This window comes from Artemia franciscana, chromosome 18 (assembly GCF_032884065.1).
Source record: "Artemia franciscana chromosome 18, ASM3288406v1, whole genome shotgun sequence".
Classification (NCBI taxonomy): domain Eukaryota; kingdom Metazoa; phylum Arthropoda; class Branchiopoda; order Anostraca; family Artemiidae; genus Artemia; species Artemia franciscana.
The window spans coordinates 17,688,084-17,752,503 of record NC_088880.1 but is presented as its reverse complement, the minus strand read 5'-3'; the positions used below and the strand labels follow the sequence as shown (position 1 = coordinate 17,752,503).

Sequence of the window (64,420 nt, the reverse complement as noted above, 5' to 3'; positions counted from 1 at the left end):
GTAAAGAATACAACTACAAAAACATTTCTCAAGACATCATGCTAATTGATATTACCTTAATTCGAACCTCGGAATGAATTAATTGCAAGAAGTGAGATGCTCCGTAGTTGATGATGGCGATAGATCTGGTCGTTGTGTTAAGGTCAAGGGACAAACCATCAGGACTAGAAACTGCTGAGAGATCCAATTTAAGCCCACTCGGTATCTTCAGAGACAACAACAAAATTGATACCAAGCGGCTTACAGGAGTACACAAGAATATGAACTGTTCAATGAAGTCCATAGGAAATGTAGAGCAATAAATTTAGAAAAGAGATTCATTGATGTTTGAATATTAATTCTTGAATGATCACCTGACAAAGAACATGTTAAGGGATGTATGCATTTGCTTAAGTTCTTTGAACCTGGAGAATGTTCTGAATTATTTTCCGCACCGAGAAATTAGCATCTAAAGAATAATTTAAAGTTCAACAGCGAAAACAATTTTCAGCATTGATCCTTATTTGATGGAATATCGTTTAAAATACACAAAGTTGGCATTCAATAAAACTCCACTTTCTAGAGTCTGGAGGTTAACTTCACAAGTCCGAAGTACGTAAATCTGAGTAGTAGAAAAATCATAATATTCATTGACGTTTCGCAAAAATCATATTATTCGAAAGATAACAAGACTTGTAAAATAATAGAAGAACCAAATGATGTGGTACAGTTCCAGACACAAAGCCATATCCAAGTTTTACAAAACTGCTCGCAAGACGGCCCAAAGAACCTTCTTGAGTCCCTGGAAATTTTGTAGGGCAAAAAAATAAACATATATATATATAGCATTTAATTTACTCCTGAACTTCAACCTATGTTAAAAGCTTAAGTATAGGACTATAAAGATAATACCTATGCCTGAATGTACCCAAAATGGAACCTGCTTACAACTCTTTCAAAATTGCAATATTTTACATAGTTAAGGGCTTGTTTACATACACACTTCACAACCTAGGGTATAAACCCAATTCTTTAGACATATTACCGTAGCAGAACTTATGATGATCACTATTTTCGTCTATTGCGGAAATATGTCTCAGTGGAAGAAAAAATTAAAGATAAAATCAAACGAAAACTAAGTTGTATAAGGCAAACTGATTTCTTCTCCATTTGTTTTTTTTTTATTATTATTATTAAAAAAAAAAAACAAAAAAAAAACGGTATTTAGCCAATTATTGTATTTAAGCCAATTCTAAACCAGTTTATGTTTCACTCAAACATTACTTTGCGGCTAATAATTTGTTTATTCTGTCCAGGTTTGGTTCCAGAAAAATAGAAACACGCATCTTGCATTGTCTTATGTTGCTTATGCAGTGAACTAGGCTTTGGATGCTTGTTTTAAAACTGCTGCCCCCTTTTGGAAACCAGAATAGCCCCTGAAAAGATTAACCGTTATAATTTAACAACGAGGATACAATGTCACGAATATTTGGCAATTTTACACTCTTTTAAGACGTTTCTTTCTAAGTAGAATTATTAGGCAGAATCAAGGTTTCCGTCTAATTTACATTCAGTTAGCTCAGGTGTTCAACAAGGTGAAATTTTAGACTGCATATTCTTCTTGATTTGTATTAATAAGAGAGATAGAGAGAGAAAAAGATGTATTTAAAACAACAATCGTAGCTCAAATGGCTAATTTGATGTTGAACTACAAAACATGTTATTATGCGCTATTATATAATGACGTAAAAAAGGGACGAAAGAGTTCTGGTAGTGGTTTGTCCAAGCACGCACAGGCACAAGTTTTATCTCCTGTCTCGTACGGCTGACTGTCGGGGCTTCCGTGGGTAAAATTTCAGATCTCCCAGCCTACATTCCAAACTCATGTATTATTTCCTCTTTTAGTTTAAAGTCTTAGACATTTAGCATTCTTCATATCACATAAAATCATGCTAATGACGCATTTCTATAACTAACAGCAAAATTTTCAGAATACTTATATAATTTGATGGCCGACTCGGTTAAATTTATAGATAACTGGATGACTCCAACAAATTGTCTCTTAACTTTAATCAATCTAGTTCTTTTCAGCAGAAATACCATTTGAAGGATGAAGTCGTAGGATATAAATGAAGTTATCACTGCAGAAATTTCAGTGCATTTTATTTGGTTATTGACTCTGTGCTATGCACTGTCTTTTCAACTTCACGTTGATAAATTGCCACAGATAATCTATAAAATGCTAATATTATTGGTAAGTAAAAAATTAGTCACTAGAAAATATAGTGCACATGCTATATTTCAATTTGATTCAACCATACGCTCTACATTGTAGTTCAAATTGGCTTGGTGGGCCCATATCGCCATCTACTAATGTCACGATATGAGTTCTACAAAATAAGGCAGTTCTTTTTTAGTTAATCTAAGGGGTTTCTGATTTGTATCCAAATGCATACAAAGCTCGTAATATTGTACTTCCGTCAGCACCGTGAGACCTTTAGACCTGCCCCTTTATTCGTCAATGCAAATACTAAAAATTTAATTCTTTATTCGGCCGTCTTTCACATAATCTAATGATATGATATCTTTCGATCTTACACCCTCGGATACCGAAATGAGACCTATTACTACTAAAACTCAATTATTTCATTTCTCACTTACTTACAGAGGCATCAAATTATGGAATTGATAACCATCCGACATGAAGAAGTGGAACTATTCTAATAATTTAGTAACCAGTGCTAGATCCAATTTCCAGTCTAATTATGGTCTTAAAGTTTAAATCATTCTTCTATTTCTCTTGGTGTTATAATGATTACTTTTATTTATTTATTCCTTATTTGTTTTTATCCATGTCTGATCTCTTTCCGTTTGGTATGTAGTAAGTTGGCATCTGGTCTCATTTGAATTTTCTTTTTTCTTCCCCGCCATTATATACTTAAAACGTCTTCCCCAGTTTTTTTTTCTCTTTGAATTGTTTTTCCCTGTCTAGACAGCTACTTTATTTTCCTATCAGGATCGTCTATAAGTGCATCTGTTCTGCATGTTTGTTTGCTTTTTGGTTTTTTATTATTTTTTTTTTTCCAGGACAAGTGTGGCGTTTTGGGTAAATGACCTTTTTTGTATCACGTATATTACTGAAGTCGAATTGCTATAACTGACAAAAAAAAGTGACAATGACAAAGTATGGATTTCACCTAGGCTTACCAAAAATTAGTTACACCTTCGTATTAAAAACAACAAGCATTTAAATCACTTAGATAATCTAAGTGAATCTACTAGGCCCTTTGAGTAATTTTAAAAAAGACATATAAGCCTCTAATAACTTCTTTTCGGGAACAGATGGTTACTCACTTGTATTTGAATCTTCGCCAGCATAAATAAGACTAGTTTCAGTGTTTGGCCTCTTTACGGACTGATTCTCTTTGCCAATTCCATGATGCATCTGACTTCGGATAGGCTTGCGCTTCTAGACAAAAAAATATCATTAACAGGGTAATAGTCCATCCTTTAGCGTCAATAAAAGCAAATAGAAACTATTATAAACGGGAGCAGAACTAATATCCTCTTAGCATTCTAAAAACCAGAACGGCATTTGCACTTTACTGAAAACAATTTTTGTTACGAGGCGTATGTTTTCGTTTGTCAAAGCCTAAAAAAAAGAATATCCCTACCAACCAGGATTGCTAAAAAGTACTAGTGAATTCAGAGTGATGGTTTAAAGCATACTGATATTCATTCTGTAGAAGAAAAAAAATAGGAGATACCTTGGGTTCAATAACAATAAGTGAAATGTCTTAATGGCCTGAATTTTTAATCAGATAAAAAAAACATCTCACTGTACAGTTCAAGGCCAAATACGATGAAAGATGCTTGTTATTAAGCCACAGTCTACAATGCAAAAGCTGAGGTGAAGTCTTAAAATGTATCGGGAAGAAATTATCATATCTGGTGCCCTTTTTAAATGAATAATATCCTCAAACTCAATAATGCATCGTTCGCTAGCAGTTACTGCAGTACAAAGGCTGTAGGACTCTCCTCCCGAACAGGAAGATTGAAGTTCCAATTGCTTGATAGTAATGATTAATACTTCCTTAGTTAGAAGTCATTAAAAATGGCGAACTAGATGTAGAAAACGTCATATCTAGTACCCATTTGCCTCCTTTTTTTAAGTAATAGCGCTAAAACCATGATTTGTTAGTGTCATTCAAATCTATGTAAAAAGCAATTTACTAGGAATTTAGCATGATTTCATGAAGGCATGACAGCTAAGGGTATTTATTTGAAATTTACAGACCATACTAAGGCGGATCTTAATATAAGATCCGCCTTAATATCAAAGAGCTTGCTGAAAACGCTTGTCGTGTTTCGCCAGTGTGACCCCAACTGACTTAATGATACCATTTAGTTTTGATAAATTGTCACAAAAAAGGAAGACGTGCAAGAATAGAATGTCATCTACAGCGTCACCGAGGCTACTGCTTCACTTTTAGAATACTAAAATACTTCGTACTACACTTGCTTTCACCGTGGTTATAAAGGCTTTTGGGATTTTACTTTACGTAATGAATTATCAAAACATCTATATCGCTACCGACAGCCCAAACTTCGGTCACGGTCGCAGTAGAAACAGCTCTCTTCACAATAAGAAAGTTGGGATCACCATAGACCTTTAATTCCCTTCTCTTCAAGCTGTTGCATAAGAGGCGGTGTAAGCCTCTGCTTGTTCTCCTTGTTAGCAGGATGTTCTGGTTTTTCAACAGGAAGTGGCAGAGATGGTGCGAAGTGAACCCCACTTTTGAGATCCCTTTCGTTCTTCTTCAATGAGCGCAATCTTTGGTCGACTGTTCACGACTATATCGTTTTAACACCTTCATTTTTGAATGTTACCTCGAGTAAACCATATAGTTTCCATGTTGTCATGGTTAATAGCACCAGAAGATAGCTCTACTTACCATGGTATCCAAGGGCGTTAATCACCATTAGCCAATAACGTAGTGGAGAGTTTCGTAGTTGTGGAAGATTCGTCTGATCACTATATTATAATGTCCAGTTTCAAAACACAAACTTTAACTCAAAAATTAATTTTATAAAAAGGAGAATTTACTCACAAACAAGCATAACAAGGCTTAAATCAAGGTTCATAATAATTTCGCTTGTTTTAAGAATGTTTGGTAGTAAATTTGTATAGGGTATGAAACACTCTATGTTATGGTCCAATGGGTATCTCATCCTTATCTTGTAAAACCGATTTTTTTTTAAGAATAGATTTTAAGAGTGAAATGCATATCCACACCTTATTGGGTGTTTTTTCAGGTGTGAAGTTTTATAAATACAACAAAGATCTAACTTACAATAAAGTGCCTGAAGTAATATTTGCATGTTCTTCTTTACTTACCTCACTCCACTCGATGTCACGAAGTTTTCATTTTGACCTTGGTATATTTATTTGTAAGTAATTTCTTCTTTTTAAAAAAATTACTTTTAGTGACTATCCTTTGCATTTTGAATTCAGACATTATAGTACCGTGGTCTGACAAATCTCCCATAATCATGAATCAGATGCTTCACGTGGATCAGGTGCAAAAATATTGCCAATATGAGAAGAAGAGGAATTAGATACTCGAGTCGGAATAAGACATTAAAGGGTTTATACCGTATGGTAAATTACATTCTAAAAAATGTAGGACATGCATATCAATTCCTTGGTGGGTGGATCGGAGAATATCCGTGAAACTGATATTGAAGTCATCAAGAACCCTAAACGCCATTCCGAGACTGGACAATAGACGTAACAAGAAGGGACATTAGAGATTAATTTCTAAATCCTTAGGAATGAATGCGCCGAGCGGCATTACTACCTCTGAAACCGGCAAGGTTATTTTACAGCTTTTCGACAGTTGGATTCGACAGTATCGACAATATTTTACAATTTTGAAATTACGGTATTTTGCCCTCTCTGGGGCAAAATTATTGTCTTGCGCCAAAAAATGGCAGAAAACACCCATTTGATGTAACAAAATCGATTTTGCTACTTAAAAGGGCACCTGAACTTCTAATTCAGGTTAGCAAGAGTCCTATTAATTACTCACGTTAGATCTCCCTATCTCAAAACTTCTGTCTTATTCCCGCGCCATCTAGATTAAGGCCAGGTGCAAACGATAGGGGCATTTTCTGACACTGGTTGGAATATTGGCGCCATTTAAAGAGAAAATATAAGGCCACTAGAAGATACTTAATTTCATAATTATTCAGAATTTTTGTCAATAAAAGTATGCTTTGCGTAATATTTAAGATCCTACCTCCAGCAGGCGCCTTATAATGACATATCATCTGAGCAAAAAGGTGCCAGAGGCCAACAGAGCCCTGTACGCTTTTCCTTACCCTAATTGCCTTAGAAGTTCACTTTCTCCTCCTACCACGAATTTTATATTTTCTTCAAATTCTTTTTTCAATCTTTCTTTTCTGGTCTACTTCTACCTTTAAAAAGCTACAGCTGCTAGCGCTTTTTTTTTACATTCAAGTTGAACATTCGTCTAACATAGCTACGGGAACAAAAAGCATCCCTGCAAAAGTACACTTCCAAATTTTTGTTTGGAGAGGGTAGGGGTTTGAAATATCAAAAATATCATTTTGAATAATATAATTTCCACGGTTTTAAGTTGTAATCTTAGAACAAATATTTTTTTATGGGATGTTTCTCAAGGAGGCAGGCCAGGAGGCCAGGGGATCAGCGCCCCACGTGTAACAGTAGGTCACTAAAAAAGGTACATAAATACGTAAATGAGAAATGTTTTCATTTAAATGTTGGTAAAAACAAAGCTCCTGGCAGCCCCCCCCCCATCCTGAGGAATTTTTAGCAGTGCCCATGATACCCCCCCCCCTTAGCATCTTTGCTGGTAAACACATTAATGTAATCTTCATATTGCACAAAAAAAAATTGCAATAAGAAGGGGTTTTCGCCCCAGAGCAGCCATATTAGACTGTGCCCAAAAATATTCCCAGGAATAAAAGGAGACAATAGACCAAGTTTTACACTACCCCCTTTATAAACTTCCTTGCATATTTTTATTAAGCCCCCCCCCCGGAAATCAAGAAAATGTTGACAAAATTTACATACAAACGCAAATAAGGAAAGTTCTCATCTAAATCTTGGTAAAAATAAAGCTCTGGATATCACTTCCCCTCCTATGGGATATTTCCAGCAGGCATTCATTATCCTTACCCACGCTTCCCCCTTTGATGTCGGTGAGCATGTGAAGGTAATCTTTCATGTTATACAAATATATGTTCATGCAACAAGAAAGGAGCTATCCCCCGACACCAACCATATTATAGGGTTAGTCAAAAATTATTCCCAAAAATGAAGGAAGATGAGAGATAAATTTCTACCTCCCTTCCACTTTTTGGGGCAGTAGGCACCCCCTACACAAAGATTCATCAGTACTCTTCCCTAGTAGCTACTACGCAAGAAAACATTAATGCGTGATTTTGTAAAGCCTCAAAAGAATCAACTCAGTTAATTTAAGCTGTGAAACAAATGTCTATAATAGCCGCTCATTTTGCATTGACTGCGTGAATCGTTAAGATGTAAATGCACCACCGTGCGGCGGCATTACTACCTCCGAAACTGAAAAGCTCAATATGTAACTTTTCAATAATTTTAAATCGATTGTCTATTTCAAGATTTTCCATCTCAGTAGCAGAAAATGCCACTTTGCTGGGTGACAATTTTTTGTTACTTAAAAAGCGCATTATGCTTTTTGATTCCCGTTCAAATGAGCCTTCGCTCCATGTTCTCGGACCACTAGTTCGATACGATCCCACCTGTGAAAAAACAATACAAACCCATCCGGTATCTTTTGTCTTGGAAAAATGCCAAGTTTCGCATTTTTGTAAACAAGACCTTGAAACCTCTGCAATAGTGTTTATGATACGCCGAATTTGAAAATATAATTTTCATCAAGATCGCTAGCTCTTTTGGGAGTGTTTTGTCCCATTTTCGAAAATCAGGAACATTTTTTCAGGCTCGTAACTTTTGGTGGGTTGCTTTGAACTTAACGAACCTAATATATTTAAGATCACCATACAAAGGCAATTCTTTCATGTATATATAATTTTCAAAATTTCTTGTTCGAGTTGTTCTTACTTACAGATTGTTACCACGAACCGTTTGAAAGGTCAAATCTGGATACCTTTAGTTCGTAAGTTAGCATAGTCAATTCCCTCTGCCCTTTAGCCCCAATTACTTAACCCACAAGCTTCAATTGGATCCGAGCATTTTCGTGCAAAAGTCAGAGAAAGGGAGTATACCTCTGAAAATCGTCCTTAACATGTCCCATTAGCCCATAAATGTTAGGCCAATAGATGAAAAAAAAACTGACAATCTGTCTGCATAAAAGTGGGTGGTGAAAGTGGTGTTGAAAAGACCACAAACCGTCTTTAAACCGTCATATAGAATGAAAATCATTGTAGGTTTTGATTAGAATTAGGTCGAACAATACTAGCTTTGTCCTACAACGTTGAGGATGGGGAAAACGGTGGGAAATAGAGGGGCTTCGGGTCCACTTTGGTCCTTCAACAATAGAGATTAAAAGTCCTTGAATGATTGCAGTTCAAACAAGGTGAAATATCATTCCTTTGTACTAAAAAGCTGATTGAAAATTCTTGAGTGACTCTGGTTCAAACATAGTGCTACATGCCTACCCGTCTGCCAGAAAGTTGGCGGAGGGAGAGTTGAGGGGATTTTGGAGGGGACTTTGGCCCACTTTATGCGTCCAATAATATAGATTTAAAATCCTTGTGTAATTTCGCTTAAAAGAAGATGAAACATACCTGAGTTATTGCGAAAAAAATTGTAAGGAGAGGGGGGCAAGTGCCTACTATATTTGTTTACCAAAAAAAAAAAGTGGAAAATCATAACATGGTTTCGGTTCAATCGCGGTGCAACATGCCTACCAAAATAATAATGAGAAGATGAGGATTTGGTGCAGTTGGGTGGGAATCAAGCCAAATGAAACTCCTGTTCGTAAGAACCAAACCGCTCTTACAAAGTGCAAGTACCTACCTTCTTGCCGAAAAGTTGGCAGTTCGAGGAGGACGGAAGGTAGAAGGACCATTGGCCAGCTTTATACCTCCGACTGTTCAGAATAACAACTGTTACATGATTCAGCTTCAAACAAGATGCAATATACCTGTCTTTCCACAAAATAATTGACGGGAAGAGGGGTGAGGGAGGTGACATAAACCTAATTTGTGCCTTCAATACTAACTATAAATAACCCTAGTGTGATTCCGGTTAATACAAGGTGCGCTTACATGCTAAATTTGTAACTAAAAGTTTCTGGTACAACAGGGCCAGGTTTATAGTGATTTTTTATCTCTAGCCTATTAGGTTGTAAAATCCTTTCATAATTCCTGTTCAAAAAGTGGGCACTATGCTTGTCTTTCTATTATAGGTTGTAATTGGTAGGGTCTCTTAGAGTGGGGGGGGGCTCACTGGAGAGGATTCGCTCGAAAAATTGGGTTATGCAGTCATTTTGAAAACCTTTGCATGGTTCTGGTCCAAACAATGTGCAGCATACCTATTTTCTGCAGTAGATTTGGTAGTAGGAGGGCTTTGGCCGCGGTCTTGAGGAAGAACACGCCAACTTTGGGCCTCCAATGCTATAGGCTGAAAATACTTGAGTCCATCTGTTTCGAACAAGATAAAACAAACCTTCTTTTCTGCTAAAAAGTTAAAAGAGAAGAGACCATGCTTAGGAACCACGTGCACGCTTAGTGCCTCTGTCTGTTTTCGCACCGAATCAGGGTTTTTTTATTTATTTTTTTTTAACCTAATCAGGACTTAAAATTTCTGTAAAGTAGTTATCTAGTTTTATGTATATCATTTTTGCACAGTCATCCATTTTTTTCCCGATCCGTTGTGAACCATGAAGTTGTCAGTCCTTCAAAAATTTCGTATATCGTGTGATCGAATTTTTGTTCGAAAATCATTGACGTTATGTACGTTTATAAGCTCTTCAAGGATTATTGATCAGCGGTAAAACAACATTGAATCACTCTTAGTTCCAAGGTTGCTTTCCTTGCCGTGGGCCGAATTTTTAACGTCACTACTAAGAAAGGAGAAAAGAGTAAGCTCCAATTTCCTTATCAATGGGACAATTATCAAATTGAGGATGCATATGCAACAACATTCCTCTGTCTCAGTCTCAAACACAGAAAAGAAAAAAACCAATCCTACAAAATTACTCGAGCCAAATAGATGGCAGCCCTAAGAGAACATTTTAGCGATTGAGCCAGGGAACCATGGCACATCTAAGCACTTTGATATTTCAGTATCATTAATATTTAAAAGGGAGCCTGTTTTTTTTCCGGTTGAGCAGAGCTTTCCACTCCAAAGCAGAACGAGTACTCGAAGAAAAAAGTGTCGAAGAGGAATAATCCTCTTCGACATAGATTATAAGACCACTTCAAGCCCTACTCTTCAGGCTCTGGGTCAAGGACAAGCAAAGCCCTTTTTTTGACCCCAGATAAGGATTAGGCAAAAAAAACAACATTAATTTTAATAAATTGATTATTAATCAAAAATTTAAGGTTTTCTTTAATAGATCATAGAGCAATAGTGAAAAGCAGTTTAGACTCAATCAAAGCAGTATAGACTTAGTAATGAAAGAAGGAAGGCAAATGATAGCAAGAGACACTTGATGAAGACGACTTATTGCTACCGAACATGGTACAAATAACTAAATGTCTCAGTACTTTCACAACAGCCAATCTTTTAAAATTTCGATAATAGAAAAATGTCCTACCGGGTCAAGACTTCTAGCAGGAACCCATTTGAAAACTCTCATTGTTGTTTCGCCGATTGTTACCCATTTCTTCTCCCTAAAAAACGTATAATAAATTTTAAATTACATTCACGTTTGTGTCGTGAAACTACTGTCTCATAAAAAATAGACTTTAAATCAGAAAACTTATTTGCAAATCGTTAATACAGATGAATTATAATTAGAGTACTATTTTGATATTGGCACAAAAATTAAAATAAGATAGGCCACCAAGGCCATCCCAATTCAGTGCAGAGTATTCTGCATTTCAAGTTAGATTCAATAGCTATTAACCGCAGTGGCGTCAATTATGGGGGGAGGAGGCAGGGGGTCTGTGTACCCCTCTAGATTTTTTTTTTACCGCCCTAGATTATGAAAAATACCTCTTCAAGAGCATTTCCATAAATAAAATTGAAAAAGCGACCCCCAGATATTAAAAAACATATTTTCCCCTCTTAAAATTTTCTTGAATTAATCTCGCTTAATATGAGCCATCTTACATACATAATGGTAGCATGAGACTCATTGACCTTCTTTTTCTATTCTCCTTATTCCAAACTCAATACATAGCCTACCACCATCATCTGTATAAAATAGCAACTTTAAACTACAATCTCTAAAAACTTTCTTATGCGAAAACTTTTGGGTTATTCCCCTTCTTCTTTTTCGAAAATACCTCAAACATTAATCATTTCCTTTATAATATCTTTTAAAAGAAGTGCTTAAAGTAAAAAAAAAAAGTTAAATTTAAATTTAACCATAAAAATCGAAAAATTCTTAACCAAAACGAGATATGCCTTTCTTAGGCAAATCTCGACGGGGATCGTTAGACAAAACATCAAGAAGGCAAGCAATAATTAATCGGCTTTGCCAACAAAATTGTTCTGGGAGCAATACTTCGGTTTTGTTTTTTAGCCACGGATTAAACACTGCAGTTTTCTACCCATTTACAAAGCGATTTGTCCAATGGCAAATTTTTTTAAAAATAAATAAATAAAATATGATACGTTCCTTAAAGACGGTCACATGTTTCTACTTCAAAAATAACTTGACTGCCTTCTCCCAACACCAGCTCGATATTGCTAGTTTTAAAATGTACCATGCGTTTAGACTAATACTCTATTACTTAGACCACTTCTAACACTACACTGGCTCAGCATGTTAAAATGGTAAAATTCCAGCACTACGTAATTGCAATACACTAGTACTTGTAACCGTGGCATAGCCACTGGATGAAGGAAAATTTGCATAGCCTAAAATGTATCGGAAACGAATAAAATGTACACCAATTAGCAGGATTATGTAAAAATTTAATTGAATGTCTTTGGAGATAATTCGAGGGGCGGGACGAAAAAGGGCAAGGGAGGGGATGTTTGCCCTTCAATCTCTTTTGACCCTTAAAGGGGCACGAGAATATTGAATTTGTGATCGAATAGACCCCCTCAAAAGTTTCCATGAGCAGCCCTTCCATATGAAGGGGCTTTGGGACAAAAAAAAACTAAATAAATAGCGCATAGAAGGCATATGGCTCTACACAACAGGCAACGTGATAGCGAGCCTTAGGCCCATTTTGTGCCACCAGCTAATCATTACAACAAATTGCAACGTGTGTCATTTTGCACTAAAACAAGTGTAAGCTCATTTTTGTACAGTTGAGTCAATTGCTGATTTTATTTTGCATGTGCTCCACAACAATAAATTTGTCAGCTTGTCGAAACTTTCAAAACGGTGCATCTCGTGATGGAATTTGTGTGCCAACAAGAAAAACGATACAACATACATCCATCTGCTCTTCAAGGTTTATTGATGAGTGTTAAAAGAAATTACGTATCTCTATTATTTTTAAAGTTGATATTCTTATTGTTAGGCAACATTTTCAAATCAAAACTAAGAAAAGAGCAGAGGGTAAGCTTCAATTTTTTTTAAGCTCAATAGGCATATGTCACCATTCCTCAGCCTCAGCCACAAACACATAAAACGAAATAACCTATTCAACCACAATCACAAACAAAAATGGCTTTTAAAAAAAGATAGTAACACTTTCTGACATACTAAAATTCACTCCCATTACAATTTGAACGCAAGCTTGGTTATTTGTGTGAATGGGGCTTTCTGCTGAAAAGTTAAACCCAACCCCAAAAAATTAAAACTTGGCAGAACAGCTCCAAATATCTCTTTTTGATACAGACTATATACTCCAATCCAACTCACTCAATGTAAGTTCTGGCTCACGGAGAAGCAAAACCATCCTTTTTAGCCTAGGCAAGAAATATATGTAGAATAGCTTCCCAAAGTGTGGTATAATATTCATCAATCCACCAACAGGTAAAAAATTTCGTAAAAACCGCGGAGATTAGAGACTTACCATTTCCTAACAACAAACTGAAACCAAAATTAATATGAATAAATAAATAAAACCTAGAACAAAAGAAAATCAAAATTAATGATGAAGTCAAATTCAAATGCTTTCACTTTAATTAAATAAGAAAACCTGATCAATATGTCTAGTTGTACTAGCTTACCAGTGACGAACCTTGTCCACTCCTGTTATAATCTTTTTTATTTCATCTTTGGTTCTACTTCTGGTTTCAGCCCGGAAAGACCTACTCATCTTGATAAAATGAGAAAACCTAAAAGAAATTATTGTTTAGAGCTACCATTATTGGGATAATATCTGTAGTCACATATTAATTCTTTATAAATCACAATATTTTGCAAGTGAGATTCCTGCCGGGACCACAACATTAGTTGAATTTTCAAAGGGTTTAACTTATTTTTTTGAAGTTGCTGAGGATTATGTAAAATATTTCTCAGACCCATTATATAACCAAAAAGTGCCTACAACTTAACAAACAGTATGTAACCAAACATATAGCCCTACACATAACCTACCTATGTATCCCTACATTATATTAAAGAAAAAGTTTTTTTCCTGAAAGTAAGGAGGAACATTAAAACTTAAAACAAATAAAAATTATTCTGTAAGCTATATGAGGGAAGGGTTCTCCCTCTTCAATACCCCTTTTTTCATGCTAAAGTTGTTCAGGTCTTTTTTTTTGTACAATTCCATAAGGAAAAATCTCCTTAACATACTTTCATTTGAAAAAGGACTTATTTTTGTTTAATTTCTGGTTGTTTTTCAGGTCATTGCAGAATTCCCTTTATGCAGAAAATGTCTCATGGAATTCTCCTGGGGATAGTTCCCCCATGGAGAATTTTTCCCAAGAAATATCAACAAATAAAATTCCCCTATCGAATCCTCTGTCTACAATTTCCCCTAGAAAGTTCCACCCGGAATTTCTGTCCCAGCAGAAAAATCTCCCCATATAAAATCCACACCCCCCCCCCGAAAATGTCTATATTTCCAAATAACAAATACTAGGCCTATATGTAAACAATGGGCAAATTTCCAACTTTCAGTCCTTCCCCAAGGACTGTGAGGGGTCATGTCTTCCCCAAAGGTGTAATTATTGGATTTTTCAACTATGCTGAACTAAATGGCCATCTCTAAATTTTGATTGGATGACTTTGGTGAAAAAAAGGCACAGTAGTGGGGCTAGCTTCCCTCCAATTTTGTGGTCACTTAAAAGGTGCACTAGAACTTTTGATTCCTGTTCAAATGAGACCTTTCTTAATCTTCTGGGACCTTTGTTTTGATACAATCACCTCTAGGAAGAACAAAGATTAAAAAATAATAAACACATATCCATGATCTTTCTTCTCACAAAAATTTCAAAATTTCTTATTTTTGCAGATAGGGGCTTGAAACCTCTAAAGTATTGTTCCCTGATATGCTGAATCTAATGGTGCACTTTTTGTTTAGGTTCCTTGACTTTCCTTCCAACCTTTCTTTTAAAATAAGGCAAGTTTTTGCAGGCTTGTAGCTTTTGATGGGTACCATTAAACTTGATGAATATTATATATTTGGAATCAGCATAAAAACGCTATTCTTTTAATAATATGACATGATATAGATTTATTGCCTGTCAAAACTATACAAATACAATATGTGGCAGACTCTCATAGGGGCATCAACATCTGGATCTAATAGACCAAATCTTTTAATGAAATACTGATTACTGGTCCATTGTGGTAGCCCAAGAAAATACTTAGCATACTTAAGATAAATCATAGGTGGCTTTTTCTTATCTGTCTGAGTGAAACATTTCCAAAACCAAGATATGTACATGAAATGTATTAGAGCAAATAGAGTATATAACCAGGCTATATATATGAATAACACTTTTATAACTATCATATAGAAAACTTCATTTTTTGCAATGTAAATTTTAATTAGTTAATAATTGAATACCAATGATAAATTTAAAATGATAAAAGGCTCAGTGAGAGCTTGCTCCTTACTTTCAGTTGAAAAAACTTGTTTATTTGTTTTTAATTTAATTTATCTGAAGGCTCAATGTGAGCTGGGATGTTTTGGCACTAAAATGCAAACTTTGAAGTATCTCCCACCCTCCACAACTACAAAACTCTGTGGTAGAAGTTTAAGTGCCTTTTTATTTTATTTTCTTAATTTGTCCATTGTTTACAGATATCTATCAGTTATTTGAAAACATATGGACATTTTTTGCAGGGGATTTTTCTGTGAGGGGGAGGGTTATCTTGAGGAATTCTCCAATCTCCAAAACAATGGAATCTTCAAAACTATGGAGAAACAATTATTTTTTTAGATGTAATATTATGAGGAAACTTGTTGAACTTTCTTGGTAATCCTGGAGAATTTTATTCACCTTCCTCAAATACTTTTCAAAATAGACAAAAACCCCTCATCTAGAATTTCACTAGAGATGGCGTGCTTTGGCAGGATAGCAACCATTATTTAAAGTCAGATCTAGACAGCTTTTACAAATGGCTAATAAATGGAGGCTCAAGTTTAATGTTGAAAAGTGCAAGGTTGTCCATTTTGGAACATATAACCTAGAATGACAATGCTCAATAATAATAAAAGCTGGTGAGAGACAACCAATTTATGAGAGTACCTCAGATAAAGATTTAGGGAGTTATTGTAGATGACCTTTAATCCAACTACCACACCTGAGCTGCAGTGGCCAGGGCTAACCAAACTCTTGGTATCATCAAGCACGCAATCATCAGTAGATTCTAAGCAATAGTTACAAAACTCTAGAAGAGTCTGGTGAAACCTAGATTTGAGTATGAAATGTGTTTTGCCATTCCAATTAATATAACAGACCATATGGCTCACAATTCTGTCCAAAGATAGGCAACTAAATGTACAAAGGGATATTGATATCTTACACATCCTACCCATTTGTGTAAAGTCCATCTCTCACATACAGAGTTTACAGAGTACTAGAGTCCATACCTAGAAGCTTAACCAAAAACATACTAAAACCAGGCTGTGAAATAAATCATTTTCCAATTGTGCAGTCAACCTATGGAACTGGCTTAGCCAAAATGCTGCTGTCTTCCAATGTTGAAGCCTCCAAGTCTGTAGTTGCCAAAAACTGGTGTAGGAAGCTTGGCTCAGAGCATGGAATGCACCTAACAAGTTGAGTCAACATCATCAATGACCATAATCATTCACTGGTATTCATTAGACTTAACCTTATTGCTGGCAAGTGTGAGTTAAGGTAATTTAAAGTATGGTAATTATATTTAGAAACAGTCTTGAATGGGAAAGTGATTGGTGCTGTGCTTTTATTATTATTGTATCTTTTTTAGCAGAGGCCTTGAAATACATTGTTACCCAGCTTCACACAAAACCTCACAAGAAAATATTAGAGCAGACAAATAAATTATTATTTCACATAAAATGAAGAAACTTTCAATCAAATATATTCATAGGATGGTAAAATTCTAGTTTAGTGACTTCTTACTATCTTGGAAAGAGGTTAGGTTAGGAAAATGAAACTTTCAGCGATGGGTCTAAAGGCTAAAGTGTATCCTGGGAAGGTTTTTTAAAGTACCCACCTCTACTCCTTCTCCCTCTAGAGGGCCCTGAAACGTTCCTACATGACAGGTCTATACCTATTAAGATTTTGACAAAATGACATTTTACCTTAATTTTCAGTTAGGCTACCAGTTGCTTTTTCTTTGCCTTTAATTCTGAAAATGCAATTCTTGTTATTTGAGTAGAATTCTGAGCCATAGGCTATTAATATTTTTTTAAAATTTAGGAAATGTATTTGCATATCTTTAAAACCTTATAAATTAGGACTGAGCAAAGTTGAACAGCTGAAAATACTTTGTAGCCTAAGCTACTTCATTTATGTAGAACATCCATTATGCAAAGGTTTGCTTTTATAAAATAAACTTTTATAGTTCAATACTCTCTGGAGGGAGGAGTGGAGGTAGGTACTTCAAAATACTTTCTCAGGACATACTTTAGTACCTATATAGGCCCATCCCTGAAAGTTTTATTAGCCTATCATAACCCAGCTACTTTTCAAAATAGCAAAATGTAGCTTGTCTCTACTATGTTTCAGTGAAATTACAGATGAGGAGCTACTGACATTCCTTTGGTTTGAGATTAGGCCTACTTTTCCCTGACTAGGTTCTGAAAACAACAATCCAAATGATTTGCGTGGGATTCTTGGCCAAGTCAGGATTTTATTTTCCTAATAAGAATATGTGTCCTATTTTTAAAAGCTTGTATATTAGAGTGTGGCAAAGTTTGTATACCCATTAATTTTACCTTTGATTTCTATAAATAAAAGTGAAATTCAACTATTTCGCCAAAATTGGTTTCATTAGCCGGACGCCAATTTATATGCAGTGCTCAGTTATTACGAGACATACCGGCGTGGAGGAAAATTTCGGCGGTGTACCATACCAGTGTGCCACCAGTACAGACCAGTGTGGTCTGTCAATATTTAGTCTTGTTTTTTGCAGTCATTTGTTGATTTCTGTAGCAGTTTAAAAACTCGAATTACTTGGATTGATAATTGCATTTAAAAGACTACTACCGTTTTGATTTTTTTTCAAATTTTGCATACTGAAAAATGAAGAACCTTCCATCGCTATTGTTTTAAGCACAAATAAATGCTCAAGCTTAGATCAACAGCTCCAAGTTATAAATATTTCTAATAGGTAGAGAGTTGAAAGTATATTCTTGAAATCTTGCAACCAAAGTCATAATTTCCTTAATTTGTTTCATTTCTCACTGTTCAATTTTGGTGAAAAAAGGTTAAAAATACAATTTGTCAAACCAATACAAAAGCATTGAATTTGGAAAGATAATAACTTGTTTTAGGTCAGAAACATTTTTTGATTTAGTACTGTAAATTGGGCCAATTTGGCAAAACTACAAAAATGAAAAGTTAACGAATTTTGCATTTTACCATATTTTTCTCAAAAAATTCACTTGGATTTCAAAAAGAAAAGAGGAATAAAATCATAATCTTGTGCGAAATTAAACCAAATCCTCAGCTTTTTTCACACTTGCAAAAATATTGTAAATTTTAAACCGGCTTTAACTATAATTTTAGCTCCTCATATCACTATGAGACTTCTTTCATAGAATTTTTAGATCATAGTACTGAGTTTCAGACCTTCTCTACTGTATTTCAGAATTGATATTAAAATCGGATTGAAATTTTGGACTCAATAAGATTCTACTGTAACTATTCATATTTTTTTCCTCGGATTTAGTATAATTTTGGACTGCTGGTCCAAATTTTACTGAGTCTAAAAAACTTTAGGGCGCTGCCCCCCCCCTTCCCTGCCTGCCCCATTGTAACACCCCTGCCTACTAAAATGGAGATCGAAAATAGCATGCTCTTGCTTTTCATGTATTGCGGCTTCCATTGTTCAAATTTTGTCCCAGTCAAAACCTCCAAACTGGCTCTAATTTAAATTCTATAAGATATTTCCAGAACTTTGTTGATTGTTGTTGTTTTTTTTTTCCTGTTCTCCTAAACAGACTGAGTCCTTTCCTTTTTCCGAGGTCTGCTACACAAGGAAAACAAAACTACTTCACTATTATGGTTCATACTGGGTTGAATGCTATAATACCATGATTGCTAGGATTCACTGAGTATAAGGACAATTATCATGAGAACACATATACAGTGGGAATCGGACGATATCGTCTCTTGAAGAGCAAGAGGATAAAAGTCTGAATAGAGACCCTTGATCTGACAAATTTTTGAGTGTTGTTACCTATGTCGCATTTTCCTTGAATTTAAATGTATCACTGTTAAGCTTTACGTGCTTCGGAGTTCTAAAGGTCTTAAACAGATTCGTTTGTTTGTTCTCCGATACGTCACTCGTAGTGATTGAAATAGATTTGAAGTTGAAACTCCGTCTTGAAATGGAATTCTGGGTTGAAAACTGTTATACTGTAACTATTGAGTTTCATTAGAGCCGTCCTGGCCAAGTGCAGTGGTTCGCTGGATTCAGGATCCTTTGCCTGAGAGGACGCGGGTTCGAAACCCAGTGTACTCAATTGTTCAGTTTGGGACGGGGGTCAGTGGCATGACTCTGTAAGCTTAGCCAGAGTCGACTCAGCTCTAAATCGGTACCTAGAGAAATCTTGGGAAGGTAAACAGGAAGGGTGTCCGAAAGCAGAGGATGGTTGGCCCCCAACCCCCCATTGCACTTCCTGGCTAAAGGACCCAGAAACGGAGACCAGCACCACCGGTAGGGACTGTAAAGTCTAATGCCGTAACCTTTTCCTTTTTTTATTGAGTTTCATTAAGAATAATGACAGGTATCATGAACAAACAAATACTAAAAGAGGCAAGTTCTACTGTAATGAAAAGCAAGAGATAAAAATTCTGAAAAAAACTTGATCCTATAAATTTTGTAGTGTTGATACTTGTTTTGCGTTTTCCTTGAATTTACGCGTGCTAATTTTTAGCACGTCCTCCCAGAGTTCTAAAAAGTTTTAACTGACTCGTCTGTTTATTCGAGTTTCAACGACACGTCACTCAGAGAGTTTTTAACAAGTTCGAAACTTCTTCCAAAAAAGAAAACTCTGTGTCAGCCGGCAGCGCGCCACTGTTTTTCCTAAGAATTAGCTATTCGCCGTTGAAAAGAAAACCGGCGTGGTGTCGGAGTCTACCAACTGGCATATCCCGCAATGTTCAAAAACAGGTTAAGTATTACTTGTACGACGATGGCGATGTATGTCATTAAACAATCAGTTTATTCAAATGATCCGTTCATGTTTATTAATCAAAACTTATTCAATGAAAAGATAATTATTTTAATTTGATTAAGAATTTTTAATTCACGGCAAAATATTTGAAAGAAAATGAAGACAGACGAGCAAATTTTTGTCACTGGAAACTGCTTAGTTAGACATCTAACAACCGTTTAAAAATAAAAGAAATCACATGGACTAGAGACAGTGGCGAAAAAGCCTCTTGCCCGAGCCGCAGCAGAGTAGCAGTTGTCGACACAAAAGACCATATCTATGAATGACATTTTTTTCGTTTTAACATCAGACTTGTGCTGCAAAAGCGGACATTGAGAAGACGAGCTATTAATTTAAATATTACATATATTTTTAATATGTTTCCGATCCATGGTTCCATAATTACTATAATGCCTTAAATTTCAACTCTGATTGAACAATTATAATTTTCGAGTTTGAAAGTTGAACATCTCTCACCGTGAGAAATTAAGATGGCATATATAATTGGTTTCGCAGTCGTATTTAATTTTGATATTATTTACAAGTGTGATCGTAAAGTTGCCCAAACATTAGTTGCAAATTAAAGAGCAATATGAGCCGAGTAGTGATATTTTGTAAGATCTGGTGCTTGCCCCTAGCCAAAATACTGGAGTACAAACATAAAAGCAAAAGTGAGAGAAAAGTTAAATACTTTTCACCCTATGTGGTGGTAAAAACACTTTGTATTTATGATTGATGAGTCAGCTGAAGCCACAACCCAAAAGAAAATGATCACTGTCATATCCTAGCTATCCTCCAAAACAACCCCTCCGGAGCAATTAGAGAAAGAATTCCTCTACCATCTGCGGAAAGATACACAAGTGACTGAATACAGCAAAACATTTGATCTTCACTAGAGCTATTAAGGACATTCTGCAACTTTATTGTTCACCCAAGGACACACAGAAAACTTGTTTACATACTTAGCTATGAGAAAAATAACTAAGGATCTTGGTCGAGATTTTCGATTCAGCTTCTCCATGGGAAGCAAGGAGCACTTACAGTTTTTACTCGAAACTACCACAAATGTGAAGAAATAAAAAACAGTAACTAGTTTTGAAGTATCGACCTGTGTATGGACATTTTACAGAAGCTGACATGTGTTATTTAAACAGTGCGCTAAATGAAATTAACAGCAATTATCTCTTTAGAGTCTCTAATAAATCAAGAGACAAATTCTTCTTTGTCTTGCCAAGTGCCCAATAAGTGTTAAAACAAACCTTTTAAGTGTAAGTGTAAATAGGCATAAAATTGCTTTTAACTTCATGCATAATGGGTATACTTACATTAACTAAAGTGTCCCATTTATTTGTCCAAGGACTTTCATATTGTACAAAGAGAATTCAATAAAATTTCAAAAAAGCCTGAGGGGGAGGGTTGTGTTTAATTTTAAAGAGTGCAGACGCAGGGTATTTTTATGAGAAACATAGGATAATTTGGTAGAATTTTAGCAAAACCTTATATTTTGGGGGGAGCTGAATAAATACTCTATTGACACAATTTCGAAGAAAGCTTGATAAACTAAGTATGAGGTGTTGGGTCAAAACATAAAAGAAAAGATTACAAAAAAACTGCTACAACTTTCCATTGTCTTCTTATTCAAAAATCAGTTAATAAGAGGGCTTTCACAAAATACAAACAAAGAGTATGACTTATTATAATAGCTGAGAAACAACAAATCTCAATCCTATTCACAGCCTTAAAAACTCAGAAGGAATTGCTAAGATCTTACCAAAAAGCTTGTGTGCAATCGAGGATAGTCAACTAAAGGTAAGACTAAGATACAAACGATGTTCCACTGAGACTGTCTGGGCGCAAAAGAGGTAAAACAAAACCCATGAAGATACACTTTCGAAAAACTTACAAATCGCAACAATCCAAAGAATTTTAGAAGATTCATTTTAACATAAGCTTGAGAAACATTGAAGCTTATAAACTTTTCCTTAATAAAGAACCAAGTGCCTCCCTCGTATCATGAATTTTTTCTCAAAAATTCATATACGGGGTGATTTCTAATCTATTCTACACCCTTCATTGTCAGGGACAGCACCTTTGCAACCCCCATGGAATTGGATGAAAATTTTGACATAGGTATTTTGCTCAAGCTAGTAGAAAGATTTAATAAATACACATCATGTTTTGACATGAACGTGATCCCCACAGTGCCAATTTCGCTCTCTATCTTAAAAAGAACTTCTGTTATTTAGGATTAATTGGCACGTAAGCTTATACACAACTCCATTTATGAAACTCTGCGACGTTACTTATCCACATTATTTATGATTGACTGGTTTTAAATTTACAATCAATCTTGGTAAATATTTAGTTATTGAATGCCTCCGAAGGGAATATGCCACTTGTTAGTAGGCTAAACGAATAGAAGCAGCCGTGTATTATTTGATTATTTATTTTACAGGCTAGCCTACTCTTTCCAAATAGGTAGTGTGGTTACTTCTCTGACAATTTACTTTCTCTTTCCCCACTCATTGTCTCAGATACAGGCATAGGAATTACATAAAACAAAATAAGGCACTAAAATGATGAAACCCTTATATTATAGGCCCAAAACAAAGTAGACTAGCCTATGTTTTTATTAGGCCTAGGCTAGACAATGTTTACTTCCATTGCTACCCACATTTTGAGTTAGGCAATTTTAAACACAATAGCTTGGTTTCAGTGGGAAGTATATTACCTTACCTTAATCCATCTGAGAGCTTTAAGGTCTTCCAGACCTGTAGCGCTCTTGAGTTGATGACTGCCAGTTGAACCTCCACTGTTTCTTCTCCCACTCTTTGTCAAGTTGGTTTTTGAAGGACTTGATGGAGGGAGCACTGACAGTTAAATCTTTCAGTTTATTCCAATGATTTATTACTCTTCTCAAAAAGAATGTTTGGTGAGTTTTAGATTGGGAGCTTGACTTTGGTAGCTTCTTGGAGTGTCCTTTTGTGTTGTGCTGGCTGGTAACTGAGATTGCTGCTGAAGATTGCTGACTTTTCGTTCTGTAGCTTGTAAGTAAGCATCATATCACTGCACAAGCATTGGTAAACCAGAGTGGGTAATTTGAGGTACTTGAGGCAATCCTCATATGAGGTTGATGATAGATTTTTATGCATTTTGTTGCATGTCTCTGTATGTTTTCAATCAGCCTCACATCCTGTTGGTAAGAAGGACCAGCAAGGCACATGCCAAAATCAAGATGAGGTCTGACAAGAGCCTTGTATAATTTCATAAATATATATGCCTGCCTGCTGTTGATGGTTTGTTTTAGTAGTCCAAGACTGGAGCTTGCACAGGAAACAACATGTTGGACATGGCTGTGAAATTTAAGTTTATCATCAATAATGATGCCTAGATCCCTTTCTTCTGTTCTGTTCTTTAGTTGCTCTCTTACTTTGGTGGTGGGGTTGTAGATTGTGTAGTTTGCCATGGGTAATTGGGTCCAAGGTGTAATACACAGCACTTTCCTGCATTAAATTGGAGAAGCCAGTCATGGGTCCAAACTTGTAACTCATCTATGTTGTGCTGGATACTCTGAGGGCATGCAATACCAAAGAGTTTGGCATCATCAGCAAACAGGTGCATGCCATTGTCAATATGGTTAAATATGTCATTGATGTAAATCAGAAAGAGAGTTGGACCCAGTATTGTTCTATGTGGTACTCTGCTCATTACTTCAGCCTTGTCAGAGTATAATGGTTTGCCATCTGTAACAAATAAGCAAACTTTCTGCTTGCACTTTGTAAGGAAATTCATCAGCCAGTCTACAACAGCATGATTGATGCCAATAGCAGATATTCTTGAGTGCAGTTGACTGTGAGGAACCTTGTCAAAGGCCTTAGGAAAGTCCAGCAGGAGTAGGTCAACTGGATGTCTGTGGTCAATTAGGTCTGTGATTTCCTCATATGATTCCAAGAGGTTTGTTTCAATTGATTTCCCTGACTGGAAGCCATGCTGCTTGGGGGACAAGATCTTGTTGGTTGTTAAATGCTTAAGGATTGAATCATTGACTATATGCTCAAGTATTTTGACAACAACTGAGGTCAGGCTAATTGGCCAATAGTTTTCAGGCTTGGAACAAATTACCTTTCTTGAAAACCAGTGAAATGTTGTAAACTGACCTTATTATAAGTAATTTAAGCCCTGAGAAAATGTAGTATTATTTTGTCAAAAACTACCAAGAAAACAATGCTGAGAAAATGTAGTATTATTTTGTTGGAAAATGACCAATAACTCATACTTTAATTATAAATTCATCATTTTTAAGAGCTCAAAAAGTGCTTAAATTTGAATTTGTGGCAGAAGCAATAATTATATTTGTAAAGAGCATAAAAAAGGGCACTAAGTGGTATGTTAACTTTATTGGTAAGTCAATTATATGAACTGTCATAAATTTACAATTTTTTCAACTGTGAAAAAACACTCTGGGTCTTGGTTATTCCATTTCTAAAATCTTCATTACACCCACCATCTTTACTAATAATACTACCTAGGTAGGTGAAGCTGTCCACTTTATATCAATCCTTCTCATTATCAAAAATCACCTGTTCATCTTCACTTAACTTGTTGTAGCATAGTGGATTGATGCTCTGCTTGGCAATAAAGGGCCCAGGGTTCAATCCCCATTACAGCAAGGTTGGGCCTCAAGCTTGCTACTTATTCCTGTAAAAACACCCAGCAACTGAAATGTTGATTCAACAGCCTATACACCAGCAATGGCTCTGGAGGGTCTTTATCCTTTATATCTTCACTTATTCCTAGTCTTAGCAACTTGTCTTCTTAACATTAATTATCAAACCTAACCTTGTACCCTGAAATCCAAAACTAGGCATATAATGTAACTAAGGCATTTAGGAGAGCCTAGGAGAGTTTAATGTCCCCAATTGATTCTGTGTTTGTCCATTGTCTTTGTTATCCTCCTTGTGACAAAGTCTGTCCAAATGATCCATATAGGCCTAAATAGGGATAGGATGCATCCCTGATTAACTTGCTGACAAAACCAGCTAATAGCCTCATTCTAGTGCCCTTTTTAAGAGCAAAATTGTTTGGAGGGCAACTAGCCCCCCGTGACCTCTTTTCCCCAAACATATCTAATGGAAAGTTTGAGATAGCCATTTTGTTAAAAATAGTCCAAAGATCATATAACAACGTCTCCAGGGTTGACACAACCCTCTAGAGCCTGTGGGCAAGTTGTGACTCAGGGGTGTATAAGGCTTTTAGGGAAGAGGTGGCTGTATAAATTCTTGAGGAGGCTGATTTGATTGGAAATTCAAAATTGTCAAAATTTATGAGTCAAAAGCAATCAAAGGAAAACTAGCCCCCTCCCCCTTCTACACCATCTTCTCCTCAAATGCATCCAACTAAAATTTTGATATCCATTATGTTGAAAATATTCCAAAGATTATATAACAATGCCTCCAGGGTTGACACAACCCCCAAGAGTCTAGGGCAAGGGTTGTCAGGTATGCCCTGGGGGAAGGTAAGGTTGTTAATGCAAATGAAATTTCTAGTGCCCTTTTTAAGAGTCAGAAGTGATTGGAGAGGGCAACCAACCTCCCTCCCCTTTCCTATGCTCATCATTTCGAAAAACACACCCAATCAAAATTTGATGTAGCTATTTGCTATTTTGTTCAGCATGGTTGAAAGGTCAAGTAATTATGGCTTTGAGGATGTCAAACCCCCCTCCCCCCCACAGCCCTTAGGGCAAAGGCTGTAAGTTAGGGATTCTGTTCATTTTTTGCATATAGTATATGTTCTTGAAGAAGGTAGGCATGTTTGACCTTTACTTTCCAAAAAAACAAAGGACATTCAGGTGAGCCTTTAAGAGAACCTTGACAGGAGTGTTGAACTAAATCAAAACATGTTATGTACATATGAGTTATCAAAAGCCTATAATTCTGGAATGTGTGAGTTTATTAATTTTGAGCTTTCAATAAATGGTAAGGGTCAGTAAGGAAGGTCAATGATCAATTGACCAAAAAGGCAATATTTGCATGCTGTTACTACTACTAAAGCTGCTGCTTTTGTACTAGATACTACCATGGCTAGTACAAATTTTGAGATGAACATCTGAGGAAATATATATATATACTAGCTGTTGGGGTGGCGCTTCGCGCCACCCCAACACCTAGTTGGTGGGGGCGCTTCGCGCCCCCCCCAAGCCCCCCCGCGCGCGTAAGTCGTTACGCGCCATAATAGTTACGCGCCATTGTAGTTGTGTCCCTATGTCCCACCTGTGAATATAGATATATATATATATATGGTTTTAACTACGTAAAACTTGCGAATATACAACATTCTTTGCTGTCCCATTGTCTTTGCATATAAATAGATTGTCAGGTTATCCCCCTGTTTCCCCCGGTGTCCCCGTTGTAGTTGTGTCCCTGTGTCCCGGTCGTCATTTATATTCCCTGTGTCCCGGGTCCCGGTCATCATTTGTATCCCGGTGTCCCGGTCTGTATATACATTCGTTTTTTAGTTTTGTTTTTCTCCTTTATTTTTTTCCTTTTTTTTTCTTTTTTAGCTTATTTAGATTTTTAGATTTTTTAGTTTTTTTTATTAGTTTTTAGTTTTTATTTCTTTTTAGTTTTTTTGTCCCGGTCGTCATTTATATCCCCCTGTTTCCCCCGGTGTCCCCGTTGTAGTTGTGTCCCTGTGTCCCGGTCGTTATTTATTTTTTAGTTTTTTACCTTTTTTTAGTTTTTTTAGTTTTTTAGCTTTTTTATTTTTTTATTAGTTTTTAGTTTTTTTGTAGTTTTTGCCTTTTTTTTAGTTTTTTTAGTTTTTTAGCTTTTTTATTAGTTTTTAGTTTTTTTTGTAGTTTTTGCCTTTTTTTAGTTTTTTTAGTTTTTTAGCTTTTTTATTTTTTTTATTAGTTTTTAGTTTTTTTTGTAGTTTTTGCCTTTTTTTTAGTTTTTTCAGTTTTGACGTCACCTGATCCAGTTTTTTCAGGTGACGTCACCTGATCCACGATCCACAGACAACTTATTTTTATATATATAGATAGTTTTTTTTTTTTTACTTATGTCCTGGTCGTCATTTATACTCCCTGTGTCCCGGTGCTTTGTTGATTGCTAATCGAACATTCCTTTTGTCCTGGTCGCTTTCTCTTTGAGTGTCGTCATTTATTAGTTTTTTCCTTTTTTTTTAGTTTTTTATTGGTTTTTACCTTTATTTTAGCTTATTTTTCAGTTTTTTCCTTTTTTTTAGTTTTTTTTTATTTTTTATTTTTTTTAGTTTTTTACCTTTTTTAGTTTTTTTAGTTTTTTTAGTTTTTTAGCTTTTTTACTTTTTTTATTAGTTTTTAGTTTTTTTTTGTAGTTTTTGCCTTTTTTTAGTTTTTTCAGTTTTTTTTTTAGTTTTTTATTGGTTTTTACCTTTATAGTTTTTTTAGTTTTTTAGCTTTTTTATTTTTTTTATTAGTTTTTAGTTTTTTTTTGTAGTTTTTGCCTTTTTTTAGTTTTTTCAGTTTTGACGTCACCTAATCCAGTTTTTTCAGGTGACGTCACCTGACACATCCATCCACACATCCATCCACACATCCACAGACAGACAACTTATTTTTATATATATAGATATATATATATATATATATATATATACACATGTATATATATATATATATATATATATATATATATATATATATACATGTATATATATATATATATATATATATATATATATATATATATATATATATATATATATATATATATATATATATATATATATACATGTATATATATATATATATATATATATATATATATATATATATATATATATATATATATATATATATATATATATATATATATATATATATATATATATACATGTATATATATATATATATATATATATATATATATATATATATATATATATATATATATATATATATATACATGTATATATATCTATATATATAAAAATAAGTTGTCTGTGGATGGATGGATGTGTCAGGTGACGTCACCTGAAAAAACTGGATTAGGTGACCTTTGTTTCTTTTAATTGTTCAGGTGGTGGGACAAAAATTTCTTTTTCTTCTAACAATTTATCTAGTCCAGGTTTTTGATTTTCAAAGGTTAGAGCCATTGATGACCTTATCCATATCAAAATCCAAAACCCAATCGTTTTCACTATCATTTTCAGTTTGTTTTACCTTCACTTGTTTTGCAAAAGTATGGTAGGCATTGATGACATTATCAAACAGTTTGTGGTAGCAAACTGTAGTAAGGAGTGACCCGGCTCAATAGTAACCAAAACTCTAAAAAATGGAATTTTGATACCAATACCTACATCAAAAGAATCGCATTTTAATGCTGATTTTAAATATATAAGTTACATCAAGTTTAGTCTTACTCATCAAAAGTTACGAGCCTGAGAAAATTTGCGTTATTTTAGAAAATAGGGGGAAACGCCCCCTAGAAGTCATAGAATCTTAACGAAAATCACACCATCAGATTCAACGTATCAGAGAACCCTACAGTAGAAGTTTCAAGCTCCTATCTACAAAAATGTGGAATTTTGTATTTTTTGCCAGAATTGACCAAATTGACCCAGTTGTCCTGGAATGTTGCAAGAGAGCTCATTCTAACAGAAATGAAAAGTTCTAGTGCCCTTTTAAAGTGACCCAAAAAATTGGAGGGCACCTAGGCCCCCTCCCACGCTAAATATTTTACCAAAGTCAACGGATAAAAATTCTGAGATAGCCATTTTATTCAACGTAGTCGAAAAACCTTATAACTATATCTTTGGGGACGACTTACTCCCCCACAGTCCCCACAGAAGGGGCAACAAGTTACAAACTTTGACCAGTGCTTACATATAGTAATGGTTATTGGGAAGTGTACAGGCGTTTTCAGAGGATTTTTTTGGTTGGGGGGAGGGGTTGAGAAGAGGGGGATATGCTGGGGGAATTTTCCATCGATAATTTGTCATGGGGGAAGAAAATCTCCATGAAGGGAGCACAGGATTTACTAGCATTATTTAAAAAAAAAAAAATAAATATGAAAATTTCAACTATTTATTCTATGGCTTTTGTGATTCAGGTCATTCTTAATGAATTGGGACAAAATTTAAGCTTTAGTGTAAAGAGCGAGGTACTGACGAGGGGGCGAACCCCCTCATATATGTAATAAAAATATGAGAATACAAAAGTTCTTTACGTAAGCTAATTCATAAGTTACGTAAATCTTTTACTAATAAAAAGATTCGTAAAAAATTAAAAGTTCTAGTTGCCTTTTTAATTAACCAAAAAATCGGAGGGCAACTAGGCTTCCTCTCCTGCTCTTTTTTTCTCAAAATCATTCGATCAAAATTATGAGAAAGCCATTTAGCAAAAAAAAAAATGCAAATGTCGTTTTAATTATTCCTCTGCAGAGAGCCAAAATCAAAACATCCATTGATTCAAAAACGTTCAGAAATTAAATAAAAAAAAACAAGTTTTTTTAACTGAAAGTAAGGAGCGACATTAAAACATAAAACGAACAGAAATTATTTCGTATATGAAAGAGGCTGCTTCCTCATCAACGCCTCGCTCTTTACGCTAAAGTTTTTTACTGTTTTTAAAAGAAGAATTGAGAGAAAGAGTCAAACTTTAGCGTAAAGAGCGGGGTGTTGATGAGGAAGCAGCCTCTTTCATATACGAAGTAATTTCTGTTCGTTTTATGTTTTAATGTCGCTCCTTACTTTCAGTTAAAAAAAACTTTTTTTTTTATTTATCCATGGCAAAAGCCCGAACCCAATCATCATTGTTGATTTTCATTGACTTGCTCACATGCTTGGTGTTGCATGTCTTCTAACTGCGTGTGTCTTTGCTCTTCATTTTCATTTTTGACTTGCTCACATGCTTAGTTTTGCATGTCTTCTAACTGCGTATGTCTTTGCTTTTCATTTTCACGTGCCACCACTGTTCTTTTAACCACTTGTGTATTTGCTTTCAATTTCATTTTTGACTCACTCACATGCTTGCTGTTGCATTTCTTCTAACTATGTTTGTCTTTGCTCTTTATCCTCGTTTTTGACATGCTGAAGCTTTTCTTTTAACCACTTGTGTCACATGTCTTCTAACTGCGTGTGTCTTTGCTCTTCATTTTCATTTTTGATATGCTCTAACTGTCGTTTTTGTATATCTTCTAACCATCTGTGTCCTTGCTCTTCATATCCATTTTGGACATGTTTTTTATTTTGATGACTTCAGACAATTTAGCAGTGGCCTTTGCTTTAGCTGCCCATAAAGGTTTTGCCACAATTGATGATGCAAATTTTAGTTTTTAGGCCTTCCAACAGACATTTTATTATTAAACATTATGCTTTCAAACCTGTAGGCCTTATTTGTGTATCAAGTTTTTTTTTTATCAAACAAAAAAGCAATCTTATTTCAAAATTGTTAGGTATTTTACTAGTTTGCATTAAAACATTAAAATTATTGCTCGGAAACCATAAATATTTTTGTAGTTTACATAATAGCTTTAGCAAATCTGAACTGAATTTAAAAAATTTCAACTTTTTTTTCATGTCTCAAATACATTCTATTTTTAATGTTGTAATTCGTTTTATTCGTTTAATTGAAAATAAGAAAGTAAGCCAGTATAAAAGAATAAACATTAGACTATCATCTCCAATTCTCGAGCGTATTCAATTTGAAGTTTAGCCAGTTCGTCGGCAGGTACACGATCTTCTATCTTTTTTACTTCAGGCTTAAAATAATAGTAGCCATCATTCTGGAGTTGCCACCCACGCTTCAAGCTGAAGTTTTTGAGCTCCGTTTCAGTAGTAATTTGCAACATCCGTGCAGCTTCTTTTGCGCTGATTCTTTCAAAAGCTTTTTCCATGCAGAGAGCAACATCACCTCGAACTGTTTGCAGTAGACTTTCAAGAAAAATTGCATAGCTGTCTGCTGGGGCTTCAGTCTTGGCATCGAATATCTTGTTATAGTGTCCTTCCACCAAACTTTGTTCTAATTTTACGGGGTGATTGATAAAGGGGCTCCCATGAAGTATATTATGGGGGAGCAGTTCCAATTCCATGTGAAAGTCAGCTAACTTGGATTGAGAAAGGAGGCACAGTAAATTCAGTCCAAGGACCTGAAACTTATACTTGGATTCCAGAAGCTCATCATTGTAGTCAAAGTAGAAACTTTTCAATTGAGCTACATATCTTTCAAATGCAGGTATATCTCGTTGGCTAATGCTGAATAGAGCTCCAACTTCAAGAATTTCTCTGGCTATGACAAGATCCTGAGTTGAAGCCTCTTCTGTACCAGCTAGCAGGCCACGAGTAGCTAGGATAACTTTTACATCAGTGAGTTTTTTTCTTATGATTTTGGGATCATTAAAATTAGATGCAAGAGCTGCTTTAAGATAATTTGAAACTTCTTGTAAATTAGCTGACATCTCGAATTTCTAGCAGTAATGCATCATAGATATAAAATGATACATTCACTTTTGTGGGGAGGGGGGAGAGAATGGCATAATCCATTAATATTTTGGTTTTCTTTCTTATGATTTTTGAATTATTGTAATTCCTTGTCAAACTGTATGCAAATATTTTTATAATTGTCAATTTTTTGCTTTTTAAGCAATTTAATATAAACTTTTCAAAGTGCATGAAAATCTTCAATTTTTGCACCTAAATCTGACAAGTGTGACAACATCATTGCAATACTGATGTATATAAAAATTACATCACTCACATAAATACTTTTTTATCCAAAATTAAGGTTCTAAATGAATTTTATCAAACTTTTGACCTATCTAAATTGTTTTCATGTCTTCAATACTCTCCATTTGTAAATAAGAGTGAAACCATACATTCACTCTTGAGGGGGGGGGGGAATTATATAATTCGTCAAACTTTTTGTTTGCTTTTTTAAGGTTTTTGAATTGTTGTAATCCCTTGTTAAAATACATACAAACATTTTTGCATATACCAGTTTTTTGCTCTTTATGCAATTTGATGTCTTTTGATACTAATGTATTTTCAAAGATACTTGATTATTGGAGCAAGTCCAATCTCTAACAACAATTTCTGCTAAACTTCAATCTTTTGGTTTTCTTTGATTAGGTTTTTGAATTGTGTAATCCCTAAGTTTTTTACACCTATATATATATATATATATATATATATATATATATATAGCCTATATATATATATATATATATATATATATATATATATATATATATATATATATATATATATATATATATATATATATATATATATATATATATATATATATATATATATATATATATATATATATATATATATATATATATATATATATATATATACGTTCATTTATTTATGTATATAGTACCAGGAGAAGCTACATGGCAGGCTTTTATACATTGATTATCATGGTCACTTGTCTTTTATACAAGACTATTGCCCCAGTGAAGTAACTTGTTGATTTAAATCACCGTTTGCTTTTCGTATTTCCATGTAACTACCTTTACAATAGTTGCTAGTGTCTTGCAATATTTAATCCAAGAGATCCATTGGGTTACAAGAAATCCTGTGATTTAAAGGATATGCAAGGTTTTCTTTAGCAGCTTCATCAGGGCTGTAAAAAAAATATTTGGCTGTATAAATATGGTTCAAAATCACCTTGTGATGCTTCTGATAGATATGGTATGCTGCTAATTTCATTCTGTGATAATTTTGTCCAGTCTTTTTGATGCTGATGACATTATGACTATTGATGGTTTGATCACTGCTTACATTGAATGAAGCTAAAGCAAAACATGAGTTCAAATTCATATTTGTTTGTGAAACCCTTTGAAGAGCAAGTGATGTCTTATAACAGGCCAAACCATTTAATTTGGAAATTTTGAAGGTGGCAATTCAATTCAACAAAGCAGGCAGCGAACTCCTAATTAATGACCATAAATACAATGCTGAAGGGTCCCAATGACTTGTAATTAACACTTATGTAGTTTAATGCGTCTTAGTAGGTTTTTACAGGGTTTTGCTCAACATTTTGTTGGTGTTGAAGATTCCGATGGTGTCATTCTTCTAACGTAATATTTCTTTCTTCTTCAATTTTATTTTTGACTCATTCTGATTATTGCTATAGCTTGTCTTCTAACAGAACAATTCATTTTTCTTCAATTTATTTATGACACGTTCTGATGCTTACTTTTGCTTGTGTGCTAACCCTAAAATTCTTTGTTCTACACTTTCATTTTTGACATGTTCTGATTCCTGCTGTTGCTTGTAATTCTCAATACTGATTGTTTTCTAACTACATATTTCTTTGTTCTTGCTGTTGTATATCTTCTAACAACATATTTCTTTGTTCTTCATTTTCAGTTTTGATTCGTTCTAATCCTCATTGTCACATATTTTGTAATCAAATTTTTTTTTTTCGGTTCTTCACTTTTGTTTTGAGTTGTTATAATTCTTGCTGCCACTTATTCAGGAATGTAATTTTGAAACATTCTTTGGGGGATTAAATCCTGTGAAGTTAGCTAGGGATTCATTGACTGTTATTTTGCAATATTTTGTTTTGGATTAAATTGACCTGGCCTTGATTCAAGCTATCAATTTGCTATTTGGATAATATATGAGTTTCTCACTGGACTGACTGTCTCTGGACCCTGATTTCATTACAATTCAAACTGGTTTCAAGTAAGTGTTAATTCAAGCCTAATTATAGTGTACAGGTTGGCAGCCATACTTCCAACTCCAAATAACCATTTACACTTATATAAGGCTATTCAATCATTTACACTTTACTGAAAACAAGCTATGGATAATCGCGAATATGTGCATTGCCCTGTAATGAACTTTCTGCAAAATAACTGGGAAGAAGGAATTCAAGACAATGTTATTATTCAACACATAATAGACTTTTTTTGAATGAGTTGTTACTGCTAATGCAAAGAATTAATTTTGGGCGAAGGTTGCGCCTAATGATAATTGCCCACAGTGCATCGGCACGAAAGCTTCAACAAATCGTGTAAAAGATATTCTTAACCTTATTAAAAAATCGGACCCTGAGGAGGTATTGACTCCGATTTATGTTATCAAGTCTCCTACCAAGGTTCCCATTCTACCTGCTGTGGCTTACTCTAGGCTTTCTACAAAGGATAATTGTGTGAAAAAGCTACTCAAGGTCGTTGCAACAAAGCTGGATGCTTATGAATTGAATTACCTGCAACAGCCAAAGCCTACAATTCCCGACTCACATGGTACTATTGTTGTGACAAACCCTCCCCCTACTCTCTCAGACCCAATAAAACAAAAATATGTGATAGGTCAGATAAATGGTCATGAATCAATCACTAGTATACATCCTGTACATGACAAATTGATTATCAATATAGATAAGTCAGTTGCCAAAGATTTCCGTTTGTCAGTAACTGGAGCAATTCTTCTGCAAAAGTCCAAACCAAGAAGTTTTATGGTCTCTTGAAGGGAATTCCAAGTGATTTTGAGTTATCTCGCCTGATATCCTGCCCTGGTGTTTTTGACGCCTCTAGACTAGGGAAATCCACTGTAGTAAAACTTGAATTCTCTGATGCAATATCAGGAGCCAAAGCATTCCAATACAGTTTCAAAGTAGGATATGAAGACCTATATGTTTACGAGTTCAAGGCAATCCCTGTTGTTGTAACATTTGCTGGTCGCCTGAGCATCTTCAATTGTCTTGGTCTAGGGTAACACCAAAATGTGCACAATGTGCTGATCCCCATGTCTCAGATAGAGACTTGCGTTGCAATTTGTCACCTAAGTGTGCAAACTGTGGAGGCAATCATGTTTTGTTTAGCTTCACATACCCCAAACTGAAATCAACTGCAAATCGCAATTTTCCAAAAACTAATTAATATCTGTATCAGTATCGGTTGTGTCTTATAATATTTATGGGAAACAAAACAAGGATCTGACCATTGATGAATTATACAATAAGTTTGATTTTGTATGCTTTCAGGAACATCTTTTGACAGGAATGCCTAACCCCAAAGGTATCATGGAGTTTTAGCTCTTCTGAAGAAAATAATGTAATAATAAAACAGTTGTACCATTTCATTCTCCTTAAATCAGTTAGACGTAAATCAAAATTATCACAGATACGGGCAAGGCTGCTGCTTCAGCAGCCTAAAAGCTAGTGTGTTGTACTATAATTAAAGATAATTTATTGCAATTATTTTGATTTTATTTACAATTATTACCAATTGATGTTCATTTAGCTACTGATTATAGACATTTGAAAGTTATGTACTTCAAGTAAATGTACTCTGATGGACAATTTAAAAGGAATTGTGGAATATGCAATTACTGTGTTTCAATCTAGGACAGTCGTACTGAAAAAAATGACTTTGGATTGTCAATTTAATTGACACATATTGATATTTATTTCTTAAATTTTTGATAATTCTTCTTATACGAAAGTAAAAAAAGTAAAATATTTAAAGCATATTTCAGTAAAGTGCAAATTATGTTCTGGTCTTGAGAAGATTATATTCTGGTCATGGTGGTTATCACTTGGCTATTTTTTGTAATCTCTGTTCGTTTTGGGTTTTATTTATTTATTGATAGTGATTTGTGGTAGTTTTATGCTTGGAAGATTATTTGACTTTATTTCTGCTCATTTTTGGCTTAGTGGAGCTCTTTACCTTCCTTTGAAAAACTTGTTTATAGAAAAAAAATGAAACTAATTTCCGTTCGTTTTTTTATTGACTTGGTCTTTTCATGGAAAAAAAATATTTTAGATCTTTTTAGTTTTTTTTTTAAGAATCCATAGTTTGGGTTGCCATTTTATGTTGAAGAAACTTTTTTAATAATTTGCACAAACTGTATTTTTAATTTAAGTTTAGAACTCCTGAAGTTGACCTGAAAAATAAAACTTAATATCATTTCCAAAAGATTCTATCTATGCTCTTTGAAAAGCTGTATACACTTACACTCTTTTTATTTATTTCGATTGTAAGAGCAGAAGTAGTTATAGTAGTAGCTTCAAAAGCTTCAACTTAATACCCCCAGACGTTCTCAATATATTGCTGAGGAACACAATGCCTTTTGATTTAGAGCAGAAGTAGTTATAGTGGTAGCCCCAAAATCTTCAACTTAATACCCCCTAGACGTTCTCGATATATTACTGAGGTGTCTTATTGGCAACCATAAATACAATGCCTTTTGATTTAGTTTAAAGTAACATTTATTTTCAAAAGATTATGGGCCAATTGAATTGCATGATTGTGGGTACTGAAATGTCCAATATTCCTAAATATATAGCTGCTGGACCATACTATAATGCTGAACAAAATAGTTGTCTAAAAAAAGAAGATTTGCTTGCCCTCCAATCTGTTTTTATTCTTAAAAAGGGCACCAGAACTTTTAATTTTGAATTGAATTAGCTTCTTTAAAAGTTACAACGATATTTCTAAAGATTCTAGAGTGGTGATGCCTATTTATTGCTTATATGCCATTTTGAAAGTCTCCATGCCTACAGTTTTTACTGTTAATGTTTCTTACTGTTTTAAAAAGTAGATTTAAGAGAAAGAGTCAAACTTTAGCGTAAAGAGCGGGGTGTTGAGGAGGAAAAGCCCCTTTCATATACGGAGTAATTTCTGTTTGTTTTAAGTTTTAATGTTGCTCCTTACTTTCATTTAAAAAAACTTGTTTTTTTTATTTAATAACTTATGAAGGAGCGATGAGATCTTAATGAAATTTCATATTTAGAAGGACCTCGTAACTCAGATCCCTTATTTTAAATCCTGAGTGGATTCAGTGTCATTGGGGGGGGAGTTGGGGGAGGAACCAGAAATCTTGGAAAACGCTTAAAGCAGAGAGATCGGGATGGAACTTGGTGGAAAGAATAAGCACCAGTTCAAGATACGTGACTGACATAACCGGACCGGATCCGCTCTCTTTGGTCGAGTTGGGAGGGGGGAGTAATTCGGAAAATTTAGAAAAACTGAGGTATCTATAACTTACAAATGGGTGATCAGATCTTAATGAAAGTTGATACTTAGAAGGATTTTGTGCTTTAGAACTCTCATTTTAAATCGAAACCAGATCCGTGACATGGGGGGGGGACCAGAATTCTTGGAAAACGTGAAAATTGAGGTACCTTTATCTTACGAATGGGTGATTGGATCTCAATGAAACTTGATATATAGAAGGATCATATGTCTCATACTCCATTTTCAATTCGAATTGGATCCGGGAACATAGGGGGTTGGAGGGGGAAACAGAAACCTTGGAAACCGGAAATCTTGGAAAACGCTTAGAATGGAAAGCTCTTTGGGGGAGCTGGGGGTGTTAATTTGGAAAATTTAGACGAATTGAGGTATTTTTAGCTTAAGAACGGGTGACCGAATCTTAATGAAATTTGATATTTAGAAGGAACTCATGTCTCAGAGCTGTTTTTTAAAATCCCGACCAGATTGGTTGACATTGGGTGAGTTGGAAGGGGAAACCAGAAATCTTGGAAAACGCTTAGAGTGGAGAGATCGGGATGAAACTTGATGGGTAAAATGAGCAAATGTTGTAGATACGTGATTGATGTAACCGGACTGGATACGCTCTCTTTGGGGGAATTAGGGGGTGGGGGTAGGTGCTTTGGCGAGTTTGGGGCTTCTGGACGTGCTAGGACGATGAAAATTGGAAGGCGTGTCAGGGAGCTGCACAAACTGACTTGATAAAGTCGTTTTCATCGGTTCGATCATCTGGGGGGCTGAAAGGAGAGTAAAATTTGGAAAAAATGAGGTGTTTTTTTACTTATGAGTGGGTGATTGGATTTTAATGAATTTTGATATTTAGAAGAATCTCGTGACTTGGAGCTCTTATTTTAAATCCTGACCGACATTAAGCCCCTGATTTTTCTTTTAAATCAATCTATTGATTCTTAGAATTTTGCTAGAGCTCATACCATATGAGCTCTTGGCTCTTCTGGCCTCGTCACAAGTGCCATATGAACTCTTAGCTCTTGTTTTGTTTTATTGAGGCTACTCCTAAACGCTCCCTAACAGTTTCACGTCAATATCCATAGCATTGGTTACAGTAACTACAGTGGTATTATTAAAAGTATACATATAGTACATTCTGGCTAGCTCAAAAAACCCCTCAATTTACCCTTAAAGGTCTACCTAAATAATGAAAGTCGTTTTTCAGATATTGCTTTGTCACCTTTTTGAAACTCTACGTGCTCATAGTTTGTTTGATTTAGTTCAACATCCGCCTGAATATTCCTTTGAAGCTTTCGCTTAGCTTGTGCAGTAGCAATAGCTGTAGCAGCATTAGTAGCAGTATCCGCATAGCATATTGGATTTCTTTAACTTCCCCTTCAACACACGCTGAAAGTTTCAGCTTAATACCATCAACCGTTCCTGAAGCGTTACTGATGCGTCCGCTTGACAACCTGTGTGGGTTTGTACAAACAAAAGAGTATAGCAGCAACACCTTAGGAGCAGTTTGGTATGTGAAGTTGAAACTTCACACACTTGTGAGGGATGTTGAACTAATACAGTTTCTAAGTATTGCAAATTTTTCCCGTTAGTTTTCATCGTTAGTTTTAGTAGCAGTAGAATTAATTCTAGTAGTCTAAGCTTTAGTAGCAATAGTAGCAGGCCTAATAAACGTAATAATAGTAACAGTAGTAGCAGCATGAGCATAAGCATTAGAATTTGGATGTAAATATTTTCTTTTGTTTAGTTCAACACAACAAGCCCTGTTAGTTTCAACTTCACACACCAAACTGCTCCAAAGGTATTGCTGCTATACCCTTTTCACGACCTGCATACAGACAGCGTGTTGTGATTCAGTTCACATTCCTCCTTAAAGTTCCTTAAAAATTTCACCTTCATACCCTTAGACATAGTTGTAATAGTAGTCACACAAGTAGTATTGATATTACTAGTAATAGCATCGAATAGTGCTAGTCCTACTTGCAGCAGTTATGTTAACATATTACCTTTTTGTCAGTAAAACATCCCTCTGATCATGTCCTGCAAGTTTCAACTGAATACAATTAGCCATTGCTATGACATTACTGATATGTCCGTTTGATAACCTGTATCTTCATATGCTTCTTGAAATTCTCATCTCAATGGTCTTACCCTTACAAGTTGTTACAATAGAAGTAGTTGCAGTAGTAGTAAATGTAACAGTAACATTAGTATTAGCAGTAGTGTTCACATATTGCCTTTTTGTGGGATGATATTCCCATCTAAGCATTCTCTGGAAGTTCCAACTTAATACTCAAATCAATTCTTGAGATACGCTATTTGGACTATGTGCATGCACATAGCTTCTTTTGATTTAGTGCAAAATTTCCCTCAATACTGTAAATAGAGTAGTGTGGTAGTAGTAGTTGATGGTAGTTGTAGTAGTATTCGTAGAACCTTCTGACAACCCATATATACATAACGTATTTTGATTTAGTTCAACACTACCCACAACTTTCCCTGTAAGTCTCGCCTGAATGCCCTTCGTCGTCTTGGAAAGTAAAATTAAAACATGTAAACCTTTCTAAATACCATATACTAAGAGTAAACATTGAACAAATTGCCTAACTTACAGCCCTGAGGACTGTGGGGAGGAGATCCTCAAAGACAAAATTACTGGACCTTTCAATAATGCTGAACACAATAGCTCTCTTACAATTTCGATTGGATATGCTTTGGGTAATGATTGGCTTGAGAAATGGCCGATTGCCCTCCATTCACTTTTGTTTCCGAAAAAGGGCACTAAAATTTCCATCCTCCAATCAAATGAGCCCCATCTGATCCAATGTTTATGCGATCATCCGTACCATAGAAACTTTATATGCTCTGGGGCATACATTAGAACCCTTTCCCATCGGCTCTTGCCATTCGATCCACCCTAAAGACATTGTTATAGGACTTTTGGACTACTGGTAACAAAATCCCTATATCGCAATTTCAATTGAATGCGTTTGGTGGAAAGAGGATGTCAGGAGGGAGGGTCTAGCTGCTCTCCATCATATTTGACTCTTCAGAGCGAACAAGAACTATTCATTTCTGATAACTGAGCCGCTTCTAAAGTTCACACGGCCACCCCTTCCATAAAAACCTTATTTACCCCTAGGGTATAACTTACAACCCTCACCCCTAGATTCTTGGACACTCTGTCAACCCCAAAGGCCTTATTATATGATCTTTGGACTGTTTTTGAACAAATAGCTATCTCAATGCATTTGATGCATTTGATGCATTTGTGGAAAACACGACGAGGAAACACACAACCCTTGTGCTGTGGGCTGTAGGGGGGTCGCCATCCTCAGACCTTTCAACTATGCTGACAAAATGACTATCTAAAAATTTTGGTTAGATGTGTTTCGGGAATTGATAGGCGTGGGTGGGCTTGTTGCCCTCCAATCACTTTTGACGTTTTTGTGGGAAAACACATAATAATTATAGATTTTCATTTACAAGAAGAGTCCCTTGTTACAGCCAATGATCTGAATAAAAAATTTCCTCCATAGTTCAAAGCCTCCCTCTCCTCTCTATAAACACTGATTATGATCCACACTAATTTCCCTATTATTTTGCCCTCAGATGTTGAGGTAAAAATTAAAAACATTAAAAAGTGCAGCACCTGTCCACTAGGCATCCCAATTGTACTAAATAAAGCCTTTACAGACATTCACTCAGAACCTTTGTCAGTACTTTTAAATGAAATTACCTCTACTGGTAAGTTCCCTGATTGTTGGAAATTAGGTTTTATTGCTTCTGTAAAAAAGAAGGGTAGCAAAACAAGATTTTTCTGGTGTCCGGCCCATTACTCTTACTCCGGTATTTTCCAAGTTATATGGAATCTTTTTAGCTGATTGGTTGAAAGTAAGAATAATCCCAAATGTTGACCAAAGGCGATTCGGAAATTTGCGCTCTACCTCACACTATCTGGTCCAGCTTTTGGATACTATATTTAATAAACTTAAAAAACCCAACACCGGACTCAATGTTATCGTAGTTGACTTACAAAAAGCTTTTGATTTAATTAACAACAATACATTAGTAAAAAAAACTAACCAATGACTTCCTAGTTGATTCCTATTTAATAAGGATAATTTCTTCCTTCCTTCCTAATAGAACGCAAGTCGTCAAATACCTGAATGTATACTCTGATCCCCTCCCAATTTAAAATGGTGTACCCCAGGGAACCTTCTTAGGCCCCATTTTATTTCTTACCATGATAAACAGTCTTGGTGTCGATTTCCCGGATAGATGGAAATTCGTTGATGATTTAGCTGTCTTAGAAACATAATTCGAAAATCTAAAAAGTAACCCAATGGACATCTAGGAGTCAATATCAGATGAAGCTGTTGTTAGCGATATGAGAGTCAACCCTTTAAAGTCAACAATTTTAACAAATAGTTTCCTAAGAACTTCCCTTTCTTTCTCCTGTCCTATCCCCCTGAAATGTCTGTTAATATTATGAAATTACTGGGTGTTATCATCTCCAGCGATTTACAACGGGATTGCCATGTTAATGATTTCTTAAAACGTGCAAATACAGCATTTTCTCTCCTTAAATTCCTTTATAAATTTAATTGTCCTAAACCACATTGTTTGAAGATTTTTCTCTCTTTTGTACGTCTTACCCTCGAATACGTTTGTCCTGTTCGGCATCCTGGCATCTCCAATGAGTTGTTGGGCAGAATAGAGGCAGTTCAAAAAGGGTACCTAAGAATTATCTTCAATGAGGGTAAAGTGCCCTACATTTCCCTTCTTCGGAGAGCAAATCTAGTCACCCTTAAGGAAAGGAGAGCACAAATTTCCTCACGTTTTGCCTACAATGCCGTGCATAACCCTCGCCCTACTTCTCCTTTCCCTAGTGATCGTTTACCACCACCCTCTTCCGTACTCATCCCCCACGTTTTGTTTCAAGAAAAATCCTCCTTCTTGCCCCAATAGGATTTTCCACTGAAAGAAATAGAAGAACGTTCATCCCCCACGTGGTTTTAATCAATTTATGTTAATTATATTGAAATTAAATCTTTCATGGTTAAGATTCATACTTTAAAATCTTACAACCATGAAGGACTGTTGTTTATCTTATCCTATAGTTTATGCCTTTTTAAACCTATATTGGTAATCGGCACATGTATTGCTTTCTTGTTGAATATAGATGACCAAAAGAAACTTTAGGGACTAAAAAGAAGAGTGATAATTGGAATTGATGTTTGTAAAAATTTTGACGCTCCATCGCACCATGGAAAACCAAAGATCCCCTTTATCCAACTAGCATAAATAGGGTGATGTAAAGGTTCCTAGAGTCCGATTCCTTTACAAAATTTCACTGGTGCTTGGAAAGCCTGGAAGAACTAGAGGCTATAGTCTAAAGCCTGTTTGCTGGAGGGTTGACTCAAGGGTTCAGAATTTTTTTCCTGAGTATTCGGGGTCTGGAACTCACTATGTGAGAAGTAATGTCTGCTTTGAGCAAAAATACTATCAAATAAGTAGTGGACAATAAGCTGTACCTTGGAGAATGTGATCTAGCTTAGCATGTCATCACTGTTTAACATTTACACAATTTAGCTTTTGCTGGTAGATTATGGTGCTTAAGTTATCTTCTGAAACTATATTTGATTGTCTAACATTTATTCGTGTAAAACGGTTGTGTTTTTAGGGGATTTTATCAGCAGTTTAAAGATATTTGAACTTTGAAGTTTCCATCTTTTCATAGAAGTATGAGTTCATCTTTCCCAGTTTTGAATCATGATGTAGTTGTACCAGTTCTGCCGTTTCAGTTTGGGAAGTTAAAGAATCTGGGACCAGACTTGGCAAAGAAGGTTTTACCCCCTGATCAGTTTTGTCATGAGTAAGTTTACAACATATTAATATTTTTTTTAAACACCTACATTTTCATTTATGACACATATATTGGTATATGGGGGATTATGGGCCTATCAGCTATCTTCCAGTATTAATTTATATTTAATAATACAAAAAAAAAATTTAATTTCTTCAATAGTATTGAAAGATCCTGGGCTAGCTGCTACTTTCATATTATTGTTGTGTTATTGTATCTTTGCCGTCATGTTTATCTTTGTATTGTAGTGTATGTTGTTATTGTATCTTTGTCTAGGCCTAGTTTTTCGAGCTTGTCTCCCCATGGGCCTATGTCATATATATACATGTATGTGTGATTAATAAATAAATGAACTTGAACCTTTAATGGCAGATAGTTTTACTTCTTATAATCTATCCGAATTGGTGAGGGAAAAGATAATAAAGATTTTCCTTCAAAGTTCAAATTCTTACAATGTTAGTATACTTACTGATGTGTTTATATTTATTATTATGTTCTTTGGGATCTATTTTCGGTAGATCTATAGATTTTTGGGATCTATTTTCGGTCTCACAATACCTTTGCTAATGACAGGAAGTAGGCTATCCAGGGGGGGGGGAGATTTATATTTTTTTCCGTTCGAAGGATAGCCCCTACGTGTGTTTGCGTACTTATGATTTATGTTTATTCTAGTATTTTGAGCTAAAAAATTCACAACAAGAATAGAATAAAAATATCTTAAAGCAGTAAATTCTCCTCTTTTTAGCATATGTTTTATCTAAATGCAAAATGGCTATTATAATTTACCAAATACCAAGTTTGTTTTTTATAGTAATTCAGGCACTGTTTTCCAACATGAGTCCTTGGGGGAAGTGGAAAGGGGTGGGGTGTCTTTCTTCAAACCTTCTTCCCAGTTCCATACATATGTCTCAGACATACATGAAGCTGACATTTGATGAAGGTGAATTATGAACTGCCCAAAGAAAATTTTACAGTTCAACAACCATGCTGATATACAAAATCTTAATGGATAAGTTCAAATAGAGCGCAAGGATGTTTTATTTGCTAAGCAATAAAGGGATCAAGATCATTCTTGGATGTCCTAACTAATGCAGGAGAATTGAGTAATAGCTGATGTTATATTAATAACAGAGAAATTTTGTATTTCAAAAAGAATCAGATTCTAAATACAATGTAAAGCCTTAACCAAAATTATTGAACATCTGATCTTTGACTGTATCTTGTAACTGAAAGTACCCATCTTCTCAACAAAAGAAGGTAAATAGCGTCACATAAACCTGATTTTTAGTATGTTAGAAGTTTATTAGAAGAAGAAGTTTATTATTATTCAACAATACAATACAACATACAATTCAAAATGGAATTACAATACACTTATTCCCCCTCGAAAGGCTCCATGGCCAGGGATACAAGGGGGATAAATCTATGCAGATGTATCCAGTAATGTAGACAAACTGATTCTCTGCCATGCAATATGACTGCTTAAAACTCTCAATCTAAATTGATGCCCTTTACTGTCAATAGCTAAGGTATGCTCTGTTGAATCTAATATTTCAACTTTATTGAACGAGAATAGTTTCAAAAATACAACATAGACTAGTTTCAAATACAAGAAAACCATTAATTTAAAGTGAGGGCGCAAGCTAAACCAATTCGCGATGGCTTCATCAAAAATCAAGTAGTAATGTCTAACATTCACTCAAAATACTCAGTAAAAAGTATATAATTAAATAACGCACTAAAAACACAGTTTAAATCCAACTGTAAGTAAACAACAACATGTTCTTATCAACAATAACTAAAACTCCGAAACAAAAGTTACTTAGATGATAATAAATATATCAAAAGAATCTTCTTTTTACGGTGATTTAAAATAGGTTTTAATTCTCTAAATTTAAAATTGCTCAAAAGAGGTTGAGCAATTTCAACCTGAATCGAGCCTGAGTTTTATGAAATTTAAGAAAAACAGGTGAAAGACCCTGTAAAAAGGGTGCAATCTTAGTGAAAATTGCAACATCTTATCCAGTATGTCTAAAAGCCCTGGTGTATTGATTTCAAGTTCCATGTGTAAAAATAGGATATTCGTAATCTTTTTTTCAAGAAATTCGTTTGCAGGTATGTGTTCATTTGTATGTGTTTTTTTTTTCTCTGAGGTGATCGTATTGAAATGGTGGTCATACAATATAGCAATGTCCTACGAATGCAAACTAGAAGTTCTAGTGTCCTTTTAAAATGACAAAACAAATATCCTGCTGGAGAAAAGTTCTGATTTCTGCCATTTTGTGCTGAAAATTGAAATGTATCGCTCAAACATAGTGAAAATGTTTTTGAGCAAAAACTTTGGAATTGCCAGTTCGTTTAAAATTATCAAAAAGGTGATCACATAGGCCACGTAATTTTTAGATCTTACTGCAGCAAAGTGGTAAGTGAATGATTGCCTCATTTATCTGGATCTTTCAAACAGTTCGTGGTAACGAACAAGTAAGTAAGTAAGGAGTGACCCAGCTCAATAGTAGCCGAAACTCTAAAAAAAACATAATGTTGATACCAATAGATACATCAAAAGAATCGGATTATTATGCTGATTTTAAATCTACAAGTTTCATCAAGTTTGGTCCTACCATTCAAAAGTTACGACCATGAGAAAATGTGTCTTATTTTCTAAAAAGGGGGAAACACCCCCAAAAGGCATAGAATCTTAATGAAAATCACACTATCAGATTCAGCGTATCAGAAAACCCTGTTGTAGAGGTTTCAAGCTCCTAGCTGCACAAATATGGAATTTTGTACTTTTTGCCAGAGGAAAGATCAGGGATGCGTGTTTATTTGTTTTTCTCCCCAGGGGTGATTGTATCGACTCGGTGATCCTAGAAATTCGCAATAGGGCTCATTTGAACAAAAATTAAAACTTCTAGTGCCCTTTTTAAGTGAATTAAAAATTGGAGTGCGAATAGGCCCCCTCCCACACTAATTTTTTCCCAAAGTCACCGGATCAAAATTTTGAGATAGTAATTCTGTTCAGCATAGTCGAAATATTTAATAACTATGTATTTGAGGACTACTTAATCCCCCCCCCCAGGGATGGGCTGCAAGTTAATAACTGCCCATTGTCTACATATAGCCTAATATTGGTTATTGAGTAGCATATAGACGTTTTCAGTGGGATGTTTTCTGGTATGGGGGAGGGGGGTCGGGTAGAGGGTTGCGTGGGAGGATTTTTCCATGTGGAATTCTTCATGGGGGAAGATAATTTCCATGAAGAGGGTGCTGTGTTTCCTAGCATTACTTAAAAAATGATCAGAAATTAAATTTACAAAAAGCAAGTTTTTTTCAAATCAAAGTAAGGAGTAACATTAAAACTTAAACGAACAGAAACTATTACGTATATGAGGGGGTTCGTCCCCCTTAAGTCTACTCTTATGGTTCTGGAATATTCCTCCCGCAGGAAATTCGCCACCGGAACCCCCCGCCTCTTTGGGAAATTCCCCCACACGTATAACTGAGCAGCCATAAAGAAAGTATGACATACAAAATAATGAAAAAAAGGAGTTTTGGAATAATCTACCTTTTTATACCTTCGCTATATCCACCATCTTTACTAATAATATTATCCTGGTAAGTGAAGATATATACTTGATCGATTTTCTCGTTACCAAACATAAGCTTTTCACTCTCATTTTTTCCTATTCTAGGCAACATAGTCTTCTTAACATTGATTCTCAAGTGTATTCTTAGAAAGTATGGCTGGTTCTCCCCTTGGAAAATTTTCCCTCCACCTGACAAATTTCCTTTCCGGGAGGACTGTCCAAGGAGTGAATTTTCCAGGAGTAGTAAGCATAGCACCATATTCAAAAATCTCAAAATCTTCAAAAATTCATAGATTTTGCTAACATTTTTACCTAGGTATAATATAGTCTAGGAGAGTTTTACCTTCCAATTTGTGGTCATGTTCACGGCTTTAGCGTGTTCTTTAAAGCAAAGTCTATCGAATTAATCCTATATAAACAGAGATAGGAAGCAACCCAGTTTAAGTCCTAATTCCCTGCCAAACCAATTACTAATCTCACTTCCTGCCTTAACTGTAGTAATAGTAGGCTATTCTCGCACATTGCAATAATAATTAATGTACCATGGAAGGACATGGCCTTCTTGAAAGTTTTCTATTAGCTAAGTTAAATGCCTAGTCATTATCTGCAAAACTGAGGACTAAAGGGGTCTGATGATTCGTACACTTCTCAATTGTTAATCTTAGAGTGAAAATTTGGCTGACAATATCCTCTCTCATTCTTAAAACCACTGAGCTCTTCTTTTAAAGCCTCTGCAGCATCTCCTAGTCTGATAAGTTTCATTTTGCTAAGTAATTTACTTTCTAATGTTGCCTGCTTTTCAAGGCTGCTAATACAGAAGTCAGGACTAATGTTGATACCTATAGCAGTATGTATGGTATGCTTCAGTTCCGATTCAATGATGCAACTGATTAATATAAATGATAGGATACATTCGTGTCTCACTCTTATGACGTTATCAAAAAGAGAGAATAAATTTCTTTTTGCCTTTGGTGAGGCACTTGCGTGACAGCAATTTTTTTTTTTTTTTTATGAGGCCTATTAGTTTCGTCATTATACCACCTATTTGTATTGCAACTGATATGTCATCTCTGATGATCAAGTCGAAGCGTTTTTGAAATTGTCATAGATGTCTAAAATAATCAGCATTTGTATTTATTGGTGCTCAAAGATCTATTGTTTTGTTAAGAATTTAGTCACTGCAGCCCATTTCAGGGTGAAAACTTGCCTCGTTTGAACATTTGATCATGCTCCTGATAGCATTGAGACGGTTCAGAAGAATATATATTTATATATATATATATATATATATATATATATACTAGCTGTTGGGGTGGCGCTTCGCGCCACCCCAACACCTAGTTGGTGGGGGCGCTTCGCGCCCCCCCCAAGCCCCCCCGCGCGCGTAAGTCGTTACGCGCCATAATAGTTACGCGCCATTGTAGTTGTGTCCCTATGTCCCACCTGTGAATATAGATAGATATATATATATATGGTTTTAACTACGTAAAACTTGCGAATATACAACATTCTTTGCTGTCCCATTGTCTTTGCATATAAATAGATTGTCAGGTTTACCGACTCTTGAACATGCAACATATAATGGTCCATGGGAAAACAATCTGTATTCAGATCTATACCTCATGATTCTAATGATTGCCCTTGAGCTTTGTTGATGGTGATTGCTAATCGACCATTCCCTGTCCCGGTGTCCCGGTCGTCATTTACATCCCCCTGTTTCCCCCGGTGTCCCCGTTGTAGTTGTGTCCCTGTGTCCCGGTCGTCATTTATATTCCCTGTGTCCCGGGTCCCGGTCGTCATTTGTATCCCGGTGTCCCGGTCTGTATATACATTCGTTTTTTAGTTTATTTTTTCTCCTTTATTTTTTTCCTTTTTTTTCTTTTTTAGCTTATTTAGATTTTTAGATTTTTTAGTTTTTTTTTCTTTTTAGTTTTTTTGTCCCGGTCGTCATTTATATCCCCCTGTTTCCCCCGGTGTCCCCGTTGTAGTTGTGTCCCTGTGTCCCGGTCGTCATTTATATTCCCTGTGTCCCGGTCGTCATTTGTATCCCGGTGTACCGGTCTGTATATACATTCGTTTTTTAGTTTTGTTTTTCTCCTTTATTTTTTTCCTTTTTTTTCTTTTTTAGTTTATTTAGATTTTTAGATTTTTTAGTTTTTTTATTAGTTTTTAGTTTTTTTTTCTTTTTAGTTTTTTTGTAGTTTTTACCTTCTTTTTAGTTTTGTTAATTTTTTTTTTTACTTGTGTCCTGGTCGTCATTTATACTCCCTGTGTCCCGGTGCTTTGTTGATTGCTAATCGAACATTCCTTTTGTCCTGGTCGCTTTCTCTTTGAGTGTCGTCATTTATTTTTTTCTTTTTTAGTTCTTTTAGTTTTTACCTTTTTTAGTTTTTTTTAGTTTTTAGTTTTTTTAGTTTTTTACCTTTTTTTAGTTTTTTTAGTTTTTTTAGTTTTTTAGCTTTTTTATTTTTTTTATTAGTTTTTAGTTTTTTTGTAGTTTTTGCCTTTTTTTTAGTTTTTTTAGTTTTTTAGCTTTTTTATTAGTTTTTAGTTTTTTTGTAGTTTTTGCCTTTTTTTAGTTTTTTTAGTTTTTTAGCTTTTTTATTTTTTTTATTAGTTTTTAGTTTTTTTTGTAGTTTTTGCCTTTTTTTAGTTTTTTCAGTTTTGACGTCACCTGATCCAGTTTTTTCAGGTGACGTCACCTGATCCACGATCCACAGATCCACAGACAACTTATTTTTATATATATAGATAGTTTTTTTTTTTTTACTTATGTCCTGGTCGTCATTTATACTCCCTGTGTCCCGGTGCTTTGTTGATTGCTAATCGAACATTCCTTTTGTCCTGGTCGCTTTCTCTTTGAGTGTCGTCATTTATTAGTTTTTTCCTTTTTTTTTTAGTTTTTTATTGGTTTTTACCTTTATTTTAGCTTATTTTTCAGTTTTTTCCTTTTTTTTAGTTTTTTTTTATTTTTTATTTTTTTTAGTTTTTTACCTTTTTTTAGTTTTTTTAGTTTTTTTAGTTTTTTAGCTTTTTTACTTTTTTTATTAGTTTTTAGTTTTTTTTTGTAGTTTTTGCCTTTTTTTAGTTTTTTCAGTTTTTTTTTTAGTTTTTTATTGGTTTTTACCTTTATAGTTTTTTTAGTTTTTTAGCTTTTTTATTTTTTTTATTAGTTTTTAGTTTTTTTTGTAGTTTTTGCCTTTTTTTAGTTTTTTCAGTTTTGACGTCACCTGATCCAGTTTTTTAAGGTGACGTCACCTGATCCATCCACACATCCACAGACAGACAACTTATTTTTATATAGATAGAAGATATATATATATATATATATATATATATATATATATATATATATATATATATATATATCTTTTATTATCTTATTTTCAACTGCTTTTGTTTTGTTGTTAGGAGTAGTTGATCTAGTGTATATCCTATTTCTGCACTTTTAAAATGGAGTAGCTATTGTGTGTATTACTTGTGTTTTTTTTACTTTCTTTTAACTGCGTATTTTTTCCTTTTTTAAATTCTTACGGTTTAAATTCTTTCCTTTGTTAATGCTGGAGTCGCCTTGCTCTATCGAGGTGAAGTGTTCGTTTGATGGGTCTTTTTCCTTTTACCGCCTTTTGAGATTTCAAAATTTGAAATGCTTATTTCGATTCTTCCTCTCATCAGATTTGGCTCAAAATTTGTATACAGCTTTTTTTTGCCTAGCATTCAAATATGCTGGTATATTTGGATCTTTCCGTATCCAAATCTGGAGAGATTCCGGGTCCGGAGCATTATGCACCATTCTCTGGATCATTCTTAATCTGGAGAATCCGGATTCGGAGACCAAAACGAGTTAATTGAATACTTTATGAAAAAAAAAACTTTTAAAAAACCACATTTTACAAATGGACTAAAAAGGGAAAAATATATTTTAATCATGGTTGTGTTTTTTACCGTTTAAATGTATTGTTTTGACTTCGTCATAAGGAATATGTCAAGGGCTGTGGGAAAGTAGGATATTGAATGGGGGAGTCAAATTCTTCTGAATTTACTAATGTGCAGACGATCCGAGTATTCTAGGTAAAAGTGTTGATGGAATGAATGAAATTTTGGAATATTTGAGAGGCCAGCGTGTCATTGCTTGAAGTGTTGATGATGGTTACCAATTTTTCGTGCATTCTTTCAGGCTTGGAGGATTTCCTTTTCTTATTCGAGTAATTTCTGCAGATCCTGATTTAGTCCCATTATATGGTGGTGTATGGGGAGCAAAACTCCATTGTAATGTTGTTGTTTTCAGACCAACCCCAGGAATGACTATAGAAGGTAAAAAACTGTTTACACTCGAAGTTTGTGAATTCACCTCTAGAGGTATGCATTGACAGATTCACGGGCAGGGGGTACAATTCCTCTCCCCCTGCTTTAATGTAGTTTAATTTTGTTATGCTTTTCATACATTTTCGGAATGTTTGAGCAAAAAGTCAGCTAAAATCTAATATACGGGTCTGTTAGGCAGAACTTCGAGGGAGAAATCTTGTGAAACTAAGGCTTTGGCCAGAATTCATCTATGGACTTCATGTAATTTTTCGTTCGAAAAGTTTGATTTCACTAAAAAATGTGTAATTTCCAAAAACTCTAAAACCTTAGTTCATACATATGTGTCATCTTCTTTGCTACGGAGTTAGCTAGCTCGTGTTGGGCACAGTAAAATTTGATTAACAATAAAAAAAAGTCCCTGCCAAGAATCTAGATTCGGAAGAAAAAATCCCTCAATTAAAGGTTCCTTCTAGAATTCAGATTATAGAGCAATAATAATATTGCTTAAACTAGTAATCCTTATGGCGAGGTTTGTAAATTATACTAGTTGCACATTGTTCACATATAGGTTTTGTTACTGAAAAGATGGGCATATTTGATCCTGAGCGTCCGTAAAGGCTAACGGTATGAATGTGGACCTTTCAGGGAATGTTGGGGTAGATGTTGAAAGAAAAAAATGACACTATGTGCATCCAGGTTGTCAAAAGGGCATATCTGTAATATCTTAGGAAGGGCTGAGGGTATTCAATTGAAACTGTCAGGGTATGTTGAAGTGTGTGGTGAATTAAATCAAAAGACACTGTATGCATTCAAGTTATCAAAGGGCATATCTGCGATATATCAGGAACGGCAAAGGGCATAAAGTTGAAACTTCCAGGGCGTGATGACGGGGTGTTAAACTAAATGAAGAGACGATATGCCCATCTAATGAGTCAAAGGGGTGTATCTGCAGTAACTAAGAAGCAGCTAAAGGTATTAAGTTAAAAATTTTCTAGGAATGCTGAGGGATATGTTGAATTGAATCAAAAGGTACTATGTTCATCCAGGTTTTCAAAAGGGCTTATCTAGAACATTTCAAGAACTGCTAAGGGTATTAAGTTGAGGCTTTCAGGGAATATTGAGGGAGATTTTGAATTAAAGCAAAAAACATAGTGTATATCCAGGTTGTCCATGTAGCGTATCTACAATATTTCAATAACCACTTAGGGTATTAAATTGAAGCTTTTTTGGCATGTTAAATTGAATGAAAAATACTGTGTGTGTCTAGGTTGCCAAAAGTACGTATTTGTAGTATTTTAAAGCTGCTAAGGGTATAGATTAATGGCTGAAGAGAACCAGCTGAAACTATGATGGAATATTGAACTTGAAGGGATTTTGAACTTCGATTTGGTGGACTAGGAGGGGGGGTGTTAATAACAATAACATGTCTTTTAAGAAATTTCAATTAAAGATTTCAAACCAAGGGAGCCTCAACCTGTCATAGATAAGCCAATGCATTGCATTTATTTCTTTGATTACTGACCAATTTTATTTATAAGCCACAAAAAAGCTCATTTTGATAAATGAGCTCAAAATAAGTTAAATTTAAAGAAACGAGCAGTTAAAAAACATCACGCAATAATATGTTTACAATAGATGGTTGATCAATAATAGTCCATTATCAAGGTTGTAACAGGATGGTGGTCAGGATAGCTTCGGCTCTATAGAAACCCTAATACTATGCTGATTTTTAGTTCATTATTTGATTTGTATTCCCTCTACCTATCTGTCCATATTTCTATGATTTAAACTATCTAAACCCATCCAAACCATCTTCTACCCGTCCATCTAAAACTATCATCAAAATCCATTGCAAAATTTGTCCAAAATATGAATAGAAAGCCAAAATCTTAATTCTTAAGGAGAAAAACATAAAGATAAGTACAAATATTGCCTTTATTAACCAATTAAAAAAACATTGTCAGTTGAAAACGAGCTGAGATTGATTAAAAAAAAAAAATCCAAAAAGGAGTTTTTCAAAGAGAAGTAAAGAGCCTCACTAAAACAAAGAAGAGTGCGAATAAATTCAAATAATAATTCAAACTTTAAACGAATAGAAATCTCTATCAACTAACAAATGAGACACAAAACGAACAGTAATCACAATAAATAATCAATTCAAACTTAAAGTTAGTAAAAATTACCTGAAACAGAAGGAGGGCCTCTAAGCCTTCTAATAGGCAGTGCGTTGTTTGCGCTTTACTGAAAATAAAACATTTTAAACATTTTTTTTCTTCTATAACGGTTAAAAAAATCCAAAGTTGTTGAGGCTTCCAGGAATAAATATCATTGTTTTTTAGACAGTCAGTCTACTTGCATTAGTTTTTTCTATAATCTTTGCGATTATGGGGATTTTATTTCTTTTGGTTTTGTTAGTGTTTCGACAACTAAAAGCCATATTGTTCAGAATACATACCGTTTTCAATGCAATGCGGATTAAACTCTAATCCGCCTAAGATTTTAAGAGGGAAGGGAACAGGTTGCATCACTCTTTTTTATAAACATTGATTAGCATTGAGATGTATTTTGTTGTTGTTGTGTTGTTGTTATTGTGGAACTAAAAACATTGCTCTGATTAAAAGCTGTTGTAAGCAAAGCGCAAATTACGGTCATTGGAAACTTTTTGGATTTGTTGGAAAATAAAGAAATGTATATTGTAAATGTGCAGAGGATTCTTGGCTAAGAGATCTGGATAAATCTGGAGATCTGGATCGAACTAAGAGGATTCTTTATGGGAGGGACATGGAGCGATATAAGTGTGTATGTAATGAGCTACTATTTTTTTCATTTTTATGGCACTTGGTATTAAAAAAATAATCTTTTTTTTATAAATGATTTGAATATTGGCACATTTTGTTCAGCGGATGCTTTTTCCTGGTTCCGCTGTCATGGGTTTCTTGTTAACACTATGCGTTAGTCAAATAAAAGTGCTTCTTTAGATACAGATTAACCTAAAAAAAACGTGGGCTCCGTGGGCTAAAAAAAAAACTGTGGGCTAAAAAAAAACCGCCCACGCACGTGTGTATCTCCTTTTTTCAGTTCCTCCATTTCACGGTATGCTATCTAAACCTTACTAAAAAAAAAAAAAAACTTGTTCGTGGCTGCTTAAAATGAAGATCTAGTTTCAGCAAGACAGAAGAAGCCACTCCAGCTCAAATATATTCTGAGATCGGTATAAACAGATGTGTTGATACCATGGGATTAGTCTCAAAACTGATAATGTATTTGGCACCTAATGTCCCTAATGACTTTAGCGTCCTATATTTTTTTGAGGCTGTTTCATGTGCAGACTTTCTGCTGGGAGTTTGGAGATAAGTACTGGGCCTAAGGAAGTCATTATGGAGGAGATTGGAGTTATTAGTCTTTTTTTTTAGGGAATTGGTGGATAACTTTGCGCTATACTTAAAAACATATACGGAGCTAAATCAGATTTATCTCAAACATCGGCTCTAGAGTGAAGGATTAATGAAGTGTATACAACCAACATTTATTTAAAATTAGGGGCAAAACAAAAATGAAGTCGATCGAAATCTAAAGCGTAACTTGTTATTTATGTTTTTGTGACCCTGTAAAAGTGTTAGCCGCATGAAAATTTCCTCTCCCGAATTGAAATCAAAAAAGCGTTTAACTGCGTCACGATATAGTTGAACAATTGATTAATGTTTGATTCCATTTTAAGTAAATAGTGTAAAAATTAGCAGTATTGCAATTCTCTTTCTTTCATTTTTTCTTGTTTTTATCACTATTATGAAAGCGTTATTTTTCTAAATAATTTCAATCTACAAGGGTCTTTCAGTAATAAAATTGAAGCCTTGCAATCTCCGAATCCCGTAAAAGGATAAATGAGACAAGGAGGGTAAATATGCACATGAGTATAAGACGGAAAGGCTGGACTATGACGGATTTTTGATCGCGGAATTAATTATCATAATTTCATTCATCATTCAAATTTCGGAATGTATCTCTCTAAGCCATAATTTTCTGGTCCTAGAGTAACGGTTCATCCTGTCCCCTCTGCTGATGGCCCTGCATATAACAGAAATTGACAAATATTCCTCATTTTATACTGTTTTCGTGCAAAGTAACCTCGATAAAGTTAAGTGTGACCACTAATTTCCTTTGTTGACTTGAAACTTCTTTTTCATTCCTATTCTCAAAAAGGAAATGTTGTAGTATCTGATGTAGAATTTCTAGAATATAGGTTTTAATTGACGTAAGTGTTTCCAGGAACAGTGTATCGAAATTTTAGTTTTTATTCCGAATCCATACGTTAAATAAAAAAAAACATACGGCTATAAACTTGCTATAAGATATCTTGCTATCTTGCTTGCTATAAGATACGTATCATGCACAGAAGTAAGCTCGAAAGTTGCATATGACTAATTTTATTTGCTTACTTTGTCAATAACATTGGTTAGATAATTTCAAGCTGTTCTAAGTGTTATTCATCCTCCTTCCTTGTAAGTTTAAGGGTGTACATTTTGCTGTTCTTGTGTGCTCTAAACTTTGATTTCTGTGGCTTCATACATTCAGTTTTCCTCCTGAAACTGAAAAGATTTTGTCATCATTTTCAGTTAAAGTTATTAAACCCGACTCTTACACTATTACTACATTATTGTTATTTTACAGGTCAATGCTGGGATGCAAGAAATAAGGTGTTTACCTATTTGGACTTGGCTATCAAAATCCTCAAACCAGATGGGGCTAGTGATGATACTTGGCAAGGAAGTATAGTGGAAAACGGTGATATTGCTAAATTTGTCCTTCTAGGATATGGTAATTGCAAGCCCCTTGCTGATTTCACACCAGGCACAGACAACTTGCGTTTTCAGACCAATAATTTTAAACCTGTCCCGATCCTTTATGCTAGATTTGAAAAGTAAGTATTTTTAAAATTCTTAGTTAACGACCATTAAATTTAATTTGGGATGTTAATACAGTAAGCCCCCAACCCAGAAAATCGTAAAAAAAAATTAAACTATCAGCATATTCATGCTCATAGTAAGGTTTCACTTATTAGATCCATTCCTCCCTCAATTAGTTGATAATATCCCGCTGATTTGGCTATTAGACCAGCTGCGTGGATAATACCCATTTAATTGTTAAGAAAAACTTTACAGACCACATTGCTTTCTAAGACGAGTCACGGCCAGTTCCTTCTTATTTATCTCAAGTCAAGATGATGGTTTCCCATAAAAGTGTATGCGGTAGATATCATGCTTTTTTCTAAGTTGTACGTCACATGTGAAACTTCGATCGATTAATATCTAATTAACAGCACGGCAATCGGTGAATCGCGGTAACGCTGCGCAAGTTGTATTTCGTCACCACCCGTTTTCAATCTCTTTTTAAATCCCATTGTGTCGCTTAAACAGTCAGAAAATGATGCAAAAATAGGAGGATTGATTACTCACAAGCTTGATTACTCTAAAAATGTATTTCACCTTGTAAATTCGGCACAGGAACTCCAATTACAGGCAAAGGAATCCTATGAAACCACCAAGCCGTTTTGCATGGTCAAAAGAAGATTTTGACGACCACCAAAAATGAAATAAATCATCCCGCCATTATTTTCATGGTTGGACTACAGGTTGAAACAGTCAACCACTTCTTTTATCTCCGGAGATTCATGTCCATAAATAGTTGTCACAGCTCTTATATAAAGTGACAGCTTTCGCTTGTCAGCTCCGACGACTGGACAGTCTGTGGAATAATCATCATCTATTTAAAATAAACTAAAAATGCACCAGCTCGACACCCTGATTATCTCCATTGTCAGGTGCCTATACGAAACCTGGATTCTCAAAACTAAAGACGAGAGAGAACTACTGACTTTTGAGATGATATATCTCTGTTTCATTACTGGAATCAAGTATACTGACCGCAAGACGAATGAAGTAGCACAGCACACGAAAGGATGATGTGTACTAGCATCAAATTCAACAAAGTCTGGAAGCAGTAGCTGTACTGGTTTGACCACGTGAAGATAAATAGAGTCGATGGGTCTCCCAGAAGTTAATTGTTGCTTGACACATTCAATTTTATTATTTTGACTATGTATTTGACTATAGGTGCGTACAAGTTCGAAAATTAAGGGGGGATATGTCAGGGGTCTTTTCTGAGGGGAGTATCAGAAATTTGATAAAGTTCCATCTTAGGCTATAGTTTTTCTGTGATGGAGACACTTGGACCAATCTTGAGGGAGACCCCTCTCCCTGTTTATGGGGGTTCTTTCGTATGGGAGTTTTTTCAAAAATACAAGAGATACGAGTAAGTGCAATGTTGTCTTGCTGTTTAAGTGTATTCAAATACATTTAAATGTTTATTGGTTTTGAGTTTGTATCAACTAGACACTGTTACGTGTCGCTCACTTTTCGTTGAATTGTCATAATTCAAAAAGAATTGTTTTTTGTTCGTGACCCTAGTTTAAAGGGCAAGGTTAACCGCAATCAAGCAAAATAATTATTTTTATAACTTTGTATTTATGACTAGCATACAAAACTGAAGTATTTTGTTGTGAGAATGAGAATCAGTTGGATTAGAGTAGTATCTTAGTAATTATGTGTGACTGTATTTTAAAGAACCAAGTTTGAATTGACCAAACGTAGTTTTTTTCTCTCATGTAAACTAAAAATTGCACATCATTTGGCTAGAATACAAAACTAACTTATTTTGCAGCCATCATAAATATTAGTGAAACTATAGTAATATCTTTGTAATTATTTATTACTGTAGTTTAAAGAACTAACTTCAAATCGATTAAGAAGATCAATTATTTCGATTATTGAAACTAAAAGAAGTTTTGAATCTCAAAATATTGACCACCTAACGCAACAAAAATGTGACCGCTCAATGCTGCTAAAATTATTTCATTTTTTTAAGTGTGCTATATCTCCTTGATAGGCTAAAAGATATTTTGTTCTTTACATGATCAGTTTCACAAAGATGTGCATACCTAGAGCGTCAAAATAAAAATCCAAGTGTTATTTTTTCTTTTATTTTCTGTCTTTTTGAAAAAAACAAGTTTATCGTTATTATGAATCATTCTGTTATTTGAAATAGAACGCAGGCTTTTGTCATCTTTTAATATTTTTTTTCTGTAAGACACCTTGTTTTGCTCAAATTTTGCTATTGCTCCAATTTATTAGGGAAAAAAAAGATAGAGAAAGCTCTTAAAGTGGGTAACTACAGTTTGATATGTTCTATTGATTTATTATAAATTTTTAAAAATAAGAAATGGTATTAGCTATTATGATCACTTGGTCATATTCAAGCTTATTTTATCGTTTCTGAAAAAGTTGTGCCATAATGATGCCGTATTTTAAACTTGCAAAATAGCCTTCGGCCCTGATAGCATGCATTTGAAACATTTTTTTTCTTTTTTTCTTTTTCTTTCAACAAAAAGAATTGAGGCATATCCTTCAGTTAGCGGGCAATTATGCAACTTTAGGAAAGATATGAAAGGCTTATCAAAGCCTAATGGGCAATATGTAATTGATATGATTTTTTTCGTAACGTCTAGCGAGATTTTTTTCGTATAAGCGATAACGTCTAAAAAAAGAAAAATATGGTCATGGTTTTTCTAAAATCCTTTTATTATAATATTCAACTGGTAAATTTGATTTCACTTTCAGTGACCCACCAAGCGGCTATACAATTCCTCACGGTAAATTTAAGCCTAAAAACGAACCAAAAGCTAGTAGACATTTCACAGAAGAGGAAGTGATGAGAATACTCCGTAAAGCCTTTAAGCCACCACAGTTACTTACCAAAGGAAAGACCGAGCCGGAAATTACAAAAATTGAGAAAACGAAGATGCAAGAAAGCATACCGAGGAAAAGGTCACGATCTGTTGCTATAACAGAAGAATTGAATGTTCCAAAATTGAAAAAGAGAAAAGAGGGAAACACTGAAATAGAGCTTCAAAATGGAAGGAGTCAAACCGAAAAAACTATTAAAAAATCATCAGGTTCTCCTGCAAAGCCATCCTGGAAGAAGAAAAATATTTTTGAACAACTATGTGACTTGGATAATAATAAAGATTTTTGCCTTTCCAAAAATAATGAAAGTTCTAGGGGTTTTGAAGAACCTGAGCAGAAAAGACAAAAGACAAAACAAGTTAAAGAGGAATGTGATGTAGTAGGATCGGAAATAATTGAAATACTGGTAAAAAAGAAAAAAAAGAAAAGTAAGGCCGATTTAAGTGAAAGTGTACTAGTTGATAAGTTAGCGCTAGACGATAGTGGCGTCGAAATGGATTTGGATAAAGAAAAGAAGAAAAAGAGAAAATCGATACCGTAATGGTCTATAATAAAATAAATCTTTTCTCTAAAGCTATTATTGTGTCCATTTTATTTTGTTTAGATACTGTAGGGTAAGATTGTTTATGACGGTTTTTTTTTATGAAGAGAAAAGGAGTTCCCTTATTTTGTAGAACATAAATGAATACCGTTATTATTGTATCGTCCCCGGTTTTTTTTATAATGACACTATTAAAAGTTAAGCCTGGGAACAAATACTTATCATGAGTGGGGAGAACTATTTTTGACATAATATCCGCACTTTGGAGTGAAAATGATTTTTCACAAGATTTTACTTAATCAATGACACATGATGCCCTACTTTTCCTTCGTGGCACTCTTGTTGACAGTGACCAGACTAATCATCATCAGATAGCTGTTAAAAAGGGACGTGACATTAAACACCTCCGGAGCTTTTACTCGACATCAAACAAATGTTATCTTGCATAACGTATTTGCCCCCATTCTTCAATCTGAAGTGTAAATATTCCTGATGACGACTATGCTTGTCAAATAAGGTTAAATCGAGATATATAGCCCTCCATGCTCCTTTCATTTCAAGTCCGGTGAGAAAGTGCCAAGCCCCCTGAGGCCAACATAGCTGCACATGCTCCTCCTTCAACCTATCTATTCACACCTTCACTCATAAACCCTCCCAACAAGTTTCAATTTCATTTCGGTGTTCCCTTATGACCTCTCATTGGCGCCCATAAATTGAATTTTAGGGGGAGGGGTGGGGGCTATGAAAAATACTTTATATCCTTGAATATCCGTATATACTTTATTATTTTCATTAGAGAGCACCTTATTGTGCATTCAAAACCAACAAAAACAGAAATATAAAAAAACACAAGGGTGGTAGAAAATTTTGTCAGCATTGACGGGTTCCGCTAAAAATCACATTTACCCTATTAGCGACAGTCTCTGTTGTGAACCACATGAGTGTGATTGGAGTTGACAACATAATCACGAATTTTGTAATCCCTAAACAATTTCATTCCTTGATGGCTATGAAATTGTTTGAAAAGTTGAATATGCATTTGTGCTTCTCAGACCACCTTGTTTCACTCAAAACATGAATTTTTGGGATCTTTTTCCTTCGAAGAGTGCTCTCCCTGAAGAATCAGATACCTTGTTTTTTGTGCCTATTTTGTTCTTAATCTCTGGTACAATATTTAGGTCATTGACAACTAAATTTAATCTATGAGAGGCACTGTGAAAATCACTGCTTTTGGATATTCTTCATCTTTCTCAATAACATATACAATGTGTAAACAATGAACGAATTGCCTAACTTACAACCTTGCCTGATGACTGTGGGGGACTTGACATCCCCAAAGGCATAATTACTGGATCTTTCAACAATGTTGAAAAAATAGCTGTCTCAAAACTGTGATTGGACGTGTTTTAGGAAATGATAAGTGTGTGTGTGTGGGGGGGGGGGCTGCTTTCCAATCACTTTTGGCTTTTAAAAAGGGCACTAGAACTTCCAATTTTTCCAATCAAATGAACTCCATCTAAAGTTCGTACGACCACCCATTCCATAAAAACCTTTTATGCCCCTGGGGCATAACTTACAACACTTGCGCCTGGGCTCTAGGGGTTTTGTCAACCTTGGAGGCATTGTTGTGTTCTTTAGGTTATTTTTAACGAAACGACCATCTCACGATTTCAATCAGATGCGTGTGGGGAGAATAGGGCTTCAGGGGGAAGGTGCTAGGCGCCCTCCATCACTTTGACTCTTAAAATGAAACTAGAACTTCTGATTCCCAGTCGAATTAGCCCGTCCTAAGTTTATACGACCACACCTTTTGTAAAAACCTTTAATGTTGATAATGGGCACCTAGTATAACTTAAGGCCCCTGCCCTGAGGGATGTCGGGGGGGTCACCCCCTAGGCCAAATTACTGGACTTTTCAACTGTGTTGAACAATATGGCTATCTCAAAATTTTGTTGGATGTGTTTGGAGAAATGATAGGCTTGGTTGGGAGGGGCTTGCTGCCCTCCAGTCACCCTTGACTCTTAAAAAGGGTTCCAAAAATATTGCCGATACGCCTTTCCAGCAATCTGTATGCAATGATTTAGTTCAATTTTCCCTCCTACGTTACCTTAGATGTTTATTTAAATATCCTCAGCCTTGGTAGCACTCGCTACGTAAGCAGTGGATTTAGTGGTAGAAGTAGTAGTTGTGATAGCACTAATAGTAGTGGTAGTAGTAGCATGCAAATATCGTCTTTTTGGGTCAATTGATAATCTCGCGCATCATTTCCTGAAAGTTCTAAATTAATGTACTTGTCTTTCCTGAGGTACGCCCTTTTGACAACCCGTATGCACATAACGTGTAGTAATTTAGTTCAACAATCTCCTAAGCATTCTCCAAAAAGACTCACTGAATACGCTTCGTCTTTTTGAAAAATAAAGGTCAAACATGCTCACCTTTTTCAATAACATATACAATGCGTAAACAATGAACGAATTGTCTAACTTACAACCCTTTCCTGGTGGCTGTGGGGGATTTGGCATCCCCAAAGGCATAATTACTGGATCCTTCAACAATGTTAAAAAAATAGCTGTCTCAAAATTGTGATTGGATGTGTTTTAGAAAATGATGAGCGTTGGGGGGGGGGCCGCCATCCAATCATTTTTGGCTCTGAGAGAGGGCACTAGAACTTCCGATTTTTCCAATCAAATGAACCCCATCTAAAGTTCATATGACCACCCATTCCCTGAAAACCTTACATACCCTCGGAGCATAACTTACAACACTTGCCCCTGGGCTCTGGGGATTTGTCAACCCTAGAGGCATTTTATGTGTTCTTTGGGTTATTTTTAACAAAATGGATATCTCACAATTTCAATCAGATGCGTTTGGTGAGAAGAGGGCTTAAGGGGAAGGTGCTAGTTGCCCTCGATTACCTTTGACTCTTAAAATAAAACTAGAATTTCTGATTTTCCAATCGAAGGAGGCCCTCCTAAGTTTATACCACACCTTCCATAAAAACCTTATAGGTTAATAATGGGCACCTAGTATAACTTATAGCCCCTGCCCTAAAGGCTGTGGGGGGTGTTGGGGAAGGATAGGGCAAATTACTGGACCTTCCAACTTTGTTAAATAATATGGCTATCTCAGAATTTGTGTTAGACGTGCGTAGGGAAATGATGGGATTGGCTGGAGGGGGGACTTGCCACCCTCTAATCACCTTTGGCTCTTAAAAAGGACACTAGAGCTTCTAGTTTTTAATAGAATGAGCCCCTTTCGAAGTTTCTGCGAAAACCCGTTCTATAGGAAGGGCCTTGGTCAGAAAATGCAAAGAAATAAATAATTCATTGTGCCCACATCGTTCTTTACTTAGGCAGCGCTATTACGCTGCCAATGATTCATTGTCTTTTAGCCTGCTCAGCTTTGTTACTTTGAAATCCTTAGTGTTTTAATTTTCTTCCATTCAAGTGATAACTGCACTCTACAAATTCACCGCTCGTTAACTACAAAATCGAATGATGTAGCGTTTTTTGTCAGAAGAATCAGTTTCCGTAAAATATTCTCTGCGTTTTGGCCAGCTCCAAAAAGTACAAATTAGCGGTGGGACGGTTTTTCGGGACAGGGAAAATCGAGTTGTTTCTGGAATCGAAATTGAATATCAGGAATTGGGCAAGTCTCGCATTTCTCTGATTGAAGATCAGCTAATTTTCCTACTTTATGCATAATTAATTGCTTCTTCTTTTTTAGTGATGATAACCCTGTTCATACTATCAAATTTTATGCATATGTGCACTTTCGTAATAAAAAGAGTAGAGTCAGTGTCATTTAAAGGGTTGTCAAATTTCTGTTAGGATTTAAGATAGATTTGTTAATTGAGCCTACAGCTCTTTTGACAAAGGAAGACTTATTTCATAGTTTTGACAGTTTCAAATTTTTAACCACAAACGAAAGAAAGCAAAAAAATACAGAATTTTACCTACTTATCCCCTGTTTCTTCAGACATTGCAGTTAATTTTTTATATAAGCATTTACACAGCACGAGGAGCATGAACAGAAATTTACTCTTGCGGGACCCAGCTCTTTAAAAACCTAGACAAGAGACTAATTTAACATAAAATATGGAACAATTGAAGATTCTGGACATTTTGTGAGAGGTTAGGCTCAAAAGAGCCTCTTCCATATGTGCCTGCATACCCATGTGAAAAAAGGCACGATAAAAAAATCAATCAGTCTGCACACTTAGAATCCTATCCTAAAGCAGTATGCACTAGAATGTTAAGAATAGCTCACATTTTTTTTAGGGGGAATTCGACCTTGTTGCATGCTTCAAAAACCTTGTATAAAGCCCAACTTGACTCGTCCGATAGTCTGAAAGAGTCAAATCAGTCTTTATGTTTGGTATAACGAGTGATACTGTATAGAAGTCATTGATTCTTTCAACTACTTACTTCGAAGAGACAAAGTTATACTATGCACAACAGTTCTAGTATTTCATTGTAAGTGTTAACAATTAACTTAAATCAAACAAGTTTTAACCCTTATAAATTAAGACGCTCCTTTGAGATGAGAACACTGCTTACATTCGAAAAGAGGCAAAAACATTCATGGTTTTTTATGGCACTTGGTATTAACCAAGTGACATATAGCAATCGCCAATTCTGTCGGTCTGTCTGTCTGTCGGTCCCGGTTTTGCTACTTTAGGCACTTCCAGGTAAGCTAGGACGATGAAATTAGGCAAGCGTATCAGGGACCGAACCAGATTAAATTAGAAATAGTCGTTTTCTCGATTTGACCATCTGAGGGGGGGGGAGTGGGGGGCCGGTTAATTCGCAAAAAAAATAGAAAAAATGAAGTATTTTCAACTTATGAGCGGGTGATTGGATCTTAATGAAATTTGATATTTGGAATGATATTTTGTCTCAGAGCTCTTATTTTAAATCCCGACCGGATCTGATAACACTGGAGGGAGGAAACCTAAAGTCCCGGTTTTGCTACTTTAGGCACTTCCAGGTAAGCTAGGACGACGAAATTTGGCAAGCGCATCAGGGACCGGACCAGACTAAATTAGAAATAGTCATTTTCCCGATTTGACCATCTGGGGGGAGTGGGGGACCGGTTAATTCGGAAAGAATAGAAAAAATGAAGTATTTTTAACTTATGAGCGGGTGATTGGATCTTAATGAAATTTGATGTTTGGAATGATAGTGTGTCTCAGAGCTCTTATTTTAAATCCCGACCGGATCTGATGACATTGGGGGGAGTTGGAGGGGGGAAACCTAAAATCTTGGAAAACACTTTGAGTGGAGGGATCGGGATGAAACTTAATGGGAAAAATAAGCGCAAGTCCCAGACACATGATTGACATAATCGGAACTGATTCGCTCTCTTTGGGGTAGTTGGGGGGGGGAGTAATTCTTAAAAATTAGAAAAAATGAGGTATTTTCAACTTACGA

General features: G+C 35.1%; 3 protein-coding genes across 4 annotated transcripts in view; 1 reads left to right on the top strand and 2 right to left on the bottom strand.

Moving 5' to 3' along the window:
- The window catches only part of LOC136038696 (B-cell CLL/lymphoma 7 protein family member B-like), a 17,877-nt gene extending 293 nt beyond the window's left edge, over positions 1-17,584 (bottom strand). Inside the window, exons 1-4 of the mRNA XM_065721997.1 lie at positions 17,482-17,584; positions 13,331-13,438; positions 10,791-10,866; positions 3,334-3,448 (exon numbers count right to left, since the gene is read on the bottom strand). Of these exons, the coding sequence (XP_065578069.1) occupies positions 3,334-3,448; positions 10,791-10,866; positions 13,331-13,419 (280 nt within the window). The 5' untranslated portion in view covers positions 13,420-13,438; positions 17,482-17,584. The remainder of the gene's footprint in view (positions 1-3,333; positions 3,449-10,790; positions 10,867-13,330; positions 13,439-17,481) is intronic.
- A 4,599-nt stretch (positions 17,585-22,183) lies between these two features.
- On the top strand, positions 22,184-59,024 carry LOC136038695 (uncharacterized). 2 transcript variants are annotated; one of them, XM_065721995.1, is made up of 5 exons: positions 22,184-22,279; positions 42,631-42,765; positions 50,521-50,657; positions 55,317-55,566; positions 58,322-59,024. In XM_065721995.1, exons 2-5 carry the CDS (start codon positions 42,635-42,637, stop codon positions 58,986-58,988), a joined length of 1,185 nt encoding a protein of 394 aa, XP_065578067.1. In that variant the 5' UTR covers positions 22,184-22,279; positions 42,631-42,634; the 3' UTR covers positions 58,989-59,024. The 2 variants fall into 2 exon arrangements, with proteins under 2 accessions (XP_065578067.1, XP_065578066.1); XM_065721994.1 differs by having other exon boundaries at positions 42,574-42,765.
- Positions 30,519-31,477, bottom strand: LOC136038694 (26S proteasome non-ATPase regulatory subunit 8-like). Its single transcript, XM_065721993.1, has one exon. It carries the CDS (start codon positions 31,362-31,364, stop codon positions 30,576-30,578), a length of 789 nt encoding a protein of 262 aa, XP_065578065.1. The 5' UTR covers positions 31,365-31,477; the 3' UTR covers positions 30,519-30,575.
- Positions 59,025-64,420: the final 5,396 nt, after the last annotated feature.

Bases quoted from the DNA above. Each gene is read 5' to 3' on its own strand.
- LOC136038694 (XM_065721993.1), bottom strand. From the start codon at position 31,364: ATGTCAGCTAATTTACAAGAAGTTTCAAATTATCTTAAAGCAGCTCTT.
- LOC136038695 (XM_065721995.1), top strand. From the start codon at position 42,635: ATGAGTTCATCTTTCCCAGTTTTGAATCATGATGTAGTTGTACCAGTT. The intron at 42,766-50,520 runs GTAAGTTTACAA...GCATTCTTTCAG, and splicing joins CCTGATCAGTTTTGTCATGA to GCTTGGAGGATTTCCTTTTC. The intron at 50,658-55,316 runs GTAAAAAACTGT...GTTATTTTACAG, and splicing joins CCCAGGAATGACTATAGAAG to GTCAATGCTGGGATGCAAGA.